The 72,089-nt window shown below is 38.1% G+C and overlaps 1 protein-coding gene across 1 annotated transcript; it reads right to left on the bottom strand.

Annotated features, from left to right (window-relative positions):
• Positions 1-25,737: 25,737 nt before the first annotated feature.
• On the bottom strand, positions 25,738-57,248 carry abhd5a (abhydrolase domain containing 5a). Its single transcript, XM_033998446.3, has 7 exons — positions 57,114-57,248; positions 35,686-35,771; positions 34,440-34,812; positions 32,764-32,918; positions 29,924-30,035; positions 29,285-29,471; positions 25,738-28,924 (listed from the first exon to the last, which is right to left on the bottom strand). Exons 1-7 carry the CDS (start codon positions 57,143-57,145, stop codon positions 28,835-28,837), a joined length of 1,035 nt encoding a protein of 344 aa, XP_033854337.2. The 5' UTR covers positions 57,146-57,248; the 3' UTR covers positions 25,738-28,834.
• Positions 57,249-72,089: the final 14,841 nt, after the last annotated feature.

The following is a 72,089-nucleotide window of genomic DNA, read 5'->3' as shown; positions in this document are numbered from 1 at the left end:
TCCTGAATTACCTTGATTAATGAATATTTGTTGGAGAACTAGTCAGATTGTCTGAGTTTGTAGTCAAAGTAATTACTTAGATTAAGGGTTCTCAAACTGTAACGGGCTTTGTTACTGTATGGGTATCCGCTGAGAAATGAGAGACAGAGGGTTTTGATGTTGAAACGCCAACCAGGCGTCCAGGTTTTATTATTTATTTAAGACACCCTTATCCAGGCGACGTACAATCGTTACAAAGTATCACATTACAGATGAGAGCAGTTGTAAAAGTATAATAAAAATCAATAGCGAAAGATCAAATTAAAAAAAAAAGAGAACAGTAAATAATGACATGCAAGAGCAGGTTCAACTAAGAGCAGTTAACATATGAAAACTATTTGCTTATACAAGTAAAGTCCAGTATGAGCATGTAGCAAGTACGACGAATGGATTCTATATATGTCGAATTCTATATATGTTGCGGAGGAAGAAGCGACAGGAGCGTACCAGAGTGAGGACTGAGCCTTGGGGGACACCTGTCCAAAGAGGCAGAGGGCGAGCCACGTCAGGACACCTGTTACATGCAATCAGCAAGGTAGGAGGAGAACCAGGCAAAGCAGTGCCAGAGGACGGGAGAATAGAGTGGTCAACTGTGTCAAAGGCAGAAGAGAGGTCAAGGAGAATTAGGACCGTAGGACAGAGGAGAGGGAGACCGCACAGGCAGAGAGTAGAGAGTTAGTGACAGAGAGAAGAGCAGTTTTTAGTGGAGTGTGCCGGTTGGAAAGGAAAGCAGAGAGCAGGAAAGCAGAGAGCTGATGAACGGGAGTAGAGCAGGGGCAGCAGCCTGGAAGAGGAGAGTGGGTCCAGAGCACACGTAATAGGTTTATAGTTCTAGAGCAGGGAGCAAACACTCACTCACTCAGTTGCAGTGGTAAGAGGCCACCACTAGGGTACCAGCAACGGTAGCCCTAGTGCAGAATGATATAAACAAACAGTATATGTGCCAATACAAAAAAGCAAAACAAAAACGCAGTGAGAAAAAAAAAAAAAAGACAAAAACTAAAGGTGGCCAAGCTTGGGCCGCGCGCTGCTCCCACTAAAAAGGAGGTCACATGCTAGGAACCTTCTCCCTACACAAATTCCCCTAAATAAACCCCTACCATAACCACACTGTGGTCCTCAGTCACACATTTGGTTCCCACTCCCTGGCTAGCCACACAGTCATGAATCCTCACACTGGTACATAGAGAACAAAACAAACTAAAGAAGAACAAACGGAGAGCTGGCTTTCCAGAGCCTTCCTTTTTAAAGGCAGATGACCAGGGTTAATTGACAATCATTTATTCAATTACCACCTGCTGCACATTCCATTTCAATTAAGCAGGGAGGAAAGTCTAACCTCCCAGTCCTGCCATATCCAGTACACATTGTTTTTACAAAATAAACACATTTTATGGCTAAATAAAAAAAAACATTTTATTTACAAACCACCACCGCAAATACACTATGTACCAGGGCAGGCCTGAGCCCTGCCACACAATTTTTTTTACCTGGGGCCCACCTGTTCAGCTGCATTCGGCACCGCGGCTCACTATAAGCACTTCTTAAATGACATTAAATGTTTTTAAACCTGTACACTTCAAATAAACTTAATCCAATTTTTTAAAAATATTTCTCTCTTCATTAGTATTTTATTGTTGCAAAATGACCAATAATTTTATACCCAACTTTGTCTCTTGATAATTGCTCAGCCAATTACTATAAAACTTCTTATGGACCTTCCTCTGAATTTTATTAAAGTGTCTGTGGCAAGGCAGAAGCACTGAATGTATAAATAGTGTGTATTAGTTTGTTTAAATAAAAGATTAATAATTTTGAATTTAAGTTTGGATGGGGTGAATACCATCCCTGCCAAATACACATGTGGAATGTGGCTGGGTCTTGACTGAATAATTGATCAATCAAACCCCAGCCACATGGTATGTAAAGGTAGCCAGATACTTTGATACTAATGGTTAATTGATTAATCACACCTGTGAGCTTTAAATTATTGATCAATTAAATCGTGTTTACCAAAGTAACAAAAAACAGTGCATGAAAAATAAATCTTTAAAAATAATGGCAGCCAGTGTTTCTAAAGACCTTGGCAAAAGGGCAACTGGAAGGTATACCCAAAACTTAATATCTCAGAATGAATTGCAACTTGCACATTTGCTCATTGCTGCTTTCCTTTTATGGCTGTACTACAAGTGTATAGTATCATCTTAGTCGCAAGAAAGCTGATATTTCTTTATTTCACATATTTCCTTCAAACGGCATCAGATAATTAACAGCTATATTGTACTTTTTCTTCAGCTAACTAAAATAAAATAGAGCTCAATAAATTACATTTCTCTTCCGCTAACTTAAATGAAATGGCACTCAATAAGTTACCTTTGCTGGTCTTGAAAGGTTACGGTATACCAAAAATTGAGCTGTTAAATACAGTTTTCTAGGCTGTAGTGCCGGGGTCTCCAACCATGGTCCTGGAGAGCCCCTATCCAGCAGGTTTTATAGGTGTCTTTACATCATCAGTGGCTAAAGATCTGGAACACCTGTTAATCTTGACTAATTACACCAATAATTGGTTCAATTAAGTAACTGTGAGATTGGTTGAAATGAAAACCAGCAGCCACAGTAGCTCTCCAGGACCAGGGTTTAGTGCCTATATACCAAGGGTGGCCAACCCTGGTCCTGGAGAGCCACAATCCAGCATTTTTTATAGGTAACCCTTAAATCATCAATTTCTGAAGAATGTAAGTTGTGGATCAATTTAGCAAGTTAATGTGTTCAATTAAATCAGGAATGGTCAGCTGTGGTCCATGAGAGCTGCAGGGTGTTCAGGTTTTTGTTCTAAATTATCTCTAAATTACTTAATTGAACAAATTACTACTTCAATTAAAATTACTGCTTAACTAGTCCAAATGAAATTGTTCCAAGTCTTTAGAAATGGATGATTAAGGGTTGCCTCTAAAAACTGCTGGATTGTGGCCTGCCAGGGCCAGGATTGGCCACCCATGATATATTATTATTATTATTATTTATTTCTTAGCAGACGCCCTTATCCAGGGCGACTTACAATTGTAAGCAAATACATTTCAAGTATCACGGTACAAGTAATAATACAATTAAGAGCAAGATATATACAGTCGCAGACAAACGTATGTGGGCAGGTTAAAAAAATTAGAAAAACCTCAAAAGAAAGTGTTTTCTATTATTTATAATTGTTCTATTGAAAGATATAACTTAAAGTAGATATTCAGCTTTATAATAAAACAACAAATTATTACATAAAAAGAAAAATAACATGCAAAAACTCATTTTATACTTTGACAAAAGTATTTGGGCACCCTTACATTAGTATTTTGCGTACCCTCCCTTTTGCAACAGCAGTCTTCAAGTCAATCCACAACATCTCGATGGGATTCATGTCTGGGGACTGAGATGGCCAATCCTTAACTGTAATCTTCCATTCTTTTTTTTTTAGAAATTACTTTTTAGACCGCAGAATGCTTAGGGTCATTATCCTGCTGGAATACAAACTTCCGTCCAATAAGCCTTCTAGCACTGGGTAACAAATGAGAGTGCCCAATTTCTTGATATTTTACCGCATTTATTGATCCTTCTACAATACAAAAGTCACCAGTGCCTGAGGAAGGAAAACAAGCCCATACCATCACACAACCTCCACCATGTTTAACACTGGGCATGATGAACTTTTCTTTAAATTCTTCTCCTCTCTTTTTCCAAACATATTGTTACTTTCTTGGTGAAAAAAGTTATATTTTGGATTCGTCTGACCATACAATTTGGTTGAAGAAATCATCAGGCTTCAAGTATTCAATAGAAATCTCCAATCACTTTCTTTTGTGTATTGTTTTTAACAGGTTTGTATCTTGGTTTTTGCCCATGGACATTCATCTTGTTAAGGTATCGTTGAATTGTTCACTATTGAATTTCTTTATCATCTTCTCTCAATTCTTGTGTCATATCTTTTACAGTAATCCGAGGATTCTTCTTCCAGATTTTGCAGAAATCTTTCTTGGTCTTCCACACCTGGAGCTAGTTGCAGTAGCTCCTGTTCTCCTGTGTTTGTCAATAATAGCCCACACAGTTCTTTTCGGTAAACCAAGTCTTTCTGATATTTTTCTGGTAGTTTCTCCTTTTTTGTTTAGTTGTATCACTGCCATTTTAGTTTTAACCGTTTTTATTGCTTTTTTGTATCACAAATTTCCAATTTATTTTTCAGCACTTCAGAGTATGTATTTATTTATAATATAATCATCATCAGGTGTTGGTTTCCAATCACGATAATTGTCAATAATTAGCAACGAATGGGTTTCATATGAAATATGTTGATTGCCCAAATATTTTTGTCAAAGTATGAAAATAGTTTTTGCATGTTATTTTTCTTTTTATGCATGTTATGTAATAATTTGTTGTTTTATTATAAGGCTGAATCTCTAATTTATATCTTTCAATAGAACAATTAGAAATGATAGAAATCACTTTCTTCGTGGTTTTTCTAATTTTCTAAAAATGCCCAAATACTTTTGTCTGCAACTGAATATATATGCTCGATGTATTTTTTATCTGTTTTTTTTTTTTTTTTTAGATGTGGCATTTAGCTGAAGGAAACAAACAGGCAGTACAGCTCAAAAGAAAATGTCAGATTACATCAATAAAAGTGATTACTTGTAATTGTCTTTCAATACAATTTCATATCACGAGTAGCAAACAGGTGTGATTAATCCATTAATCGATCGCGTAGATCGGAAGATTAATCAAACAATAGAAAATGTCAAGATTAAAACCCCAACTTAAGATGCTTATTGATGTTATTGATCAGGATGTAAAACTCATTTAAAAAGGGGATCGGTAGATGCAGTCAGCATGGAGCCTCACAAAATACAGATCAAGCTGCAGTCATCAGAAATAATGGCAGACGCTTTCTCTACAGACCAAAGTGCTCACCAATGTAGTTTAAGTTAAAACTCTGCTGCATTATTCTTTTGATTGTTGTTTTTTTTAAGAAAACATCTGTTAGATTTACTTCAATAAATAGCTTTCCACACAAAACAGCAGCCGAAAGGGTATTACAAAGCATTTAAATTACAGTACGTGCAATTACTGCGGTAGGACAAGTCTGCAATTATGCAAACAGATATGCATCTAGTAATTTTAAATCAGTTCTGGGCTAGCAAACCTATGTTTTAGCAAATTAAAATTTACCAGTATGTATTTTACATATCCTAAGAAATATCCTAATGTAATAATACAAGACAATTTGGGGCACGTAATACCCCTACATTATACTATATCTAATCATTAGCTCAAGCAACTTTGACATGGCTATATATGTTAATTAAAAGCACAAAATGGTCAAATCCTATACAAGGTTATTTATAAGTGGTTACTCTGGCTAACACTGCTACAAACATTTGAATACAAAGTCTAAACAGCCTTCCCATGCTGTGGTCTATCTTCTCAGTGACTTTTACAGACTTGCCTTTGACTTAAGGAAGGCCATGAAAACTCTATCCTAACGATATGAAAACACTTCTAAACAAAAGCTAGTATTCCTAAAACATACGAGGAAGGTGTATGCTGATATGGTGTCATGACACATCCACTTCCACCTTATAGTCACCTCAGTGTGAGAATATAGAGAGCCAGGTGTTCAAATCCTTATTATTATGAAAAGATTCCAGCACTCTTGTCTACTTGATAATTAAAGAATAGGAAAAACAAACAAAAAAAATTAAGATGACATGCTAAACCCAAACTAACCTCTTCCAGGTGCTTCCAGTACAGTAGCTTCCACTGACCCCTTCTACAGGGATTCCCAAAGTTTATGTTACACCAAAAAATCCCATTTGATCTACGTTTGACAAGGTGTCCCATTCTAGCACTCTATGTAAACATTTAAAGCTTAATGTGAAGTGTCCATTCATAAAGAATACAGCACTTTCTTCTGATAAACATACTGTTTTACTATGCTGTTTCTCTGTAGCTGTAATGGTGCGTAATGAATTAAGATCAGGCATTTAAGTTTTTTATTTATGTGATACATTACCTTTTCACAAAATAGCAATGAAAAGGCAAACTGTTTAGAATGTAAAAATCAAGCAATGTTACCATAAAAAAAAAAAATCCCTATTTATGTGTATGGTTGTGTTTTTTGTTTTGTTTTGTTTTGTTTTGTTTTGTTTTGTTAATTATTTGAAATTTGTGGCTCTTCTAAACTGAAAATTTTTTTTTTGAAATGTTAGAGATTTCAATTCCAGCAACATCCTGTCAGGAACCAAAGGTCCTCTACACTCTTGTACTGTAACAGTGTCTAAAAAAGGGCTTTCTAGTGCCATCTGTTGGGCATTGTGTTGATAGCATGTACTGTACCTGGACTGGCATTGTGAACTTTACATTGGTCTTCTTGAGCATGTCTTAACACTAGAACCTGGAACAACCATGACCAGTCAATTTGACTGGCGTATTAAAAACAACATAAATATTATAATGAAAGCACAAACAATTGAATATGTTGTAGCTTTATTCAGGAACATCATATAAAGCATTTACACAACTGAAACATTGTAAATAAACTGACATTTTAACAGAAATGTGTTTATATACAGAGATATTACATAACATGCATCCTCAAAAAACGGTAAAAAATTAAAACAAATATTTGAAAATACATTTGTGTATATACAGGTATATCATATACATACAAAACTGTACAACTGAAACGATGTAAATAAGTCTCAACATTTTTTTTAATAAATAGGTTTATATTGCCCACATAACAAAGCGCATATACGCAACCGAAGCTATGCGTTTATACACAGGCATACTATAATCGAAATGACATGAATAAATAAACATTTGAACAGAATGGGCTTCATTTACAATCGTTTACAAAGTGCTGACACAAATCACACATATCCTGCGCTTTTCAAAATATGCAGTGCACTTACCGTAGACTGTCTTTGCCCCCAAGAGCTAATAAAAGGCAGTTTTAACTGCCTTTGGACTGCATGCTGCCTCCTGTGTCCCTTTATTCAGAGCAACCCACCGCTTGCCGGCACAGTATTTTACTGTTTCACTTCTGTGTTATTTTACCAGTGTGTTTTGGGTCAAAGCATGTCAGTCAAGCTCTTGGTTGGTTAATGACAGGAAAGGTATGAAGGGGTTGGACAAGTTTACTCTCCATGTGAAAAGACCAGGGAACTGCAAGACAAACGGAAGAAAAATATTTCTTTACCCTAGTGTATTTCTGTGTAACATGCATATTTGAGACCTACTATATAGCAAATGAAAGTAAACAACATGCAAGATGTAGGAAATTATTTTGTTAGTTACAACCTCTAAAAAGGTGAAGGAGCTGTTCAGTATTCCTATACATGTTGATCAATCCTAACAGAGCAACCCAATTAAGAACAAACCATTCTTCACATGCAGACTCTTTTGTTGAGTAGGCCTCAGTGTTATTTGTGTATTCTCATAGTAGTTGAATCTAAAGGTGTCTGCCAAATAAATAAATAATAATAATAATAATAATTTTTCAAACAGTCCAACTTGTAGAATTCTTTCGATGTGTATTTATCTTCCGACACTGGTTTTAACCTTTTTTTCAAGGTTTGCTGCAGGTCTTGTTTGTCATCTTATCTGCAAATAGTTAATCAAGGAGAGCTGTCTATAAACCAGCTAGGTTACACAATTTAGGATCTAGTAAATATATGCTCCAGTTCCTCTCAATGGAATATGCAGCAGGGAAAGGGAATCTATGTATTTAATAATATAACTGTGCAGGTCTGTATCCTAGCAACCTCATGTAGCTCCCTCTACCCAGAGCTCAAGCAAGCTTCAGAAATAGCCATGTTTAGCCCCAGTGGTAAAGTGCAACTACAATCACATACAGTATGTTACCTTTTGTAGGTCAGCCCGATTACTACAAGAGATTACAACCAAAGAGTACAAGACAAAGACAACCTCCTTATTTAATACCCAAATTAGGAATGTGTCCTTATCAGTAACTTTCCACAAGTTTACCTTTACATTGAGAACTTACAACATTGGAATAACAAAGAAAATACACAGATCAAGCATAGCAAAATATAAAAGAGAAAAACATTATCTTCTAAAACCCATTCACTTATAAAACACTGACAGCTACAATCTATACTGACTGAATCTTGTAAATAATTTGTGTTCATGATGGTGAAACACAGTTATCCTGTGAACATGTTTAAAAATGCTACATGGCACACCCGAAGTCCCTAATTACTGCCTGTGAAGTCCCTAATTACTGCCTGTTCTAGTTGTTACAGCTTGCTCAAAACCAATTGATTGCCTGTAGATGAATCCGGTGTCTTTGGGGATGTTTGTTAATTCTTCAGTACAATGATGGCACAATGCTCCTTGATTTCCGGGTTGATGATGTTGCAATCTGGATTACAGATGCTCAGACAATTCTGGTTACCATCATGCTCCTATAAACATTTCTTAGTAGTCCCTAATAAAGTGGCCATACCCCATAAAATGCCATTTTAAACAGCATTATATATTCTTAATTATGTTTTTTCTAATCTCAGTGTAAAAAAAAGTGCATCCTGGGTCCCCCGAGTGTCTCATCCAGTTAAAGTGTTGCCGCTGGGAGTGCAGGATGAGTCACACAGCTTGGACGGCACCGGTTCGTATCCGGGCTGTGCAAAGAGGCTGAACTTTGGGGCGTCACATTGGCTCTGACGCTCCCAGGGTGGGGGATGGGAAACCAGCAGGGATTCCTTCTCATCGCACAACAGCGAACCCTACTGGCCAGACACCAAGCACATTCAGAGTGGATAAAAAGCAGGGCTGATCTCTGTTCTCAGGGATCGGTAGCCTGCCCACCTCTGCTCTGGATTGCTCGGCATAAAAGCGATTCTGGCTTTAGACTTGTGAGTTCAGAGGATGCTTACACACCCTCAGAACATCTGTGCTTTGTGGGGACCCGCTGCGGTGAGGAGAAAAAACATAAGTGGACATTCCAAATTGAGGGGTAAATAAGTACAAATAATAATAAAACAATAAGTGTTGGGTTCAGGTCGGGTGTGTTATCAGTGAGTGGAGTTTTTTTTTTCTCTGTGTGCAAGTGCTTCCTAAAACTCACTTGCTGCTTCCTTTTTTTGCCTGTCTAAATATATCTTGCACAAGTGAAGTGCTGCCGTGAGTGGCGACATTAAAAATATTGAGGCTGATGGAGTAAAAAAATAATAATAATAACTATCAACAGGAGAATGTGTAGCAGTGGAACGTTCCGTTGCTGGAAAGGGTACAACTAAATCCAGTGTTCGGAAAAATTATGCCATTGTATTCAACAATAATAAAAGTCCATGTGGCTTTGTACAATGCAAATCTTGCAAAATATTACTGAAATATGACAGCAAAAAGAGGGGAAATTCATCTCTGCAGCAGCACGCTGAAAAGGGATGTATTTGTCCTGTACCTAGGCCAAGTCAGTCATACATGACTTAATTTGTCCAAAATGATCATGCAAATTTGCAAGAGCATCTTAATGTGTGGCTATTTATGGTAACAACGTTTTGAAGAAGCCTGTTGTTGTCTTCTGTTAAATCATGCAGTGTTGGATTACTAGGAAAGGAAGTAAATGAGATATGATTAATTGAGAGTGATTTTTTTGGTCGGGTCGGGTTCGGATTGGGTTTTAAATTTAGGACCGAGTAGATCTCTACTTCCTACGTTCTGTTCTAAATGTACCTTTACTCAGCTTCCACTTCTGCCCTCTTGTTCTTCTCTCTGTGCCTTGGGTTAACTTTCTCTATACCATTTATGATGTTAAAGACTTCAATCAAGTCCCCTCTTTCCCTTCTTTTTTTAGGCTGAAGAGATTTTAATTTTTTAACCTATCCTCATAGCTCATGTCTTTAAATCCCAGCATTAACCTATTTGCCATTCTCTGTACCTTCTTGAGTGCAATGATGTACAGTACTGTGCAAAAGTTTTAGGCAGGTGTGAAAAAATGCTGTAAAGTAAGAATGCTTTCAAAAATAGACATGTTAATAGATTATATTTATCAATTAACTAAATGCAAAGTGAGTGAACAGAAGAAAAATCGAAATCAAATCCATATTTGGTGTGACCACCCTTTGCCTTCAAAACAGCATCAATTCTTCTAGGTACACTTGCACAAAGTCAGGGATTTTATAGGCATATAGTCAGGTGTATGATTAAACAATTATACCAAACAGGTGCTAATGATCATCAATTCAATATGTAGGTTGAAACACAATCATTAACTGAAACAGAAACAGCTGTGTTGGAGGAATAAAACTGGGTGAGGAACAGCCAAACTCAGCTAACAAGGTGAGGTTGCTGAAGACAGTTTACTGTCAAAAGTCATACACCATGGCAAGACTGAGCACAGCAACAAGACACAAGGTAGTTATACTGCATCAGCAAGGTCTCTCCCAGGCAGAAATTTCAAGGCAGACAGGGATTTCCAGATGTGCTGTCCAAGCTCTTTTGAAGAAGCACAAAGAAACGGGCAACGTTGAGGACCGTAGACGCAGTGGTCAGCCAAGGAAACTTACTGCAGCAGATGAAAGACATATCATGCTTACTTCCCTTTGCAATCGGAAGATGTCCAGCAGTGCCATCAGCTCAGAATTGGCAGAAAACAGTGGGACCCTGGTACACCCATCTACTGTCCGGAGAAGTCTGGTCAGAAGTGGCCTTCATGGAAGACTTGCGGCCAAAAAGCCATACCTCCGACGTGGAAACAAGGCCAAGCGACGCAACTATGCACGAAAACACAGGAACTGGGGTGCAGAAAAATGGCAGCAGGTGCTCTGGACTGATGAGTCAAAATTTGAAATATTTGGCTGTAGCAGAAGGCAGTTTGTTCGCCGAAGGGCTGGAGAGCGGTACACAAATGAGTATCTGCAGGCAACAGTGAAGCATGGTGGAGGTTCCTTGCAAGTTTGGGGCTGCATTTCTGCAAATGGAGTTGGGGATTTGGTCAGAATTAATGGTCTCCTCAATGCTGAGAAGTACAGGCAGATACTTATCCATCATGCAATACCATCAGGGAGGCATCTGATTGGCCCCAAATTTATTCTGCAGTATGACAATGACCCCAAACATACAGCGAAAGTCATTAAGAACTATCTTCAGTGTAAAGAAGAACAAGGAGTCCTGGAAGTGATGGTATGGCCCCCCACAGAGCCCTGATCTCAACATCATCGAGTCTGTCTGGGATTACATGAAGAGAGAGAAGCAACTGAGGCTGCCTAAATCCACAGAAGAACTGTGGTTAGTTCTCCAAGATGTTTGGGCCAACCTACCTGCCGAGTTCCTTCAAAAACTGTGTGCAAGTGTACCTAGAAGAATTGATGCTGTTTTGATGGCAAAGGGTGGTCACACCAAATATTGATTTGATGTAGATTTTTCTTCTGTTCACTCACTTTGCATTTTGTTAATTGATAAATATAAACTATTAACATGCCTATTTTTGAAAGCATTCTTACTTTACAGCATTTTTTCACACCTGCCTAAAACTTTTGCACAGTACTGTATTTTTAGTAGTGAGATGACCAAAACTGCATAGTTTTCTAGGTGGGGTCTACCAAGGGCAATGTATAATCTTGGCATAACCTCTCTAGACTTAATTCCACGCTTTTTGCTATATAACCTAACATTCTATTTGCCTTTTAATTGCCTCTCCACATTGGCGAGATGCTTTTAATGATGACTCCACTATAACTAAGGCCCTGTGAAAATCGTGGAAATTTTCTTTAAAATTCACGGTAGTGTCACGGGTAAAGTATCATATTTCACGGAATGTGCATGGAGATATGTTATAAATTACGTGTACAGTTTATTATTATTTTTTAACAGCAAAGTTATTCAAGCACTTTACAATAGCTTGTGAAACTTGTGTTGTGATGAACATATGGGGCAGCAGTATGGAGTAGTGGTTAGGGCTCTGGACTCTTGACCGGAGGGTCGTGGGTTCAATCCCCGTGGAGGACACTGCTGCTGTACCCTTGAGCAAGGTACTTTACCCAGATTGCTCCAGTAAAAACCCAGCTGTATAAATGGGTAATTGTATGTAAAAATAATGTGATATCTGTATAATGTGAAATAATGTATAATGTGATATGTTGTAACAATTGTAAGTCGCCCTGGATAAGGGCGTCTGCTAAGAAATAAATAATAAATAATAACAGCCTGTAGGTAAAGTGTATCTGCAAGGACAGCTTTCGGTTCCAGTACGTCAGGTGCATGTTCACCATTTAGGTCTTGCAAAACAAATAAAATGTGTAACCTATACTGCTCTCGTGCATCAGTGGACTCGTCAGTGTGCCCACTGACAAGCAACCAGACTGTTTTACCAATTCCATAATCTCCTGCTTGTGATACTCGGCAACTTTAGGTAAGTATTCACGTCTCAACTGGGCTGATAAAGGAATCTCTCCACCATTTGCTACACTGTCTGAAGAAATGTCTGAAGAATTTCCGTAACTTTTGATTGTCCAATTTTTCCAAAGGAATATTTGCGCAAACAAACGCTGTTAGGTCAAAATGTAATAAATGGACTTGGAATATGGAAGTCACCGTTTTTTGTTTCTTTGCAAGTAAAGCAGTTGCAGTACTGCTCTGGATTTCTGCCTTTCTCTTTCAGTGAATACTTGCTGTCAACAGACGAGTTTCGGTAGTGATCTACAGTACAGTAACGTTGCAGGACATACAGAAGAGCTTACCTCCATCGTTGAGTAAAACTCCTGCTTTATACTGCTTTACGCGATCTGCTGCAGACACATTTTTAGCCTTTTTAGTGACATCCATTTTCTTGTTCACTGTGTGTAGTATTTTAATTTCCCACCTATCTTGCATATAGTCACATGACAATCACTGCACAGCACTGTGTGAATGGCGATTATTGCACGCAGGCACACAACAGAGCTGTACATTTTCGTAAATGTGATTTTTTTGTTTGTTTGTTTGTTGTATGAAATACAAATAATTATGATTTTTTTTTTATTTCTTAAGAATATTGTAAAAATCACGGTATTGGGCTAATTTCACGATTTCCGCGCAGCCCGTGAAATCGTGATTTTCACAGGGCCTTATAAAGCCAAGATCCTTTTCAGTCTTGTCCCCTATTTCCATCCCAATTTTTATACCCCAATATGCAATACTTTACGTTTCTTAACATTAAAATTAATTTGCCACAAGTTTGCCCAGAGACGGTCCAAATCCCTTTGAATTAGCTGGGCTGCGGATTCAGAGTCACCTGCTCCCCCAAGTTTGGTATTGTCTGCAAATTTGACAATCTTGCAATGTGTATCTTGGTCCAAGTCATTTATGTAAATGAATAACAGTAAGGGTCCAAGTACAGACCCTTGTGGTACCTGTGGCGGGGTACACCCCGCACCTGTGCATATTATGTATTATTTTGTATTATTATTGTTTAGATGTACTGTTTTGTGTTTAAATTAAGTTTTGTATTGTTATTGTTTTACAGAATGGATGGGGTTAAAATCCCCCATCCAGCTAAAGCTCATGCACAATGTGGCCATCTCCCAATTAATCAAGCAATTACCAATTGGGAGATGGTCACATACATATAAAAGCGAAGCAGCCGCTCCGTGAATGTTGATGAGAGTGGAGAGTAAGAACGAGACTTGAGTTAGTTTAAAGAGAAATATAACTACAATTACTACTTCTGCTGGATTTCGATCAGCACGGTACTTGTTTGTTTCAGTGTTTTGTGTGTCTGTTTGTTTTGGCCATTGTGCCGTTTTGTTTTCTGAAAAGTGTTTTGTTTTGTCCAAACCGTTTAGTTTATTTAATAAATGTGCATATCAGCTTTTCATATTAGTAATGTGTCTGTGTATTTCCTGGTCTGACATCACCACAAGCCACCCGGGTCACAGTACCCCACTAAGTACACCCCACTAATCTGATTTTACACCTCTCATAATTACTCTCTGCTTTCTGTTTTTTAACCAGTTCTGTATCCAATTGCATGTTCTCCCCTGTATTCCTGCTGATTTTAATTTACTTATAAGTAGGCTTGCTACTATTCAATTTTTATTTTTTTGCCAAATCGATGATTAATATCGACGTTTATTTTAGAAAGAATTTACCGTTTTTTTCCAATCTTTATTTTTCAATTTAAGCAGAGAATGGGTGAAATCGACCTTAAAAAAAACAGACATATGACATGTTTTTGAGAAACGTCTCATTTAGAGAAACCCCTTCATCATATTCGACATGCACCAAAACCATGGTTACCAACATTCTAATTGAAATAATGTTTGGTTACAGCTATACCTTGTAAAGATAAAGTTCCTACACAAAATTAAAAATGTTCTCAAATAAACCATAAAAAAGCAGCATACACAGACTTTCATAGCATAAATTTACGAGTAAAAATGTGCACAGAACAAAACATTAGATAGTTGAACAGAACTAACTTGCACTTATTATTCAGAGTCTGAGCTCCCCCTCTCCTGCTTCAGCACAGCCGGACTCAGAGTCACTGGAAGGTAAGGCAGACGGGCCCGCTTCATCCTGCCGTGGAGACTTCAGTAGGCGCTTTGAATGACAGGCGCTGTAGCTGGTAAATGAAAGTACACAGTCGGTGCAGGGCTTGATGATTGACAGTCATTTAAACAAATGAGAGCATTCTAGCGCTGCTTCAGTCAACGATGTCAGAACATGTTGACTGGGCAGCAGTGTGGAGTAGTGGTTAGGGCTCTGGACTCTTGACCGGAGGGTCGTGGGTTCAATCCCCAGTGGGGGACACTGCTGCTGTACCCTTGAGCAAGGTACCTTACCTAGATTGCTCCAGTAAAAACCCAGCTGTATAAATGGGTAATTGTATGTAAAAAATAATGTGATATCTTGTAACAATTGTAAGTCGCCCTGGATAAGGGCGTCTGCTAAGAAATAAATAATAATAATAATAATAATAACATGATGAAATGACAGTGACAGTGAAACTACAGTACTAACAGACTACTGAGGTGATTGACAGCGACCCCTAGCCATTCACAGCAGAACAGAGACGGAAGAGACAGTAAGTATAAAAACTACACAAACTAGAGATGAAGTGTTGCCATCATCTACATTAGCTGTAACATCCTCAAAAAAGTCAAGTAGGTTAGTTAAGCATGACCTCCCTCTTCTAAGCCCATGCTGGCTATTCCCTATAATATTGTTGCTGTATAAATAGTCTTCAAGCTTACCAGTCTTTAGGGACCTCACTTGTTGCTAGAAAACTATTCTTGATAGTAGCCATACCTGGGCCTGGTGATTTGTTATTTTGTTTAGCTCCTGTAGCTTATTCAATACCTCTGCTTCACTGATGCTGAAATCTTCATCCTGTGCGTGTGCAATCGGGCAACAGTGGCGGCATATTATTCATATACAGCCTTTTTTTCTAAGTTTATCTTTTATTGATTATACACTTTGTGCAGCCTTTTGCCTTGAATTCCAGGTAATTTATAATGGAATCATGTTATGATCACTTGACCCCAGTGGTTCTACTACTTCTGTATTACACAGCATGTCCTGGTTGTTTGTGAACACCAGATCTAACATTACTCCGTCCTTGTCGGGTTTTTGACACAGGAAGCTGTCATTTACTCCATCAATCACTTCAGTTTCTACGTTACCACATCCTACGTCATATAATACTTTGCTATCATTTATATTCTGTTCTGGGGACTGTAACATACCCCAATAGAATAAACTTTACTGCTTTACCCTAACAGCTCTACCCAAATTGACTCGCTTAGGTTTGCAGACTCAGATAAATCGATGTTTTCTTACTTCTATGCCTAACACAGATACACCTCCTCTCCTATGAACAGTTCATACCCCTGTATGTGGAATTCTTCTCCATCTTCAGGACTAAGCTAAGTTTCTGTGATTCCAACAACGTCATGCTTTTCAGTTGACATGTATGCTTCTAACAATTTATTTCTGATGCTTCTGGCATTTAGATACAGGCATTTAATTTTTGATTCTGTGTGACTTACACCTTTAGCCCTAACTAGAACCTGATTTGTTATTCCACCCTCCCCCTGCCTAGTTTAAATCTAATTCTGGTCTTCCTAAGGGTTCTTTCTATGCTCCATGCTGAATATCTGCTCTACTATCATTAAGGTGCAAGCCCTCCATCTTGTAAAGCTTGCTTTGTCCCCAAAAGGTGCTCCAGTTATCTATGAACCCCAAACCCTCCCTTCTTCATTTATTCTCTAAACATATATTTAAACCAATTATTCTGCTAAACCTCCGCTTCCCTGTTCTCAGAACTGGAAGCACCCCGGAGAAGATTACGTGACTCAGTTCAATTCAATGGTGCTTTATTGGCATGACTTACAATAGCCTGGCAGTATGTTCAGTGAACCTCTCTTTCAGTACCTCTGACCTTCTCTCACATATGTAATGAAAACCTACTGTGCTTCTTGTTGGATAAACATATCCTTTAGAGAAACTGGATAGCTTAAAAGTTAGCAAGGTTTGAACCCACTAGAAAACAATATGGGTTCAATATTAGTGGAGCAACCAGATTGTAGGAAAGCTTCAGTGTACCCTACATTTTATGACAATTTGAATGGTGACTGCACTGTATTCTGTGTTTTAAGGGAAATGACACCTTTGGCTAAACATTCCTTTCCCACATTTAAAACTTCAAAGGAAAATAGACAAAATACTTACTCCTTTCTTCTCTCTGTTCCTCCCTTTAAAATATTGTTTTATTGCCTTGTGAGTGAAACATTTGAGGATGTTTTGAAGTTGCGTTCACATAGAGATAGAGAAAAGTGGGCCCCATGTGATCAATAATATTATTGGTTGATAGGAGGCTTGTAAAACTTGCATCAGTATGTAATTGTTTTTTTTCTGATAGGTTAAGAAACAATGGGTGATGTCATAAGGGAAGCCTATATTCATTCAAACATTGTATTTTCTTGTGGATTTTTTGTAACGTGTGCTTGAGGGGAAAGGATTCCCAGAGCCCCCACCATATTAAATAAATACCTTTGTTGAGCTTGCAACTAAGATTATTTTTACTCACAAATGCACAGAAAAAAAATGAAAGACTCACCTACTTTTATTCCACACTTCTTACTGTGTTTCGTCTACAGCAAACTCATTCGCTGTTGACATTGTGATCTCCCCATAAAGAGGCAGTGTTTTACAAAAAACAAATCAGCCTTTATATTATAGCTCCACTTTAAGTTTCAGTTCCTCTTTTAGACAAGCCTTTGCCATTTCTGGGAAGCTGGAGTAGTAATAGAATTGCCATGTCATTTTGATTGAAGACAGTGCATAACAGTAAGTGCTGGGTATTTAAGGGCTAAACACGTGGCATTGGAGGAATCATCATCAAAAAGGGGATTACAAAAAAAATAAGGCCCTGTGACAGAGAGCGAATGCATCCTAGTCAACAATCTCCCTTCCAATCTGTGAAGACGCTGTATAACAGGAACAGTGTGCTCCGGACTGGGTGGTTTGACAGTTCATTCCAGGGTCAGTCGGAAGTCAGCCATCCAGAAAGGGGGCGAAGGGGGCGTGACTAAGGGTATTTCAGGGGATGTGACGAAGCGATCCGTTCTGTTGTTATGGTTTTACAAAAGGACCAGGAAGGAGTAAAGGCGAGTTTACGTGCTGTATTCTGTCTGTCTAATAATTGTTACTTGTTTGTTATTGTTAGATGACTAATCACCTGGAGCTGTCGCTACAATGCCAGCTCTGCACCCGGACAACACGTCACCACTGTTCACCATTCACTGTACTTCACTACGTACACTAATAAGCACTCACTCTGGACTTGTGACCGTGTTTGTGTTTTGTGTATTATTTGTGTTATTTGTTTATTATTTTGGGACTGTGCCCCTTGGTATTACCTGTGTGATACACATCGTTGTGTAGAGCCAGGTACAGGTAATTATTTAAGAGCTGCAAGCCCACAACCCAGCCAAATAAAGGAGTTGTTTCATTAAAATTTCAGTGTCTTGTGTGTGTTATTCCTGAGCACTGCACCGTCTACACCTGCACACTGCAATCCATCTGTTCACAGGCCCCTTTTACAAATTATTTTAAATTGGACACTGTTAAAGACAGTATCAGGCAACTAGAGGATACAGTACTCATTTTATTGTATTTGTGCTCCCTCTAGTGGAATTTTTTTTACAGCTTGGATACATTGTTTAATCCTTTTAAAATTCAGTGAAAACACACAATTTTGGTAGGAATACAAACCAGAACTGATCTTCTCCTTTAGGCTTCCCATTGCTCAGTTATGAAAAAGAGGATTTAGGATTTATAACATATAGATGGATGTAATGTATCTTTAAACCATAAACCACCATTTACACAAAAGGTATAAATGCAGTTTCTGTTTCCGCACTTTTGTCATTCATTTATCCTGGGAATTTGAATTGGTCCTTCTTAACTCAGTGTTTATTCAAAAGTTCCAGACACTGTTTATTACCATTTAAAAAAGTTTCTGTAAAAATCTGTCAATTCCTATTTTCCATCAAAAAAGGTTTGACATTGGCAGCACATCTAACTAAATGAATACTGAGAGCTAAAATCCCTGACACACAATTGGCTTTACCTACTTGACTTTTTTTGAAAACAATACAAAATATTATAAATATAAATATTCACAATGCAGTGTTTTGCTCCGAGACCACGGCTGTGGGTACTGTGGCAGGCACCTCCCACTCTGGGTCGGGTAGTCACATTGGCAGAGCAGTACCAGGCAGCGTAACCTACGCCAGCTAGGCTGCCTGGGAGAAGTACTATTGGATCACCCCCTCTACTGGCCCCGGATAGGGTGAAGGGACTGGGAGGAAGGGGTAGACAGGTTTCTGGACAGGGGGTGGTGGTGGGAGCTCCCGGCCCGGGAACCAGGGCAGGGTGGGGTTACCCACGGGCTGTTGCGGTGTCGAACCGGGGATTTATTAGTAGTGATGTGCATTACTGGGACCAGCTGATTCCTCCCCTTCTCTTTGCGATCAGAGAGGTACCCCAGGCTTCTATGGGGTTTTCGCCATTCAAACTGTTGTATGGGCAGAGACCCCGGGGTGTGCTCGATTTGTTCAGAGAGATGTGGGAGGAACAGCAGGATAATTCGACCAATTCCGTACAGTACGTGTTGGACCAGCGCAAACGTCTTGCGTCTGTAGGGAAATGGGCGCATGACAATTTGCAGCAGGCTCAGCGCAGCCAGGAGACACAGTACAACCGAGGAGCCCGATTTACGCACATTTCAGCCGGGGGATAAAGTACTTCTATTATTAAGAACATAAGAAAGTTTACAAATGAGAGGAGGCCATTCAGCCCATCTTGCTCGCTTAGTTGTTAGTAGCTTATTGATCCCAGAATCTCATCAAGCAGCTTCTTGAAGGATCCCAGGGTGTCAGCTTCAACAACATTACTGGGGAGTTGGTTCCAGACCCTCACAATTCTCTGTGTAAGAAAGTGCCTCCTATTTTCTGTTCTAAATACCCCGTTATCTAATCTCCATTTGTGACCCCTGGTCCTTGTTTCTTTTTTCAGGTCAAAAAAGTCCCCTGGGTCGACATTGTCTATACCTTTTAGGATTTTGAATGTTTGAATCAGATCGCCGCTCAGTCTTCTTTGTTCAAGACTGAATAGATTCAATTCTTTTAGCCTGTCTGCATACGACATGCCTTTTAAACCCGGGATAATTCTGGTTGCTCTTCTTTGCACTCTTTCTAGAGCAGCAATATCCTTTTTGTAACGAGGTGACCAGAACTGAACACAATATTCTAGGTGAGGTCTTACTATAATGCATTGTAAAGTTTTAACATTACTTCCCTTGATTTAAATTCAACACTTATATATCCGAGCATCCTGTTGGCCTTTTTTATAGCTTCCCCACATTGTCTAGATGAAGACATTTCTGAGTCAACATAAACTCCTAGGTCTTTTTCAATTTCAGTATCTCCCATATGATATTTTTAATGCACATTTTTATTGCCTGCATGCAATACTTTACACTTTTCTCTATTAAATTTCATTTGCCTTGTGTCTGCCCAGTTCTGAATGCTGTCTAGATCATTTTGAATGACCTTTGCTGCTGCAACAGTGTTTGCCACTCCTCCTATTTTTGTGTCATCTGCAAATTTAACAGGTTTGCTTACTATACCAGAATCTAAATCATTAATGTAGATTAGGAATAGCAGAGAACCTAATACTGATCCCTGTGGTATACCACTGGTTACCTCGCTCCATTTTGAGGTTTCTCCTCTAATCAGTACTTTCTGTTTTCTACATGTTAACCACTCCCTAATCCATGTGCATGCATTTCCTTGAATCCCTTCTACGTTCAGTTTGAGAAATAATCTTTTATGTGGGACTTTGTCAAAAGCTTTCTGGAAATCTAAATAAACCATGTCGTATGCTTTGCAATTATCCATTGTCGATGTTGCGATCTGATAAATGCAGCCGGAGCAACGGAGAGAGAACCACATTTATCATATAAACCTCTTTAAGCCTTGGTTGCAACAGGAGGCGTTGTTAGCGGTGCAAGCAGATGATGTCACAGACCTTTCTGTGTTGGGGAGAAAAGGGTCAGTACAGATTGCGGAGAATCTGACACCAGCACAGAAATGTCAGGTTCGGGCTCTGGTGACGGAATTTCCTGATGTGTTTTCTCCCGTCCCAGGGCAGACTCGAGTAGCCCATCATCACATTGAAATTGAGCCGGGGGCGCCTGTTCGCCAGAGGCCATACCGTATACCTGAACGGAAAAGGCAGGTAATGAAAGCGGAAATTGATGAAATGCTTAGACTGGGGGTAATAGAAGAGTCCCAAAGTGACTGGAACAGTCCCGTTGTTTTAGTAGATAAGCCAGACGGGTCAACTCGGTTTTGCATTGACTTCAGGCAAGTCAATGAGAAATCGAAGTTTGACGCTTATCCTATGCCCCGGGTAGATGAGTTGCTGGAGCATCTAGGCACGGCTCATTTTATGACGACACTGGATTTAACGAAGGGGTACTGGCAGATACCCCTCACCCCAGAATCCAGAGAGAGGACGGCGTTTTCGACTCCCTTCGGGTTGTATCAATTTAGGACCATGCCCTTTGGGTTGCACGGAGCTCCAGCCACTTTCCAGCGGATGATGGATCGCATTTTACGGCCAGTCCCTACGACCAAAACCCAGGTGCGCTCTTTCCTGGGACTAGCGGGCTATTATAGGAAGTTCATCCCGAGCTTCACCACGCTTGCTGCTCCCTTGACAGACCTCACCCGGAAGGCTGCCCCAAATACAGTTCAGTGGATGGAGCCGTGCCAGAGGGCCTTTCTCGCTCTGAAGCGAAGGCTGTGTAGCAAGCCAGTGCTATGCAGTCCTGATTTCAGTAAGAGGTTCACCCTGCAGACGGATGCGTCAGAGACAGGTGTCCGGTGTGCATAGCTCTTAACATGCAAGCCCATGCCCATTGACTAAAACTCGATTAAAACTTCTGACCATTTTAGTCAACTGGACTAAGAGAGCGACTTAGGTCCTGTCCACATTATGTATTTAAACCGTATTAGTTGCCTTTAAACTGGCTTGAAAGTGATAAATACGGTTTGCGTCCACGCTATGCAGCATTTAATACCGTGTTCAAGAACCGGACTCAAGACCACCTCAGGGGGTAGTCTCGAGTCCGGTTCTAAATTAGATTGCGTCTGGTAGTGCGGTTTGTAAGAAGTGTGGACGCTGTAATTCCCATTCTACACAGCGCCCCAGCCCAGGCCCAGGCTGGACACGTTTGTAGTGACAACCTCCCTTCTGGTGACAGTATCCAGCGCTACGCCGAGGCACAGATGGGCAGTCTGTTTGCACCAAGAGAGTGCCTTTAGACAGTGATGAGACACTGCGGGTTGCTGTTGAACCAGGCTTGCAGAGGGCGCAACGGGGCTGTCAACAGGGCCTGCTTGGTACCAGACTGGGGATGTAAACGCCTGTAGCACTGGTTCGGTACCGGAACGGTACAGGTCGGTTCGATACTGGTTCAGTGCCAGTAGCACGGGACGGTACTGTTCGGTACTGGTACGGTACAGAGGTTTGAACTGGAACGGTACCAGGACAGTACCGTCAGTTCGGTGCCTAAGCTCCGGTTCGATACAGTACAGTACCCTCGGTACGCACGTGAACCGGAGTGGCACCGGAGCGGTAACCGCTCAGTTCGGTACCCGGGTCGGTACGGTAGGGTACTGGTGCATTAACCTCGTTCCTTGTTCGGTACAGGTACTGTACCGTACAGAACCGGCAAACAATCTCAGCAGAAGCTCGTACCTCGCTCAAAGCAGAGCTGCTGGGCCCAGCAGCTGTGCTCGTGCTTCTGCAAAAAAAGAGAAAAAAAACACACAAGAGAAAAACATTTTCTCAAAGAAAACAGTAATAAAACAATTACAGTTCAGAAAATAATAATATTGTTTACAAAAATTAAACTTTAATTTTTAACTCCAGCTAGAGCTAAGCAGAAGGCGAGCACAAGTCAGCTGACTCAAGTTGCTTGCTCCCTGGGAAGGGGTAACACACGGGGGACAAGGCCGCTGTGGGATGTAACAAACAACAGGCTGTGTGCAAAAAATATGTGTAATAGTAAAACTAATACAAAGTCAATAATTATCGCATTAATTAGTGCAATACACAATAGCGAATAATAAAGCAGATAAAAGCAACAAGTACTCATCTGTCTATCGCTCTCCCATCAGGTTCATTCCTCTGAAAGGAAAAATGATGCTGGTATCTGTGCATGTAGTCTTCTTATGCTCTTGGGGGTGGGCATGACTGCGTCACAGATATTGGAATGCAGCTTTGGTATATCTATTCAGGTTTCGGGGTCTTTAGGAGGTAAACACCCATTAGGTAACTGTTACATTTCGTACTGTGAATGTGGTGTATGTTAAAAGTACAAGAAGCTTGGTAACATGTAAACTCAAGTTGTACAGCAAAAGTGTTATGTGTATTATTAATGCATTCAATTTAAATATCATACATAATTCCTATTTTTTCAATGCGTAAAACACCCAGTACACAGCTTATCTATAGTGCTGGGTAGGGTGTTGGAAGACGAAATCAGGATGAACTCATACGGATCTAGGACAAATAACTGGTCATTTTGATAAAAATGGCTACTAATGCTGGGTCAAGTATTGACAACAATTCTTTGCATATGAATGTAGATAGGAGGTGGGACATATGTACTGTAAAAGGATTACAATTTACATGGATGGTTTACTGTTTACTGTTTTGCTGTAATGCAAATTCTTTGGAAAGGGTTAAAAATGTCAGTGAGTAAACCTTAATAAAAATATGCAGTTTAGACATGTTTAAGCAATAAATAATACATTATCTCAGATTTGATAACGAGGGATATATGTTATGCACGTTTAAACCATAAACTATATGCACACAAAAGTATTAATCTATTTATGGTCTTTATAGCAAGTCTCCATGGGGTTCAGTCAATGCAGTTTCTGTACCAATACTTTCATCATTAATTTATCATGGGAATTTCAATGGGTCCTTCTAATCCTTTTTTTCAATGTGGTATTGTCATAAAAAACTACAGCAAAGGTTACTGTCAGCTTTCCAGGCAATTTAGGCAATAATAACCTTTGAAAGACTAACCAACATTTCACCTTTACTCTACTTACATAGCAAAATGACTATACTCATTGCAAATTCCAATGAACTTCACAGTTAGCTCAATTGTGTTTCATACTATCTAATCTGGTATAAACCTACTCTCAGCACATCTCTACTCTGGCACGCTCCTGTCGCTTCCTCCTCATCAAAATACGCAGAATTCGCTCCTTCCTCACCAACCCTGGCCCTGGTACTGTCCCGGCTTGACTACTGCAACTCCCTCCTGGCCGACCTGCCTGCCTCTGCTATCTGTTCGATCCAGCTCATCCAAAACTCTCGTTTCTCCCACGCTACACTGCTGCTACGCTCCCTCCACTGGCTCCCTATTGGCAATCGCATCCAATTCAAAACTCTTGTACTCGCCTATTTCTGTCTCGACCTTTCTGCTCCCTCCTATCTTCAGACTATTATTTCTCCCTACACCCCCTCTCACCCCGTCTGCTCCTCCACCACTGGCAGATTAGCTCCCAGAGCCCGCTCCTTCTCCACCCTTGCCCCTCAGTCGTGAAACAACCTACCCACAGATATCATGTCTGCTCAGTCCCTGACCACCTTCCGGCACCTCCTCAAAACACACTTGTTCAGACAGCATCTGTAAACCTCACAACTCTCGACTATAACGGAATATGTCACCCAGTTGTCCCAGTACTTGCATCATCTTGTACTTGCACTGAACTGCCCCACATTTTGCTGTATTCTGCTACTGCTCTTAATTATAACTATTTTCTGTATCTTTGTACGTGGTTTTACTCTTAAAAGTATCTGTAATGGAATTTACTCTTATAAGCAAATATTTTTACTATAAGTTTACTGCTCTTAGTCGAACTCGCTCTTAAATGTAATTATTTACTGTATTCTTTATTTTGCTCTTATTTGCATTTGATCTTACACTCTACTGATTGTACTTTGTAAGTGCTCTTATCTGTAATGTGATGTTTTATAATGTGATATTGTGTAATGTGATACTTTGTATTGTGATATTTTGTATCAACTGTAAGTCGCCCTGGATAAGGGAGTCTGCTAATAAATAAATAATAATAATTAAAAAAAAAAAATCTACATATTGTATTGTCTTTATTCTTGTTGGTCTAGCAGGTCAAAGAAGACAGAAAGGTACAAGATATCCCCAAAAAAGAAACCATCAGAGAAGATCATCACATTGATCCAGCACACAGGCTCCTTTATTTCGACAGATTACTTTAAACTGCCAATCCCAAACTGGAGCCGTTCAAATTGGGAAACTAAAACACACAAAACTATGGCTCTGTTCAGGCATTTGATTTCAAAAGAGTTCCCTCGTGACAAATAAAGCAGCAGTGTCCCACAGCTTCGGTTTCATACTGCAATCGATGGGATTCTGTGACTCGTTTGCTGCCTTGTTCTATAATTTGGACTTCATTGCACTGAATGCATCAGTTTCCCTGAAGAAGGCATTAGCTGAAACATTACTTCTTAACGGGACCTACTCACAGAACTTCTGTAACTGTTTGAAGTAATGTTTTGTTAAGGAGTGTCTTTGTTGTTCACGAAACCCCTTTCAAATGTTTTACAGAGTTTATTAATTTAGCAATGTAACCTAAGAGAATGTCTATAAACACTATTTTAAAAACAGTCCTTAATATATACGGAGGTGGTCCTGTTCATTTCAAAATAGCAAATTAATTTACCAGAAATGTGGCGTGATAGTGGTAGCCAGGCTGGTCAGATAATCTATTTCAGGTAGTGGGCAAACTGTATGAACTGAAAGTGGTCATTGTATTGGGACCACAAGCGTTCTTATCAAGTGGTTAGACGTCCAGGATCTCTACATGCTGTTATACAGTTGATACATTTAGTCTGTGCATCACAAGAATGATATACCAGCCCTGAAAACCACATGGCAGTACTTGGCAATTTATTTGGCAGTACTTATTAAATAAATTGCCCCTTGGCTGGTAATATGGTGTGCTTTGTGTACATTATAGATACCACACATGTCAATTTCATACATGAGAAGCAGCAACAAAAAAGGAGGAAAAAACACAATAAAATTAAATACTGTATTTATTTACAGATCATTTAAAACAATCCATTTGCGTAACAAGGGAACAGCAGTATCCTGATTAATAGTCAATGACTGATATGCAGGAGTACTGTTCAACAGTGCCAGTATACAAAGGCTATTCTATTAGGAGTTACACAATGTACTGTACTAACAGTGAGTTACAATAATTTATTTCGGCAACATGAAAACGGGTTAAAATACATATTTATAGTCAAACCTGTATTAAAGACTTCCTGTATAGGACCACCCTATGAGAAACCCATGTCCACTTGGTATTATAATTTTTTCTCATGTTAAATGTAAAAGATCTTCAATTTCTCAATACCACTTTAGAAAGTCCATTAAAGCACTTTGTGATGGTGGTCCACTATGAAAGAAGCTATATAAAATAAATATTGATTGTGTTTCTCCACCCTGGTCCTGGGGGCCCACTGTGTCTGCTAGTTTTCATTCCAACTCATCTCCCAATTACTTAAATAGACCCTTAATTGAATTGATAATTTGCTTAATTAGATCTTTTTAATTGTTTTCAGCTTTTAACAGTTGCAGATTTCAAGTTAGCTATAACATTGTATAAGTAACTTGAACTCCCCAACTGTTTAACAGCTGAAAACAATTTTAAAAGAGTCCAATTAAGCAAATTCAGTTCAATGAAGGGTTTAGTTAAGTAATTGACAGCTGAGGTTGAATGAAAACCAGCAGACACAGTGGGCCCCCAGGACCAGGTTTGAGAAACACTGCTTATAAAATCTACATTTGCAGAATATTTAATCTCTTACCTGTTTACTATCTAAGGGGTAGATGTACTAAAATGGGCCTGTTGAAGCACAAACATATCGCAATTAGCATTTTTGTTGTGACACTTAATAAAGTGGAAATGTTGTCATGTGTACCAAGAGAAAATATGTTAATGAAAACAGCCGCAATATACTCATTTAAATATTTGTTACATCTTCTTAGCAAGATCTCTAGCATTATACATTGCGAGAGTCGTGCAACATTGTTCAAATAAATAAGCAGGAGTTGAGTTGTGATTTGCTGCAGCAAATGGTGCCGGAAGGACAACGTCTATACATGCAAGGGTGCAAGAATCAAAATAACATTGTTTTTGTTATTGGATAGGCTACACATTACATTTTGAAAAAATAGCATTGCGCCTGTCTAGTACATTTCACCCAAGACTTCCGACTCGTTTGCAACTGGTTTGTGACTTTTGCAACAGGCAGCAACATTTTAGTAAACCTACCCCTATGTATGTACTCATGTCCCTTTTATTGGTGTGCAACTGTAAAAACTTAAATTTTCTAACCACCTTACTTCAGAAAAGTAGCTTTTGGAAGTGGTCGAAAAAGGAAATCTTTATGGAATAAAATGACATGCTTGGTAAATAATGGTCTTAAAAATAGGAATGATACAGAACACACTTAATAGCATAATAAAAAGGTAAGAAATTACATATGATGCAAATAAATATAATATCCCTGCCATTTTTATAGGTTTGACTACAAATCCCTCTGCAGCTTCCCTCAGTTCACATATAACAATATTACTTAGCACCCACATTGGCCAAGGTATATCTTTGTCTTCATTCTTGAATATTCCGCAAGTCCTACAATTTTAACAGAAGTGCCACATGTTAGAAGGATACTACCTCCAGACATTCAAATTCCAGTTTAAAAAAAAAAAAAAAAAAACTTTTAGTGAGCAAGAGAGTTTGAAAAAAATGTATTGTAAATCCCTACCTGGCAAGCCACACTGTTCCCCACATACATAAATGTGGCAGTCTGGTTCTGATGCAATATAAATGTGATTCTCTGGCTGTTGGGTTGCAATATACGTACAGGTAAAAATTTACTGTCAAAATTGTGTTTGGTTTTATAATTAACTCCTTAGGGTGAGTAACCGTATTGCAAATTAGATTGTGATAAAAGGCTAACTGAAATACCACTTAAAAAATACTAGCAGAACTATAAATTCAGCAGGGTAAACCCCATTGATTCTTATTCACAAATGAAAAGCAACAGCCATATCTGATTTGTTACAACACTGAGCTACAAAAATACCTGGCAAATAGGCCTGAACTATTAACCCGTTCAGACCTGTTATTCTATTGGTAGGATAACCACGTCATAACACATGCCTGTGTTACTACTGCATCACACAGAACATGCAAATACTGAATAATAAACCACAGTTTAATTTATGAATAAAACAAACAAAAAAAATACAATTCAAAGATACGATTACTGTGAAAAATACACATTATTGATGGATATGCTTGGCACATGCATCCATTGACATATAGGTTATTGCTTTTATTAGAGGCAGAATTTGCTAGCATGTTATGTGTGCAAAAGTGAATTTACAAAATACAGTTAACTCTTACTGGTACTGTATTTGATGACATGCTGTGGTACAACATTATATTTTATGAAAACAACCAAACAAAAAAAGTTATTTAAAATTCTTTAAATTCTACAACTGTACAATATTAAACAGGATCATTATGGTCCACAGCGTAAATAACCCCAGAGGGGCAACATTATAAACATGTATTTATTTATTTATTATCTTACTGTAGGAGCAATAGCATATATAATTATTTTTTAACATCAGATTTAAGCTGAAGGGACAATGCAACTCAAACACATTATTTTAAAGAAATATACCGAATGTAGAGCAGGAACAGCAATTTATAATTTTAGCGAAGCTTGCCGACTAAAAAAACAGAGCAATTTTAATAATAATATTTTTTAAATCCCCCTACTTGCCCACACCAACATTTTAAAATTACAAACCCTTATTTTAATTTAAGAACCATCCCCCCAAAAAAACAAACAAAAAACAGAATCCATAATTAAAAGTATTCTTATTTAAAACACTGTACAATAAAGGCACTTTCCAGTTTTGAGGGTATACATGAAATCCCTGGTAAGTGTTCAAAATAGGTCTGAGAAATCTGTTTCCTTTGTGCATGATTTGAAGGTTGCCTTTTAATAATTTAATGCTGGTGAGTTTAGCTCTCATTCAGTCATTAAAGTGGTGATTATTGCAGGTTTCAGTAGAGATTCAGTCTTTTCACTCCACAGAGTTACAGATCTCTATGACTTTTTGATTGAAATCTTCAGGTTGATCAGCATAGACGTAATGTCCAGCACCTCGGATTGCCTGGGGAGAAAACGTAAATATATAAAACTGCAATCTAAATATGAAGCAGCCAGGCCCTGGTAAATTCTGCACTGCTTTGGATGGTAAAAGTAAATTGTTATTGAAGGTAAACAGGATTTACTTTAAATGTAGCCATTTAGATGTTAGTATATGATGTTCTTCTATGCAGTACGTTTAGACAATGGTGTGTGCCATCAATGAACATCCCAAAGCAAAACATGAAAATCTGACACTTGACCTTCAATATAAAAACTACAATTGTATTTGACTGAAAAAAAGGCTTTTATAAACTGGAAATGTTGTAATACTGCAATTGAGTTGATTTAAAACAAAACACACGATAGTGGCAATATAACTTACTACTGTCTCCACGTGCGAATTTGGTCTTAGTTGTTTAATTGCGTTCCCAGAATTCCCATCTATACAGGAGCGTGCCCCATAAATGACTGTAATAGGGATGTCTTCTTGAATAAGGCCAACCCTATGCAGCATGGGCCGCTTTGCCCACCCATATGGAATGGTCATATTCTTGAAAGCAGTTTCTCCGCTGTAAAAATGAAAGAAAAAAAAAAATATATATAATTTTTTTTTTTATAAAACAAGAAAACGAACTGGGCAGATGCAATATACCACCACTGCTGCTTCAGTATTTATATCATCTTACAGAATGCCTTCACAATAAAACAGGCATGTATTACCACATACTACATAATTTTTAATATAATACAAAAGGAACCAATACCTTGTTGAACACATACCAAAAAATATGCACAAAAAACAATTGTATTTAATGATGTGCTTTTACAGTAAATGCTGACAAAAATATTTAAAATAAGTTTTCTGTGTAGACAACAATAGAAGGCTATTCTAATGCCATAGGTTTTCAAGTCTGTCGCAATATTCATCAAGCTTCAATCCCGTGTTTCATATAATTATAAATATCATTATCCTGTGACAGCCCAACACCAACAGCAACTGGGTAATTTAAAAGGGACTTACCTAGGTGTCTGTACGTTACAGTGGTAAATGTATTCTGTCACAGTGTTGTCTTCAAACAACGTGGAATATTTTCTTTTAAAGTCGGGTCTTAATCGCTGAACAAGACTTGGGCCTGTGTGGATTGGAAAAAAAAAAAAAACAACAGCAACATTTGAGCCAGCAGTAAGCTTTACATTTATGCCACTCAAAGGTTGGAAAACTATCTATCCATGGCATTCAGATTAATGTTGCTCGTCATTATATATATATATATATTATATATATACACACACATACAGTGCTGTGCAAAAGTTTTAGGCAGGTGTGAAAAAATGTTGTAAAGTAAGAATGCTTTCAAAAATAGACATGTTAATAGATTATATTTATCAATTAACTAAATGCAAAGTGAGTGAACAGAAGAAAAATCTAAATCAAATCCATATTTGGTGTGACCACCCTCTGCCTTCAAAACAGCATCAATTCTTCTAGGTACACTTGCACAAAGTCAGGGATTTTGTAGGCATATAGTCAGGTGTATGATTAAACAATTATACCAAACAGGTGCTAATGATCATCAATTCAATATGTAGGTTGAAACACAATCATTAACTGAAACAGAAACAGCTGTGTAGGAGGAATAAAACTGGGTGAGGAACAGCCAAACTCAGCTAACAAGGTGAGGTTGCTGAAGACAGTTTACTGTCAAAAGTCATACACCATGGCAAGACTGAGCACAGCAACAAGACACAAGGTAGTTATACTGCATCAGCAAGGTCTCTCCCAGGCAGAAATTTCAAGGCAGACAGGGGATTCCAGATGTGCTGTCCAAGCTCTTTTGAAGAAGCACAAAGAAACGGGCAACGCTGAGGACCGTAGACGCAGTGGTCAGCCAAGGAAACTTACTGCAGCAGATGAAAGACATATCATGCTTACTTCCCTTTGCAATCGGAAGATGTCCAGCAGTGCCATCAGCTCAGAATTGGCAGAAAACAGTGGGACCCTGGTACACCCATCTACTGTCCGGGGAAGTCTGGTCAGAAGTGGCCTTCATGGAAGACTTGCGGCCAAAAAGCCATACCTCCGACGTGGAAACAAGGCCAAGCGACGCAACTATGCACGAAAACACAGGAACTGGGGTGCAGAAAAATGGCAGCAGGTGCTCTGGACTGATGAGTCAAAATTTGAAATATTTGGCTGTAGCAGAAGGCAGTTTGTTCGCTGAAGGGCTGGACAGCGGTACACGAATGAGTGTCTGCAGGCAACAGTGAAGCATGGTGGAGGTTCCTTGCAAGTTTGGGGCTGCATTTCTGCAAATGGAGTTGGGGATTTGTTCAGAATTAATGGTCTCCTCAATGCTGAGAAGTACAGGCAGATACTTATCCATCATGCAATACCATCAGGGAGGCATCTGACTGGCCCCAAATTTATTCTGCAGCATGACAATGACCCCAAACATACAGCGAAAGTCATTAAGAACTATCTTCAGTGTAAAGAAGAACAAGGAGTCCTGGAAGTGATGGTATGGCCCCCACAGAGCCCTGATCTCAACATCATCGAGTCTGTCTGGGATTACATGAAGAGAGAGAAGCAACTGAGGCTGCCTAAATCCACAGAAGAACTGTGGTTAGTTCTCCAAGATGTTTGGGCCAACCTACCTGCCAAGTTCCTTCAAAAACTGTGTGCAAGTGTACCTAGAAGAATTGACATGCCTATTTTTGAAAGCATTCTTACTTTACAGCATTTTTTCACACCTGCCTAAAACTTTTGCACAGTACTGTGTGTGTGTATATATATGAGGCTGTGTGGTCCAGTCGTTAAAGAAAAGGGCTTGTAACCACGAGGTCCCCGGTTCAAATCCCACCTCAGCCACTGACTCATTGTGTGACCCTGAGCAAGTCACTTAACCTCCTTGTGCTCCGTCTTTCGGGTGAGACGTAATTGTAAGTGACTCTGCAGCTGATGCATAGTTCACACACCCTAGTCTCTGTAAGTCGCCTTGGATAAAGGCGTCTGCTAAATAAACAAATAATATATATATTATGTATGTATGTGTATATATATACTGTATATACACACATACATATATATATAAATAATATATATATTTTTTTTTTTTTTACACAGAGTCTCGTTAGTACAGCCATCTCAAAACATCAAGATTGCCCCCTCCCACCCAGTCTCCCCTCCATCATCTCTCAAAAAAACATAATTTAAACTAAAAACAAATTTTAAATTAATGAATTTTACTGTATTTAAAATATAGTTAAAAGCAATGTTTTGTTTGGTTTCATATTGTAAATCATTAAGGTCACACACAACAGAAATGACCCACTTTGCTGTGACTATGCTGTATAAAGATCAGTTGATAGTAGAAAATTGCAAAGATCTGGTATTCAGCCTTTTAGTATCATGTGTTAGAATATGTAAGTAAATAAATAAATAAATAAATAAATAAAGAGCACTCTGCAACTTACAGTATGCAGGAATAAGTGCATGGATTTAAAACAAGCACATCTCTGAATCATTAATCAGATCTTACCATTCAGGTATAATCAGGTACACATTTATGCAAACAAACTGGCTTCTGGTAGTTAAGTATGTAAAGTATATATCTAGAAACAGTGTAGCGTCTGTTTTTTGACAGAGTTGCTGGTCAGATATGCAGTTAGATATGCTGGTTGAAAAGAACAATTCTCTAGACAGTGGGAACGGAGGTACCCTATTGTTCCTGAATCCTCCGGGGTCGGACATTTCATTTTAAATTGGTGAGAAAACAGGGTAAATAACTTAACTAGACCCACTAAATAAAAATAAATAGATACATAAATAAATAAACACATATAATAAAATGCATGAATTACCTAAAGGGCCAGCCATTCTCAGACCAGCTAGTGGGTTAAATGGACTCAGCATTGCCCCAACAGCTTTAATCCAGACTGGAATAGGTTGCTCCTGATCAGGGTTGTTTGGCCTCTCAGGAAATCCCCAGGGTTCCACTAATATAAGGTGCTTTACTCTAGGAGAAAACACATACACATATACACTGCTGAAAAACTTGCACTCAAAAGTAGAGGTGCACACCTCTGAATTATTTCCTGTGCCATGTTATGTTGCTGCTTTTTTGTTGGGGATGGGGTTAGAGGGCGAGATTTGAAAATTAGAAACATAAAAAAACTATATTCAAAAGGTAAGGCTAATAAATAACAGTAAGTTTATACTACACATAAATAAATGGTTTTTCCATCGTTCATTTATGTGTAGTGGTATAAAGATCAATCCAAATGACCATATATTTTTTTAACCAAGTGTGAATATGCATAGTAAAAACTGAAGCAGACGGAGGAAGCAGTCAAAATATAAATAAAAAAAAAAAGATGCTTGACCATCGATAGTAATCAAACGATATGACGTATTAATGTACTAGTACAGTATTAAGTTACAAATGGGCAATTCTGGTTTCATAATTCATATATATATTGATTATCAAAGTGTTTTGCTCCAATGCAAGTAACAGTTTAATGAATTTGAATGAATCTTGTTGGCAATCTTACTGTTTGTTTCATTAACTCTACACATAGACACTCATTGCATTTTAAAAATCGTTTCTTTTAGTTGCAGAACCATATTACCCCCCCCAAACACTGTATATCACTGTAAAGGAGACATCCTCAGCAACCTTAATATGGAATATTTTACTTGGAAACTCTCGACCCACTGCAAAATAAAGTTGTTAAAAAAAGGTGATAATATAGCATGATAAACATAACAAAATACAGTAAATTCGTTTTAACTGAAAAATGTACTCGTTGCATACATTTTCGTAGTTGTCAAATCACCTTTGATCGTGCCTCATAGGCACTTCAAAAGAAACCACCTGTAAACTGAAATCCTATTGGTCAAGTTGCAATGACAGATTGAGACACTCCCTTTCTGTACGGCTGTTGGTGTTAACCAATCTAAGATTTACATAAAGCTTCTATCATCCTGGCAACACATGATGCTTGCTAGCCACTTTTTTAGCTAGTGGTGTATTTGTGCTCAATCCAGTAAGTCGCTTACAGAGCTTCTGGTGTATAGTGGCTTGCACGTCATGAGTTCATAGAGTTAAGGATATGAAGCTTTTTTAAATACCATTCTGTAGATTAGGAAAGTTTAAACCACTGGCGTAAGACTGCTATACAAGAAGTGATAAGATACCAGGAAGAAGCAGTTCAGTCTTTCCATGTATAGTGTTGTAATAAATAAAAAAAAAACATATAATGCATATCTACACTTGCCCAAAGTAAAACGGTATACTTTATATTGTAAATTAATACTTTGGAGGTAAAAGACTTGTAAACTTGAGTTTATAATACCACGGCATTCATGTTAAAACAAAATCTACTAAACTAAAGTGAAAAAAATAGTATGTCAAATGAGGACCAGATCAAATGGGGAGTGGGGACTGTCACTCATAAACAAGTAAGTAATTTGAACCCCTGGCATTAATGAAACTATGTGTTCTATACATTATGAAAATAGCCATTTTTATACTAACCTTGATGGGTATCTCAGTGTATACGCAGCTGCCAAATATCCACCCAGGTTGTGTCCCAGTAAAATCATTGTTTCTACACCCACCATTGCCCTCCATTCTTCTACCGATTCCACAAACTGGTTTTCTGCCTCCTCTGAATCACTGCTGAAGTGTGGCCGACTGCTTCTCCCAAATCCCAGCAGGTCAAAAACATAAACTGTTCGCTGTTGACAAAGGGCATCAACGTTGAGTGCCCACAGTGCCACTCCCCCTCCAAATCCATGAATAAGCACAAGAGGGGTTTTACTGGATATGTTCCCATTAAATGATAGTGTCCATATTCTGTTTCCGTTGGATATTAAAATATAGTGTTTTGAAAACTTGCTTGTAATAGCTGCAAGAATAAACAAAAAAAATTGTCCATTAAGCATATATGTATAATGGTGCTGAAAAAAGGTACATGTGTTAATTTTCTTTTGAATTTTGATTCAATTGGAATTCTTGACTCTTAAAAACTGATCAAGGAAACAGATACTATAATATTTATGGTTCTTCTCCCTTCCCTATAAAGAAGACACAAATAACCAGCACCTTTCTTTTCATGTCACAATACAAAACCAAAGACGAGCCAACGTGAATTCCAAGTATCAGTGCAGTCACATGACAGTTGGTATATTTTATTATAGCGTCTAAGCTGAAAAGAAGTAATTCATATTCAAATCCAGAATCATACTGCAGAATATAACAGAGTTAAGGCTAAAGCAATATTAATTACTGGTGACAATCCTGTTGTAAAAAGCCTTTGTCTTCTCTTCAGAATACCTATCAGTCAGAAATTCTCTAGGGGAAACATTAGCCTATGTTACAGGAAAGTGAGTTTTATATATATATAACTCTCATCAACAGGCAAGAAGCAGATAATATACCATGAGAATGGAAGACAGGAAGGCATGACTCTAGTTGTTTTCGTCCTTGCACGATATGTTTTCACCGGTGTTATGGGTTACTATGAGATTCTGTGGAATTCTGTCTCTGCTTATCCCATGCCCCTGACAGTAAGCTCAGAATACATACTGTCAAAACTGCACTCACCCTGACACACAAGAATAAGAAAAGACAGAAATTGATACAAAAATCCTCCACTCTGGGTTTTTATATAAACCCTTTATTACAGTATAAAATAATCTTCCACGGTATAATTTTCCCAGATGCAGTACTATTTTGATTTCAAAATACGACACAAAAAAAACCAAAAATAAAACCTTACATTCCAGCATCTTATCCTCTGCATCCTTCAGAAGTGACAGGGAAGTTGGGCACCATGTGGGCAACCAACTTGAAATCCACCAGGACCTACAAAATAAAGTTTCAGTTGAGGCAATACATTTACAATACGAATTTCAATCATAAACATTTTTATAAACTTGTCCTCTAAGGCTATCCATACATTTCGTAAATGCAAAGTGTCTTTTGCCAATTCAGCTATAAAATGTATTTATTTGAACTTATTTGTCCTGGTAAGCGCCTCTTCATTCGCGTTACTTTGCTCCCGATATCTCTGAGGTGCCTCTGAACAGTGACGTTGCTCCCGATATCACTGAGGGGTCCTCTGAACAGCGACGTTGCTCCCGATATTACTGAGGTGTCCTCTGAACAGTGACGTTGCTCCCGATGGACGCCTACAGGCATCGGCATGTGTTGTATTTATTTATTTTTTAAATGGTATTGAATTTTTAATTGACAGAGAGTCTGACCAATAGGCGAGGGTTTAACTTTAGTCAGGACTTAAGAAAAGCTGTCTTCCCATTGAAAAAAAAAATGTGCTGATGGCAATCAAATCCCACATCCTCTTCCTGTTGAGGCTGTTCAAGCCTAGCGAAGCAGGGCTGGCTGTGAGAATCACAGTTTCAGATACAACCTCACAACCTAGCAAGCAAAATTTAAAAAAAAACAACTATACTCATTGTGCCATTATAATGAGACTACAAAGAAAAAAACAAGAGACATAGCATATTCAATATTAAAGATATGTATTTTTTTTTAATAATAATTTAATGAAAATAAAAAATAAGCCATAAGGACGTTACTTGATTGATTACGGTCATAAATGAGAATTGTTCTACCATCAAGTAGATAAATCAGGTATTGGCAGTCTCACTGCTCTGTAAGGCAGACTTTTTGATTTCAGTCTGTTTTGTATACATCGGAGATACTAGCAAAACGTTTAAAAATATTGAAGAAAAAAAAGCTTATGAATGACAAAAACACTATAGGATAGCAAAGACCGCTAGACTGCAGACTCGATCCGCTTATTTAGACAGGTAATTACTTAAAATTACTTATAACATATTTAGGGCTGTGTTCGAAGGTTTGTTTGCTAGCCAAGAATTCAAAGGTAGTTTTAAACCTTCCAAGGTTCGTCAGGTGGCATTCACGCACTGTGTATATAGTTTTTATATTTTTTCTCTGTTAACAGAAACCGTTTGACAATGTGTGAATACTATACAGGGCTTGAATTTCATTTTTGTGTGCTGGGGGGGGTTTCCCCCCTATGCTGCAGCCAATGGGGGGGATTCCAAAATTTTAGGGCGGAATGGCAAAAAAAAGGCATATAAAAAAAAACACATATATATATTTTATAAATATTTTTTATTGCATCATCATTCACACTGGTGTTGCTTTAAAATAAGTTGCTTTCAGGAGACCTAACAGCTGTTCATCACTATGAGACAGAGCACTCTCCATTGCTTTTGCCATTGCCTGACGTGAAGTTTTTGCTGCAGCAGAAGAAAAAGGTGCTTTTCTTTTAAACCAGCGCTCCATTTCTTTTTTTAACTGTTTACACTCAGCCCTATTTCTGCCTGTTTTTCACTGTTTTCATTTATGTATGTTACTACTGGACAGTTTGTACTGCATGCATGTAACATATCAAATGAACGGCAACAAAATGTCCTTTCATATTATATAAGTTGCAACAGGACCAGGCATACTATATGTGGTAGAGATGAGAATATATGTATTAAAAAAAAATAATTTTTGGTCACCGCTATATATATAGTAATCATAGATGGCAAATAAATAAATAAAAACACTGCACCATTGAACCTCAATACAAACTGAACATGGGGGCGGGGCTGAGCTTTCCAACAATACCGCCGCATTCAGTCTAGCTGCTACAATGCCATAACCAGGTAGGTGGCTTTTACAGTGCCTGAGTAATATGTGCGTAACCTTCGGTGCGCTGGCACCCTGAAATGAATGGGGCTGAGTTTTAAGAGTTAAAGCAAAAGTCACCGCTTGCAAAACACCTAGATAGACTTTATCATATATATATATATTTTTTTAATTGTTTACTTATACTGCAGTGTACTGAGTTTCTATAATGCTTAAAGAAAGCGGCCGAGAATCAAGTACGAGAGAATAAAGTCTTGCAGCACTTAAAATATCCAGCACGACTTTTATTTATGTATTTTAACCAGAACTACTCAGAATGCGGCTCATAGTGCTTTCGTCACTGACACCCACTTCCTTCCTGAAAAAGAACTGTAACCACCACAAATGTAATTGTGACAGTTTGTGATATTTTACTTTTAGCAACCCTGGTCCTGGAGAGCCACAAACCAGCATGATTTATAAGTAACCCTTAATCAATTTGTGAAGACTGAAAGTTGTTGATCAATTTACCAAGTTCACTTGTTCAATTAAAATCAGGAGTGGTCAGCTCTGGTCCATGAGAGCTGCAGGGCATTTAGGTTTTTGTTCCAAATTATCTCTAAATTACTTAATTGAATAAATTACTACTTAAATTGAAAACACTAATGCTTAATTACTCAATTAAATTGTTCCAAGTCTTTAGACATTGATAATTAAGTGTTACCTATAAAACCTGCTGGATTGTGGCTCTCCAGGACCAGGGTTGGCCATCCCTGCTTGTTTTCCTTTCCAGTGTACAAGAAAGTATAGAAAGCACTGGAGTGTCAGCAAGCTCTGGTTATTTTTCTAATAACTTTCATTTGAATTACAAAAGGGCACAGAAAGACAGCACCACACTTTTACACCAAAATACAATTAATTGTTAAATGGCAGGAAAAATAGCCCATGTTTCTATTTGTTATTGTATTCCCTCAGTACACAAAACATGTGTATTTTTATTTTTCGCTGTTCTTGTTCTAAATTTCTTGAATGCACTTTCATTTTAAGCTACATTTTTACACAACAGAACTAGCACACGTTTGATCACCATCACAATAGTTACTGCATTCTGCTAGTGTTAATATACAGCACCTCTCTATACTTACAAGAAGTTGTATATCAGCTGACAGACTCAGCTGCTATCCCATCGTGACTTTCTTCTTAAAGGCATACAGCCTCTATACATGAACCCACAATATCTCTGGACAACCACCTATGGGTACATCATTTTACAATATCGTAACAAAAGGAATACACTTTTTTATAGTGCCTTACAGTATCATCAGACATTATGATTTCCCATGTATTGTGGTGTACTGTATTATTATTTTAAAAGGAGATGTATTGTTTGGGAATGGGTGTTGTTGTTGTATGATTGAAGGTACTTTGTGGTTAGTTAATAATTATTGTTATTGGTTTGAATTAGCTCTGGCAGAGGCGGTGTTAGCAGCTCGTCTCTGCCAGACAGCTCATGTGAATGCATGGTCGGCAGTCTGTGATTATTGACTGTCAGCCATGCAAACTAAAAAACTTGTGTAGAACGTGACCATCTCCGAAATTGACTAATTAAGAGTTCATTCGGAGATGGTCACAAGTATAAAAGCCTGCAGTTTTCTCTGTTCGGGATGGAGTGTTCAGGAAGTGGAGAACGACAGCGAGTGGAGAATCAAAGGCAAAACCGAAAATAAAACTAAAACAATTTTTGTTTTGAGTGTCAGTTTTGTGTGCAAGATTTTACTTGTTCTTGTTGTTCTTGTAAAAATATTTATTTTTATTTTTGCTGCAATAAAAACGGCACAAAAACGCGCCTTTCACCCGAGTACCTGCCTGTGCGTTGTCTGTCAGCTTCTGGTCTGGGAACGTCACCCTCAGCTACCCTGTCACACAGGCACACACATGTCAAACACAGACAGAACGTAATGCAACTAGAGCCCCTTTCACACTGGCACTCCTAACTGGCTCCTGGGTCACAATCCTACATAGTGTGAAATCACGTACCCAGGTCAGCAGCGACCCACCTCAGGATGTGGGTTGACATATTTTGACTGGGGTCGAGTGAGACAAAATGCACAATGGGCATTCACAAGCGGACGAAGTAACAAACAGCCACGCCTGCATGAAGGTTTCACTTCTGCAAGGAGCATTTCTGTTTATTCTGTTTAGCCATATTTCTCTTGATTGAGACACACCATGAGCCAGATTGCAGCAGGGATGAAGAAACATTTGCTCTAAATCAGCATTTGGCCCGCAATTCAAACTAGAGAAACTGCACAGATTAAAGGGTGGTCATGTGAACTTTGCTGCTTCCAGGACATTGCGAACTTGCTTCTGTCACCCAGGTCGACCCTGCTTCAAAAAGCAGTGAGAAATCACATAGCCGACCCGCATGACACCGGGCAGAACATGCCAGTGTGAAAGGGGTTTAGGAGAAGATATAAATCATTCATATTTTCTTTGTACTTCTTTATTTGTATTTTTTGATTTACACATGTAAATCTGTATTATAATAACTATGGACATGTGTTTGTTGAATGATTAGGCAGTAGGGGGTGGTTTTTGTTTTGTAAATAAGCACATTTTTATAATGTATATATTAATTATTGAATTAATTAATGTTTGTATTGTTACTCAACCTGTTGATATTTTCATTGCAGTTGTTACTATTAAACCATGCAGTAATTCTGGTTATATTGAGTATAATAACTATAGGTTCAATATTTATTATGGTTAAATTGTGAAGAAAAAAAAATCTCTATAGTTTACCCCAGGGTACCTAAGGTAATATAAAATTGATTAAAATACATTATATATTTTATTCTAATGTTGAAAAATACCTCCTACAAGGTAGAATATAAAAAATAAAAGTAAAACACTTTTTTTTTGTTGTACATATTATGATCTTACAAAAAATTTATATTTTGTTAGGATGGAAATGTAGTGTGTGTTCTGGTACGGATCTGAAACTATAAAAAAAAAATCAGTCTACTGTCTCAAATCCATTTTTTTAAAGCACTTTAAAGACATTTATGACAAAAACGCTTGGCTGTAAAGGGGTTCAATTATTTCTTTGTACTGTAACTAATAAACGTGCTATGAAAAAGAACTTACTGTACCTGTACCTAATTATTTACAATGAGCTGACTCAGTTGATAAAATCAGATTACTTTGTTAGTCTGATAAGGTACCTGTCTTATGCTGCTGTTTCCAGGAATCTTCTGTACTGCTAATTAACTAACTGATTAGGTTCCTGTATGTTTGCGTAAAACACATCCTAACGCATTTAAAGTTCAATTTGCTTATGACTATAGTTTTTTAAATATTATTGCCAGCCAAAATTTCCCTAAGCAGACTTTGAGTGTGAGGTGTGTCCAGCACTTTGAACTGTCTGCCATGAGTGGGCTAACTGGTTGCTCTGACCTTGAGTGGCTTGTATCTTACACTGCACTCTGTACAGTACTATATTCTTATTTAAATACATATTTTAAAAAATAAACCGTTTGCTAATTTTAATGTGATCTCACTTCTATCTGATACAAACTATCTGAAACTGTCTGTTAAAAATGTGTACGGCTGTATCACAACATCAGGATCTAGTTTCTATCTTTTGACTAGAAAGATCAGCTGTTCTGCCCTCTCGTACGGTGGATAGCTGCTCTCAGAGCCTCTGTGACACAGTCATGCCTGCCCACAAGGGCATAAAAGGGCTGCACACACAGAACTCAGAGTCATTTTTCCTTCAAGCCTGTGACCTTGAAGGTTAATGGTTACATTTCTATTTCAGGGAACCATATGATAATAACGTAACATTCCCTTTCAAGTACGAAATGTAACCATTACTGTATGGGTAAGAGTACAAAAGCCGTCGCAAGGGTAAGATTGCAGAATGACTGGATTGCTACGTCTAAGCTGAGATGGTGGTTGCTTGGGAAGCAGACGAACCAGCTCCTTTGTGGACTCCCGTGCGCGGTAAGTGCTGCGGCATCTCATCCATCGCAGGACCAAATGTATGCCCCGGTGTAATGGGGGCATCTAACAGCGATGCTTTATCAGGCGTGCCTGGGAAAGCCAAAGCTGCCTTCTTGCGGTTGTCAAAGCAGCCAGGTTCCTTCCCACAGCCTGTCCGTTCAGTTTGGAAACACACAGCAGGTTTTTATTCACCAAACGCAGCTCCTCTAGCTGCTGTGGTGAGGGGCTGTGACTCTCAGAAAGAGACTTCAACAAACAGGCCTGGTAGGCTACCGAGCCTTGCAGCAAATGCACCGGCTGAATACGCATGCTTCAGAATTACTTCCGAGACCCGACACTGTTAGGGCAGCTAGCGTCCTTGGTCAGGAGTGCTAGTTTAGGTGCCTGTACCAGAGCGGCAACTGGAGCCTCTACTGGTGGAAATTGGGCCAAACCCAGCTTCTCCACGTCATTCAGGCTATACAGTGCAGCATCCATACACTGGGGAAACAGCCGGAGCTGTAGCCGGGTTACAAAAAAACTTTTTTTTTATTTTAACTCTAGCCAGAGTGAAGCAGCCTGTAAGGAGAGCACAAGTCAGCTGACTTAAGTTGCTTGGTCCCTGGGTATAGCCGCCAGCTTCACAGAGGGCACAAGTCAGCTGTGGGACATAACAAACAGGCCGTGTGCCAAAAGTTACGTGTAATAGTAAAACTAATACAACGTCAATAATTATCGTATTAATTGGTGTAATACAAAAAATTAGCGAGTAATATATGCAGATCAAAGCAACAAGTAATCTGTATAGGCTCTCCTGTCAGGTACAGTCCTGAAAGGAAAAATCATGCTGAGTTCTGTGCGTGCAGTGCTTACCAACGATACTGGCGGCAATTGCTGCAGTGCCCAAGCCACTTCCCACAATGCTTGTCAAATTTAAAAAAAATAATAAAATTACAGCAAAAGTTGCCTATATGCCTTCCCGACATTGCCGCTGGTGTCCGTCAGCACCAGCACAGCTGATCTGCAACCTATTCACAAACTTGCTCAGCGTCAGCTGGCCCGTTCTGTCACATTTCAACTGAATTCTGTCTAATCTCGTCCTGCGAGAATTATCATTATCATAATGTATTATTGTTGCCATTCTTTTTACTGTGCATCTCCCAGCACGAAGCCACAAGACAGACATGCTGTATCATTGGTTAATGACAGGCAAACAGAGGAAGGGATGCTGTTAGACTGAGCTCAATATTTCCATCTGTGAGCTCCATGCTAACTCAAAAATGTTTAAAAAGAAAGAAGGAAGAAGAGCTGTCTAAAGTGGCAGCAACATGTTATAGGATTTACCTGATGTTCAGGTAAGAAACGGATGCACAACAATTCTTCCCCGCCAATAATAATAATAATAATAATAATAATAATAATAATAATAATAATAATAATGTGAACTTACATCAAGTACTGCAGAAATTGGTTGTGCCTTCATATATTAAGAGCCACTTGTACAGTTTGCACTTCAATGTGTTTGGATCACTTAGGCATTTCACAAAAAAATATCAAACAGCAGAGGGTTTTCAGGCCATTTCTTTAGCAGCTGCAATTTAATTTCTTTTTGATGCTTCGCTGTCTGCTATTTCACATACACATGAATATCCTTCAAATAAAGTACACCTATATGTAAAATTTCCTTTTTTAATTTACAGCTTAGTAAAAAAATAATAAAAACTCATATAACGTATACCACGTTACACATAATCACATATTCTATGAACACATATGCTATAAGGAGATCCGATTCTTTGCTTAAAATTGCAATACTTTAAAAAGCAATGGTGCAATACGCATTCTGACTCCTTCCATGTCTTCAGTGTACACATTGCTAATTTAGACATTTCAATGACCATTGCTGTTTTGTAATTCAGTGTTATTCCCCCTCAAAACATCAATGCTAAAAATGAACACACAAATAGGTAGATAATTATTAGTTTTGCTCAAATCCCTACACCAAAAAAAAGACAAAAAAACACACACAAAAACGAGCAAGTAGCGATGTATAACATGATTCAAGTAGCAGCTCTCTGCGTTTATGAAACAAGTAGGAGAGATAACATAATAGTGAACGAAACACGATATTGAGAAGTGGATCGATTTCTGTTTTCATTTATTTTTGTGTAATACCTTCTCAATACTTTACGCAGTTCTGCTTTTTAACTAGTAAACCGTGTGCTTTCACGAAATGGGTTAGAATGTGCATGCTTTAAAAAAGCATACCTTTGTTCCTGTACCAAGTGTCCAGCAATGCACCATAACAAAACTGTAAATTTCAACTGTGAAACTATATAAAGTCTCTCAAATGTAAACATCTAACATTATGTACATCCAGCTGTTCACTGTGATGCAGAGCACTCTCCATTGCCTGACGAAGTTTCTATTTTGAGTTTTTTTCTTTTCAAAGTCGCGTTGTTTGTACAGGTTACAGCGGGTAGCACCCACACTGCTGACCGAACAACTCATTTGACCACTATCGTTATTAAACTCCAGCCATGGGTAAATCTTCAGCCAGTTTGCCTGAAAATCTATCTTTAACTTTCCCTTCACTGACATCGCTTATTTGTGCTGTTGTATCACTAAGGGTGAGCATGGATTTCACGACTTCCATGCATTAGAACCAGTGCCATGTAATAATAATATCCAATTCTCCAGGAAAAATTTCTGAAAGCATAATTTTTAGCATTTTAAATGCACTGATTAAACGTTCACTTCACCAGCGGACAACATGTTATATGAAATCCAGTTTAACTCAATTACCCTAAATTATGAAACACATGGCATGCAGGGTTTTAAAAACGCTTTAATTACAGGACACAGACAAGCGCTATATTTAGCTCTTGTTAACAGGGTGACAAAAAAAAGTACTGTATTCTGTGAAAGTAAAATCAACGAGTTTGTCAGTGTACAGTGCAATGATCACTTCATACACGGAACACAGAGACTAAAGCTTTTGTTTGTTGGTTTCTGGCAGGTACAAATTTTATTTTTCTCTTTTGTAAGACACTGGTACACAAGTTCACAAAACACATGCAGACCTTTACCATTGATTCATTTTCCCCTGACAACAGCGGAACCATATACCGCAATACTTTTTTTTTTTTTTTACCAGCCTTATTTAAAACAATTTCGTACCGTTTACTTGTATATCAAAAACACATTTTTAAATAGCTGCATCTATAAGACACTTCATACAGATATAAAAATGATTACCATTTACCATAGTTTTTCCTTACCGTGCACTAGTGCTCAATACTACTAGGCTATCCACTGCGCATAATCAGTTATCTGCAAGTGTTGCATTTGTTTTTTCAGACGTCAGATATTATTATTATCATAACCATTATTATACAATACACCGTTATCAAATAAACTCTGAGGCCCAAAAGTACCCAAAGAAAATAAACATGAGCACGGCTTTCATATTGCTGACTTAATAAAAACAACAACGTCAGAGTGCTATAAACCAATACAAACACATTGCGTGCTCAAGATTTCTGATGCAGAAATCAAAAGAATGAATCCACTCATCCAGCTTTTTTTAGGTAAGCTTTCGATTTTCAATTTCATCTTTTAAGGTAAAGTTCATATGCACATTACTAGGTAAGGGTGTCTGCCAAGAAATAATAATTATGAGGAGGTTAGGCCTATTTAATTTCACTAAATCGGGGAAAGCAGAAGTGTTTATTTCATGAATGAAGTTGAACAGTTATACGTGACCATGCAAGTCATCTCTGCCCTGTAATATTCAATGTTTTATTTTTGAAGTGGATGGAAAACGGTCAAAACTATTTGCAAGATATCAATGGTAAAACAAACTAAATATAGAAATACACAGTTTTTTATTGCCATAAATGAACTGCTAGCCGGGGTTAACTGTATACAAGAACAACATTCAGAATTGCTGACCTGCAGACAAGGGGGCTGTCCGTGCCAGAACACTAAGCTCTACAGAAGTGGGAAGTCCTGCTTTTGTTAAATTTCTTAAAACTGCATCAACATAATTAATATCAAACTTCACTCGAGGGGAGCTCTTTTTTTAAACATATTCAATACGATTAGCTAGTAGTAGGGAGATTTAAATAACTACATTTATTTATTTTACTCTATAGCAGTGGTTCTTAAACTGTGGGTCCCGACCTAAGAAAAAACCCTTGCACTTTATAAATTAATGGAAATCACAGGCATGCTCAGGTCGCAACCAGAAAAAAAAAGACAGGTGTCTGGTTGTTGTTTATTATTATCCGAGATTCATTTATTTCAGAGATTTGCAAAAATATAACAGATACCTTTACGCTGTGCTTTTCAGTCAAATAGCTACCCCCTACAGCAAGTACCTCTCCCAAATGCAACTTCATTTAAAAAATAAAAATGAATTATCTTGCAAGCAACATTTGAATATTCGCAAAAGTGTGTTCAATCATTTAATCATTTATTTTGAATTGTATTACAACTTCAAAAAAGCAAAGGGTCAGTTTAATTTAATCCCTACAACACAATGTAAGAGTTGAAGTTAACTACTGTAGTAATAATAAGTAAGAAAACAAACTCGGTCAGTACTGTATTGATTCTTTTCCTCTCTCATCACAGTATGTGTTCCTCTTAATCAGCAATGTTCTATTCTTGTTAACTTTTTTTTTAAAGCAGGTGCTTTTTCAATTGTAACTAACTTTTACACCATTATTCCACATTAAACAGATTTTACATTCCTGTAATTCACTACTAAGCCACATGTGCTTTGAACAAGCACAGACCTTTGATCAGATTTATGTTTAGCCTTTATTGCATTCAATAATCCAGTGACTAGTGATACATTATATTTAAATATTTAATTTTAAATAGATGTATAACTCTTTTGGTAAAAGTTGTTTACCTTTATATATTTTTCTGAACATCTTTAATAGAACATTACCCCTAAAATATAAATTATATACAGTATATATATATATTTTTTTTCTGTATTCTTTTTAAAACATGCCAAGATACAATGGCATGAGCTGTATTGGTATACATTTATTGTGCTATATTACTTATTAATCTGTTATTTCAGGCATTCCAAGGAAATTGGAGTGCCTTAAAAGCCTCTTTCCAAGTTAGCCTGCAGATTGCAAAGGAGAAGAAAACTCACACTACAGGAGAGGATCTTCTCAAGCCTTATGTTAAAGACATCTGGAAAAGTCTTTCAGGTGAAGAAGCTGCCAAGAAATGTCTAATGATACGCTAGGAAAAAGGATTCAGGACATGTCTTGTGAGAGTCAGAAAACTGTTGTAGAGAAAACCGAGACAACAAAAAATGTTGGATGAATCAACAGGTGTATCTGGACTGCCTCAATTAATGGTGTTTGTTAGGTGTGTGAGTGATGGAGATATTCAAGGATAAAATTATTTTTTGTGACCGCTTGGACAAGACCACTAAGGGAGAAGACATTTTCAGGGTTAGAGGATTCGAACTTGAAGGTCTAGCAGTTGGAATTACGTGACTGTGTAGGGATCTGTACAGATGGTGCCGATGGGTTGTAAATCAGGTTTTATTGCACATGCAAAAAAACCGACTGGCTGTAACAGTGACCCATTGTATTTCTGTCAATGTTTGCATATTTATTGGACATATTCAGGAAACTGAATGACTTTAACTTGGGTCTTCAGGGCAGGGAGTCCAATGTTCTGGTTCTCCAAGATTCCATTCAAGGGTTTATGGCACGCCCACAACTTCTGCATTCTAGACTGGTACTGAGAGAATATGGCATGTTTCCTACACTTTCTGCCTTTCTTGAAGGGAATTAGAATTTCCTTACAGAAAAGGTAAAACTTGACAGACTGGAGCACATGACAACCCTGAAAACATTAGCAAGTTTCAGTGGGTAATGTTCCCCTTGTTGGCCACTACATCCTCTGACTTGCGTTTAAGTCTGGCTGAGATTGAAGCTTTAGTATCAATGCAAGCTAATGGCAGCAGCAAAATGCTTTTTGAAGCAAAGACAATCACCAAGTTCTGGATCTCCACATCTACATCAGGAAAACTGTTCATGCTTGGCTAAAAACGCTATGAATACTATTTTTCAGTTTGGAAACACCAACTTGTGTAAACCTGGATTCCCAGCATTGTCATTCTTGAACAAGTAGTATTGGAACAGACTGAGGCCAAAGCATGATCTTAGAGTGACCTTATCAAAAAGACTGAGCCAATAATTGACATGCTGGTAGCAAATTTCCAAGAACCTCACTGCTCCCATTAAAAGCCTCTTATAATAGTTTTTCACCCCCCTTATCATTTTGTGCTACCTCATTTAATACACAAGTTTGATATGGTTAAAATCTGAAATACATTTTTCAGTTCTATTACTGATATTTTATTTCATTTCAACAGCTTGTAAATAAGCAACTGTAATTAAAAAAAAATACATTTGTTACATGATTTGTTGATTAATGTAATATTTTATCGATAGCTAAAAAGCTCCAATGGTCAAGATGCGTCTTCAGATGCAAACAAAGCCATTGGGTTCTGGAATTCCCTTCAGAATGCCAGCATTGTCACCTTTGCACATTTCCTGTTGGACATTCTTCACCATGTCTCAGCTATCCTGCTTGATGCAGAAACGGGGTGCTGTTTTGGGTGAACTACAGGACTGCATGACAGCAACTACTGCTGTTCTATGAGTACAAGTTCAGGTATGACAATATGAGGTGGGGTTGTTGTAAACTATTCGGAAAATTAAATGAAATGCTATTCTCACTGACTAGACATTTACTTAAGTGTATGTGTTTAATGAAGTTATTGATCATACCAATAGTTAGATTGAACATTACACTATATATACTGTATATACTATGCATGAAGCACTTCTTATGTAAACAGATGGAATAGTGTTTGTTTTCTGTTGGTTGATTTTAGAGCAGGACCAAGGTTAACTGCATTTGGGGATTCGTCTGAGAGTTTCCATGGTCACGTACTGACAGGAGGCACAGGTGATTTCCAGTCTTTAAGGGCAAAGTTCATTGACAAACTACTTTGGAAGCAAGGTTTGCTGTAATGAATGACACAGTTGTCAAAATCAGCAGATTGCTGAACTTGCACACCTGGCCTGACAAGGTAAACCTGCAGGGCAAGTGATTCAGTTTTATTTACACTTACAGTATAGCAATATGAAATGATTGCATTACATTTACTGCCCTTGCATAATATTTTGAATGTAATTTCAATATATTTGTGTCATGCATGATAACAAATTCTCAATTGTAGCTGTTTAAGGTAGGACTAAGGAAAGGTTTTAAAAATAATTAACAGATAGATTTTCTTTTCCTTTTTCTCAGCAATGTATTAAAACAGTAAGTAACTTACTATGATAAAATGTGGGGTTTTTTTCTCAGTCATAGCCTTAATACGTGAAAAATCTTAGAAAGGAATGCCTGTATGTTTTGCAAAAGATTTAAAACGTACAGTATTAGAAGCGTTTTGGCCCTGTAGTATTATATAAAAGCAGCTTTTAAGTACTTCTAATTTTATATTTTAATGTACAATCACAACAAAAAAAAACCTTCCTCAAAATGTTAAATATGTCGTGATATATATATATATATATATATATATATATATATATATATATATATATATATATATAATATATATATATATATATTGTACATCTTCTTGAACATCTAAAATATCATGATATATTTTTTGAGGGTATCACCCACTACTACGCAAAACGGATGCAAATTAGCAAAACGGTAATGATTCATCGCGCACATGTGACCCTTCCTTAGCTGTACCTTAAGGGTTTTAACCATAATTCTAACTCAAGCTTCTCTGAATATTTTGCAGGTTTTGGAGATTAAATAATCAAAGCTGCATCCAAAGACTTCATGGTGCCCCTGAGACATGCTGGAGCAGATGCAACCCTTTTGTTGGATGAGTGGGTTATTCTGAATTCCATTCTGTCCAAGAGAATCAAAGACTGTCACACAGGTCGACTGACATGGCCAGACATACACAGACTGTGCAAAGACACATGCAGCAACTTGCTATTGCTTACTGACTTGCTGCTCACTATGCCAGTAGCAACTGTGGAATGCGAGCGGGGTTTCAGTGAAATGAAAAGAGTGGAAAATGACTGGAGGTCCCGTCTTTCTTCCACATTTGTCACTGACTTGATCCGTATCATCCGGCACAGCCCCAGCATCACAGATTTTGACCCCGCAGAGGCAGTCAATCTTTGGTACAGTAGCAGTGTAAGGACCAGGTGTCCTACTTTAACACGTGGCCAAAGAACAGTTTCCCGTTCCTCACAGTTTTGAAGATACAGATGTGGAGTCCATTTCTGACTGAACTGAAATTTCATACCAGAATTCCAAGTAACAAAAATTGATATAATAATTATATAAACAGTTAATATTTGGTCAAAGTGCTATGTTTTTCTTGTGACATTTTCCCCTGCTGATGCAAACAATGTTTTTTTTTTGTTTTGTCAGAATAAAACAAAAATCAATTTGCTTCAATTATTTTGTTCACACGCTGTATTTATCATATTTATTGCAATTATTTTCAGGTTTAAAATGGCTACCTCCTCAAAAAGTTAATCTCTAACCCTGTATATGTACAGGGCTCGAAATTAATGCCGACCATGCAGCAATTGCGTGGGTGCCCTTCTCAATTGCCACAATGTCCCTGAAAATGTATGTCTGACTATTCACAGCCATTATGTCCGCAGTGCCCTTTCAGCTACAGTAACTACAGACGCCTGTATTAGGAAGTGTTTGGATCCAAACAATAACATGATTATGTGATTTGCGTGGTTAAGTCGCATCGGTGAAAAAAAAACAACAACAACCACTACCCTTTCAAGCACATGGATTTCTACTGTGCGTAATAACTGCTGTCTCTCCCTTTAAAAACATGTGTCAATATTTATGAATGCGCTATGACATCAGTCTGTACTCTGCAGTTGGATGAATCAACAGGTGTATCTGGGCTGCCTCAATTAATGGTGTTTGTTAGGTGTGTGAGTGATGGAGATATTCAAGGATAAAATTATTTTTTGTGACCGCTTGGACAAGACCACTAAGGGAGAAGACATTTTCAGGGTTAGAGGATTCGAACTTGAAGGTCTAGCAGTTGGAATTACGTGACTGTGTAGGGATCTGTACAGATGGTGCCGATGGGTTGTAAATCAGGTTTTATTGCACATGCAAAAAAACCGACTGGCTGTAACAGTGACCCATTGTATTTCTGTCAATGTTTGCATATTTATTGGACATATTCAGGAAACTGAATGACTTCAACTTGGGTCTTCAGGGCAGGGAGTCCAATGTTCTGGTTCTCCAAGATTCCATTCAAGGGTTTATGGCACGCCCACAACTTCTGCATTCTAGACTGGTACTGAGAGAATATGGCATGTTTTCTACACTTTCTGCCTTTCTTGAAGGGAATTAGAATTTCCTTACAGAAAAGGTAAAACTTGACAGACTGGAGCACATGACAACCCTGAAAACATTAGCAAGTTTCAGTGGGTAATGTTCCCCTTGTTGGCCACTACATCCTCTGACTTGCGTTTAAGTCTGGCTGAGATTGAAGCTTTAGTATCAATGCAAGCTAATGGCAGCAGCAAAATGCTTTTTGAAGCAAAGACAATCACCAAGTTCTGGATCTCCACATCTACATCAGGAAAACTGTTCATGCTTGGCTAAAAACGCTATGAATACTATTTTTCAGTTTGGAAACACCAACTTGTGTAAACCTGGATTCCCAGCATTGTCATTCTTGAACAAGTAGTATTGGAACAGACTGAGGCCAAAGCATGATCTTAGAGTGACCTTATCAAAAAGACTGAGCCAATAATTGACATGCTGGTAGCAAATTTCCAAGAACCTCACTGCTCCCATTAAAAGCCTCTTATAATAGTTTTTCACCCCCCTTATCATTTTGTGCTACCTCATTTAATACACAAGTTTTATATGGTTAAAATCTGAAATACATTTTTCAGTTCTATTACTGATATTTTATTTCATTTCAACACCTTGTAAATAAGCAACTGTAATTAAAAAAAAATACATTTGTTACATGATTTGTTGATTAATGTAATATTTTATCAATAGCTAAAAAGCTCCAATGGTCAAGATGCGTCTTCAGATGCAAACAAAGCCATTGGGTTCTGGAATTCCCTTCAGAATGCCAGCATTGTCACCTTTGCACATTTCCTGTTGGACATTCTTCACCATGTCTCAGCTATCCTGCTTGATGCAGAAACGAGGTGCTGTTTTGGGTGAACTACAGGACTGCATGACAGCAACTACTGCTGTTCTATGAATACAAGTCCAGGTATGACAATATGAGGTGGGGTTGTTGTAAACTATTCGGAAAATTAAATGAAATGCTATTCTCACTGACTAGACATTTACTTAAGTGTATGTGTTTAATGAAGTTATTGATCATACCAATAGTTAGATTGAACATTACACTATATATACTGTATATACTATGCATGAAGCACTTCTTATGTAAACAGATGGAATAGTGTTTGTTTTCTGTTGGTTGATTTTAGAGCAGGACCAAGGTTAACTGCATTTGGGGATTCGTCTGAGAGTTTCCATGGTCACGTACTGACAGGAGGCACAGGTGATTTCCAGTCTTTAAGGGCAAAGTTCATTGACAAACTACTTTGGAAGCAAGGTTTGCTGTAATGAATGACACAGTTGTCAAGATCAGCAGATTGCTGAACTTGCACATCTGGCCTGACAAGGTAAACCTGCAGGGCAAGTGATTCAGTTTTATTTACACTTACAGTATAGCAATATGAAATTATTGCATTACATTTACTGCCCTTGCATAATATTTTGAATGTAATTTCAAGATATTTGTGTCATGCATGATAACAAATTCTCAATTGTAGCTGTTTAAGGTAGGACTAAGGAAAGGTTTTAAAAATAATTAACAGATAGATTTTCTTTTCCTTTTTCTCAGCAATGTATTAAAACAGTAAGTAACTTACTATGATAAAATGTGGGTTTTTTTTCTCAGTCATAGCCTTAATACGTGAAAAATCTTAGAAAGGAATGCCTGTATGTTTTGCAAAAGATTTAAAATGTACAGTATTAGAAGCGTTTTGGCCCTGTAGTATTATATAAAAGCAGCTTTTAAGTACTTCTAATTTTATATTTTAATGTACAATCACAACAAAAAAAAACCTTCCTCAAAATGCTAAATATGTCGTGATTATATATATATATATATATATATATATATATATATATATATATATATATATTATACATCTTCTTGAACATCTAAAATATCATGATATATTTTTTGAGGGTATCACCCACTACTACGCAAAACGGATGCAAATTAGCAAAACGGTAATGATTCATCGCGCACATGTGACCCTTCCTTAGCCGTACTTTAAGGGTTTTAACCATAATTTTAACACAAGCTTCTCTGAATATTTTGCAGGTTTTGGAGATTAAATAATCAAAGCTGCATCCAAAGACTTCATGGTGCCCCTGAGACATGCTGGAGCAGATGCAACCCTTTTGTTGGATGAGTGGGTTATTCTGAATTCCATTCTGTCCAAGAGAATCAAAGACTGTCACACAGGTCGACTGACATGGCCAGACATACACAGACTGTGCAAAGACACATGCAGCAACTTGCTATTGCTTACTGACTTGCTGCTCACTATGCCAGTAGCAACTGTGGAATGCGAGCGGGGTTTCAGTGAAATGAAAAGAGTGGAAAATGACTGGAGGGCCCGTCTTTCTTCCACAGTTGTCACTGACTTGATCCGTATCATCCGGCACAGCCCCAGCATCACAGATTTTGACCCCACAGAGGCAGTCAATCTTTGGTACAGTAGCAGTGTAAGGACCAGGTGTCCTACTTTAACACGTGGCCAAAGAACAGTCTCCCGTTCCTCACAGTTTTGAAGATACAGATGTGGAGTCCATTTCTGACTGAACTGAAATTTCATACCAGAATTCCATGTAACAAAAATTGATATAATAATTATATAAACAGTTAATATTTGGTCAAAGTGCTATGTTTTTCTTGTGACATTTTCCCCTACTGATGCAAACAATGCTTTTTTTTTTGTCAGAATAAAACAAAAATCAATTTGCTTCAATTATTTTGTTCACACGCTTTATTTATCATATTTATTGCAATTATTTTCAGGTTTAAAATGGCTACCTCCTCAAAAAGTTAATCTCTAACCCTGTATATGTACAGGGCTCGAAATTAATGCCGACCATGCAGCAATTGCGTGGGTGCCCTTCTCAATTGCCACAATGTCCCTGAAAATGTATGTCTGACTATTCACAGCCATTATGTCCGCAGTGCCCTTTCAGCTACAGTAACTACAGACGCCTGTATTAGGAAGTGTTTGGATCCAAACAATAACATGATTATGTGATTTGCGTGGTTAAGTCGCATCGGTGAAAAAAAAACAACAACAACAACAACCACTACCCTTTCAAGCACATGGATTTCTACTGTGCGTAATAATTGCTGCCTCTCCCTTTAAAAAAATGTGTCAATATTTATAAATGCGCTATGACATCAGTCTGTTAAAAAAAAAAAAAGTGATGGTGACCATGTGTGTGTGAGTACTGTTGTGTAAAATTGTGTTGCACACGTGCCATTAACAAAATGCCCCAAAAACTTAAAATAAAGAAAATAATTATAATGAGTGGCTGAAACACAGCAGAAAGGTCTAGAATAAAACAAACACATTTGTCCTAGTTTTTCAACGCAAATCTGGTAACCCTACTTATTGGGACCCCCAAAACTTCCTCTGCGACCTTTTTAGTTGAGACTCCTGGACCCTCAATGGAAAAAAGTTTTGGAGAGCCCTGATCAGTAAACATTTGACTTTCACAAGGTGACATTTTTGTCTGTCAACAGAAGGAATCAAAGCAAGCTGCTCCAGTGAGGTTCCTTTTTTCTAATGCTTTAAATTCCTTGAGGCTCGATTTCACAACTTGCATTATAGAAAATAGAACATTGACCTATTACTGACTGGGAGACTAGCTGGATTTATTTTATTCTTTTTTTGTATAATGAAAAAATAAGACATACGCCAAATCAGCAGACGGCTCCAGGGACACCATCTTATAATGTGATTAAATTATCAGGCTTGTCTATTAGTCAATCATATTATTATCACCAGAGTCAGCCTTTTCATAGCTGTCTTATTTTCAGGGATATGGAGTTTTTGCTGAACCCATGCAAGTGCAAGCAGTATGAAAAAGGCAAGTTTATAATGGTTTTAACTTATGAATGGTCTTAAGTATGGGGATAGTTGCACAATTTAACAATGACATGTCGTAAGAGGATTCTACATAAATGTATAACCAAATGTACAGCATGAGGCTGAAATATGAAATATATATGCAGCCTCCATTAACAGCCCCTGTTCACCATTTGATTTGTCATTTTTGAAAATTATAAGCAGCATCTACACGTTGCTAAATGGTTTTGTCTTAGAAGTTCAGAATTAATTTATTTGGAAATACCATAGAAAGGGGCACATTTTGACCAATGCATGTTTGGCAATGGATATGTAGGATCCTATGAAATCCGCGTTTCGGAGAACATGGACGGAATCGCGGAATTCAGAGAAAAACAAAGTAATTAGGCACCCAAGGACATTACCACAAAATCAGTTCAAACAAACAAAATATATATATATGTATGACATAGCACAGTGTTTGTATGACAAGAGGCTTCAAGAAACACACGTCATGGGAATGCATGAAAAAACTATTTTTGCACCTCTCAGAGGCCGTACACGACCGTGATTTTAACTGTAAAAAAGCGTTGCCTCTTGTGCCACTTCACTTCCTAGCTACCGTTATAGCTTTGGGGGGAAATCGACTACCTACAAGTTATTCTGAGCAGATAGTACTATAATGACTACTGTAGAATGTTGTGACTAGTTGCTGAATTTTTTCTCCAAAGTTCTCAGGGAGATATTACTAAGTGCCATTTTATTAAATTAGAATAAATCAAAATATTTAGGCTTTTATTTACATTGTTTGTCATTAATTATTAATGAAAACATTAAATCTAATTTGAAATGTTATAGTTATAAGAAAAACTATAAAAAAAAAAAAATTAAAATCAGAAATCAGGAAAAAATAAATCTGAAAATTTAAAATAAGAAAACGGATTTCATAGGGCCCTAGATATGGACGTACATTATGGAAGTACATCAAAATGATACAGTGTATAGAGATTAAGTTATGCACATTTCATAATTCAGCCTCATAGTGTACTTTTATCCACTGTACTGGAGGAGATTGCAAATAATCCAACCCATTAAGTCACAAACAACTTCTGCCAATGCCTCTCTTACCATGGTAACCTACATTTCTATAAGATTAATCTCCAAGTACTTTAAACCGTAGGGTTGACAATATATGGAACCAATATAAAACTACAAACCTTTATTTAGTTATTTATTTTAAAAGATGTCACCCCAGGTTAAATTCTTGAGGTGTACCAAGGTAAAATCAAATGTGTAGCAGGATAGTTAAATATAAAATATTATTTTAAAATTACAACAATGCTTGAATTTAAATACCTGTATTGAGTATTCTATGTATATTAACAATGTAAGTTACAGTGGGGTAACTAGAAACATAATAAACGTCCCGCTTAGATGGGGCCAGGTGTAATACATAGCAAACTAATAAATGATGGTCCATGCAAACATCAGACCCCAGAAAAACACACAGCTACTTAATTTGTTATGCTGACATTAATAAAATAGACAAAACAAGCTCCAGTCAATGTATTTGCAACTGTGTGATGTGTTGTCTTTATTTGGAGATGCACGTGTGGTCTTGTAATTACATGCAGCCTAAAGGAATATCCTCTGAAAGTGTCCTGAGAGCATCAGATGATTCTAGGGCATTTGCCAAGCACTCCCACCTTACTTGCACAGCTCGACAACTCTACAAAATCAAGCCACCCTGTCCCTAACTCAACCCCAACCCTAACCTTAAGCAACCGCTGCCCCAAAACCTAACCGCAAACACAATACCTAACCATTAAGAATCATCTGATGACCTCAGGACACTTGCAATAATTAACCGGACAGATGTAACGAATATTTGACAATCTCAAAAAGTGTTTCCTGTGCAAAAAAATAAAAATGAAATAGTCGCCATAAAAAATAAAAAAAACAACAACGTTAAAATCACTAAGGTGCAATTTATAAATCTAAACCGTAAATAATTAAATACAATGCACAAACTGTATTATTATCATAATCATCATTATTGTCAAGTTGTGTTGTTAAAAAAAAAAAAAAAAAAAACAGTTTCAGTCAGCCGTAATGCGGCCGCACAACCCGTTTCAATGATTTGTAAATAAACAAAAATCTGATGCACTCATCTCGCCTACTTCTGCAATGTGCTTTCTCTGTGTCGGTTTCAGTATGTCCACTCACCGGTACTTACGTTTGGTACACAATCATATACGGTTCATATTTGTTTACAATAATGAGCTACACTTACCCGCTGTCCGCTGACACTGTGTCATCGGCCATCTTTCTCAAGCGAATGAAAGTTAGGGTGACGTCATGTCCCTACACGTCTTAAAGGTGGGCGTGGTAAGCGAGCGTCTCTGTGCAGCGCCAGACAAGAGTGGTTGCCATAGATATAGGATTAGATTGGACCATAGACATGTGTATATAGACTGCCAATCAGATGACACTACAGTGTGCAGTCGCATGCCGTTGACAGCGCTGTAACCAATGTAAACACACAGGCAGCGTTTTCGTCGTTTAATTTATTTAGCTTCAATAAAGGGTATTTGTTTAGTGGTGTCTCCCTGCTACTATTGACGGTAAGATTTAAAACAAGAGAATCGATCTCTCTCCCTTTATTAGCGTGCCGATTTCCCCTGTTTCTAAATGCTTTTATTGGTATTGTAGGGGAACACGAGAGACGATTTGATCAGTCCTGTTCACCCGAGGTTGGTTTTAATAAATAATAAAAAAAAATTATTTTTTTAAAACAGTTCCCCCATCAATACTATAAAAATCACCACTAAAATAGTACAAAAATGTGTTTTTAACCAGTGCACTGGTTTCACTAAAACCCTATAAAACTATAAACACACAATACCATATAACTATCACACAATGCTCCCCTTAAACACAGGCCCCAGTACCCCAAAATAGTCTTAGCAGCACTACTCGGTCCCGGTCGCATTTGAGCTTGAATCCTGGTCCCACCAGGGGGCCCCTCCACTGCAAGAGTAGGTTCCACACGCCCAGAATCCTTTTCACATCCCTGTCTCCTGGCTGGCTTGCTTTTATTCCACGGGTCCACTTATCTGCTTCTGAATGGCTCTACTTCCTGTTGTCACGGCTGTCCCTGGCTGGTCCAGCTCCTCCTGGTGGCGCCGCCTATACTGGAACAGAGAGAAAAAGCATGGACCTTACTGCAGGTTCCATACACTGTCAGCTTTCATAAATGGTTGCACCTCAGTTTGGCTACAGCCCCAGTCAAACACAAATATGCTTTTCCAGCAAACATGACTCGATGGCCAGACTGTTTCAGTTCCCTTTAAACAGCTCCCTCACAGGTTGGGAGGGAGATTTACCACCAAGAATCATTCTGTCTCTGTCACAGTGCCCTATAACTTCTTTAACCAATATCAGTACTTGATCATGTGTACAGATTTTTTTGACACTGTGCACATTCATTAATATCCTTATGCTCCTCTCACACTCGATGGGGTTTAGCCAGTGAGTCATGTGTTCGCACAATCGCTGGGCGGCCATCCTGGGGCGGGTATCTTGCAGTCTCTGGTACTCACTGAAGCGATGAGTTTCCCCCGTGATGTTCAGACGTCGGAGGATGACCTGCTTCACCAACCCGTACAGGCGGCATTGGTCATGGCCTGATAGGCTGCTTGGGCTTCCCCAATTAGCCCGGAGCTCAGTTGGCTAGCCCAGTACTGCTACGGCCATGACGCAGTGGTAGCCTGTCGCTCAAACGCCACCAGGTATGCCTCCGGGTCTTCCTCCACCGTCATTTTCTGCACCCGTGCCATGGGTATTGCCATCACGGGTCCCGCTGGTGTGCTGTTGCTGATACCGACCCTCTCAATCAGAGCCGTGTATCTCTCCTCTCTCTCTCTCTCTCTCTCTGCAACCTCTCGTCTGTCATCCAGCACTTGCAGCAGCGCAGATAGTGCAGTGACGTCCATCTCCCTGTTCTGACACCACGTGTGAATGTGTGGTTGGTAATACACAGGTGTAGTTGGTGCAGTGCAATAACACACACAGACAGTTAAAGTTCAATAAAACAGCTCCTTTATTCAGCTGGGTTGCATGTCAACAACACTTAAATGATAAACACGGGCGCAACACAGTCATGTGTATCGCTCTGTGCAAAACAAGGGTTTACAGTCCCAAAAACAATAAGACACTTTAATTAACACACAACACAGACACGGTCACTTCTCCCGATACTGAGTGTTCTTGTGCAGGTGTGGTGAAAGACAAACAGTTTGTGAATAAGTGATGCAGTGTAGTCTAGGTTTACTGCTGGCTTGTAGCGACATCTCCCGGCTACTGCTTAGCCGTTTTACAAAGACAAATGACAAACAGTTAGCACATCAAACAAACAAAACAAGAAACACTCACGATAATTAATTATGTCAGTTTCCTTTTTGGTCAAATCTTATAACCACATCAAAGGAACAGATCACTGGGGCCACTTCCGTCACACCCTCTTTCGGTGGCGCGGCCAATCACGTCTCCACCAATCCGTGACTGACACATCACCTACCGCTTTAAGGCCCCGCCCCCTTCCTGGATGGCTCGCTTCCGACTGACCCTGGAATGAACTACCAAACCATCCATTACGGGGCACTCTGCTCCGGTTATACAGTGTCCTCATAGGTCGGGAGGGAGATTGTTGACTAGGATTCATTCATTCTCTGTCACAATGAGCCATTGTAACGGTCTGTGGCAATGTGCCCCGCCCCTGTGTGCATTTGCGTGTTATGTGTTGTATGTTGCGTGTGTTAATGTTGGTGTATAGAGATTGGTACACGGGATATAAACGGGTCTGTGTTTCATGTGGTATTTAAATTGTATAATTATATTTAGGCACGGGATTGCACATCACTTCACTTGCATTTAAAGTATGTAATAATATGTGAGCACGGGGTTGCACGTAATGAATTCACGTGCTGGGATTCAAGTGAATAATTAATTAGTAATTGAATCCCAGCACAACAGTATATATAGAGACACGTAGCACTCACTCGGGGTTGGGTGTTCGTGAGTGGAGAACGGGAGAGAGAAGAGGAGAACTAAAAAGAAACTAAAAAGATAACAACTGCTACAGCGTGCTGGAAGTGCCAGCACGGTACTTGTTAACGTTCGTCCACTTGTTTTGTGTGTTAGTATGTTTTTGTTTGTCTGTTTATTTTGACTACAAGTGCCGTGTCCTGTGTTGTGTTCTGTTTAAACCTTTTACTTTGTTAATAAACGCTGAGTGCTACCATTTGCACTCAGCTTCTCATCACCACCGTCTGTCTGTGTATTCCTTTCTGGTCTGACGCCACCCACTCCGGCCGTCTTTGTGACACGGTCCCACTGGAGTCCACGTCCTGTCACACTCGTTATTCCCATGCAGAGGTCCCACTGGAGTCCATGTCCTGTCACATACTCGTTTAGCACTCGAAGAATTTCAGCACCGGAGGTATTTTGTCGCAGTTCTTCACAGCAGAGTAGATCTTCGTGAAATGTACCTTCATATGCGTAGTGCACATAAACAATAAGAATGACAGTATTACAAATGTCTGTCAAGTCATCCAACTGAATTGCAAACCAGCCTGATGTTTTCACTCTCTGTATCAATTGGGCTTCAATATCTTCTGCAATATCAGTGATTCTACGTGAGACTATCATTTGACAAAGGAATGCAACTCACTTTTTTGGCAACCCTATCACCCAAGACTTCACGACAGACATCTATTATTGAAGGTATTTGTGGCAGGGTGGAGGAAAAGCCCTACACATATGAGAAGGGGTAGGGCAAAGCCCTGCTGATTTAAATGTGTTGCATTTTATTGGATTATGATTTCAAATGTATTGTTTGTTTATTTTAGAACAGGGTACTTCCTGCCCCTGTGCATATTTTGTATTTGTTTTGTATTTTTGTTATGAGTTATTTATTTATAAAAGTGATGGCGAAAAAGCCATGTGTTATAGTTTGGCAGCATCAATGGGGTTGAAGCCCCATGCACCAAAACTCGTGCAGAATGTGACCATCTCTGGACTGATTAATTGATTGTTAATCCAGAGATGGTCACATGTATAAAAGCCTGTTGCTGTCTGTGTTCTGGGTGGAGTGTTCGGAGAAGGAACGTGTGCGAGAGCAAGACGGGAGAATATCAAAATAAAAAACGAAACTAAAAATAAAACTAGAGTAGCCTACAGGAATTGTTTTGTTTTTAGGTGTTTGTGATTTGTTTTGTTTACCATTTTTATTTTGCTCTGTGAGCAGTGTTTTCTGTTTAAATATTTTTGTTTAATAAAAACAGCACAACCGTGCTTTCACCCGAGAAACTACCTGTTTGTGCTGCAATTATTACCTGGTCTGACATCACCGCCCCGGCTACCCTGTCACAGTATTAATGCTTCGCTAATTGTGACTGTCTGTAGAGGTGAAATTGCGGCATACATTGTGTGTCAGACAGGCTCAGAAAAGATGACGTTTAAATATTTAGGGATGTCTCCTCCTCCACTCTTTGTCTGGCCATGTAATTAGGAACAGAGAGCACTGGGAAATGTTCATTGTGTTGTTATTTCACTGTTTTGGTTACTGTTTGTGATTGTATTTATTGTTGTCTTGTACAGTCTTGAAATTGTTGAACGCTTCCTGTGTTTGTCTTTGTTTGAGTGTGTCACCCTGGGAGGCGGTGTAGTGCTCCAGGGTGGGTAGGAACTGTCTGTGAGTGTGTGGATGGTGCTAGCTGCCAATAAAAGTGCATTGTACCTAAAATTATTTATTATTATTTGTTTATTTAGCAAATTACAGAGACTAGGGTGTGTGAACTATGCATCAGCTGCAGAGTAACTTACAATTACGTCTCACCCGAAAGATGGAGCACAAGGAGGTTAAGTGACTTGCTCAGGGTCACACAATGAGTCAGTGGCTGAGGGGGGATTTGAACCGGGGACCTTCTGGTTACAAGCCCTTTTCTTTAACCACTGGACCACACAGCTGCCTATATAAAATAGCTGGTGTGTGTGTCCATTACTCCCATGCTCACTACAATTATATATATATATAAACAGATAGACGCATAGACAGTTAGACTTTCAATGTTTAAATTTTTATAGCTTTTATATAACTTTCAATGTTTATATTTTTACTGTTCTTTTGTATTTCTTACAGGAAAGCATTTAAGTAGAGAAATGGGGAAAAAAACATATCTGTAATTGTGCTTTACTACTTGTACAATAGATTTCTAAGTAAGTGTTCGTTCATGTACAGTAAATACAGTTTAGTAATTCAGGAGACGCCACCAAAGCTGGAGCAAATTGGAATTTAAGGTTTTGAATTGATTATGCATGTTACACATGGACTCGAGTGAGAGCTATTTTTGGGCCATTGGACAAGGAGATTGAAGTGCTTGCAAAGGCATTTATTTTTAACATCTGAGTAGAGCTTTTTGTCCCGTTAGGATTTGTTTACACAATGTCAGGTTTCGTGAGGGTATTGGAGGGACAAACGGTCTATTTAGACATTGATAGAAGAGGCATGCATTGCTGATAACAGTTATATGTTTATATTTTGCATGCAAAGGCATATGGGGAGCAAGATTTCATTAAAATGCATTGCCACACTCATGACTGAGATAAAGAGGAGAGTACCGTAATTATTCAACAAATGTGGATTTATACAGCCATCCTCATAAGTCCAAAAAGGACAGCACTCGCTGATCTTTTATGGAGTATTTATTTTATGTGCAATGTATGAAAAAGAACAGTGCCATCATTCAGTCGATCAAGTTAAAAAAAAAGAGGATCACTCTGCATATTTGTGTTTTAATTGAGGCAGAATTAATGTATTTACAAAATGTAATACAATTTGAAAAAATGATGAATGTTCACAGTTTCAGTTGTATCTTTAACTGTTGATGCCAATCACTTTTGTACTGTCCATGAAGCACATGGAGCCAAAAACAGGTGAAAGGTCAGGAACAAAATAGGCAAACAACAAGGTATTAAGTAACAGAGAAAATTAAATATTATAGCAACATAACTCAAATAAGCAAGTAAAATAGAGGTATACATACAATTAAAATTGCATTTGAAGCTATTTGTGTTTTAATAAATCGATTGTAGTAACATCCTGAAAGCTATCATGTAATAGTACCATCATTATGAATACAAATTAAAGACACTTGTTCTCAACACAGTGCAGACACTGTTGCTAGTGCTCACTTAACTATTATAAGAAAATTACTATATGTAAAAGACATTTTATTGTGCAGGTATATTTATAAAAAAATTATATAAAATAACTGAATTGCAAAACAACAATAATAAACCCTTCGCTGAAGAAAACCAGATGTAAAACATACATTTCACAAAAATAATGTCTCACAATTTTTTGTTTTCAATATATATTTCTATTGTACAAGTGCCGTGAAACCTTGAGAACCTTTTCAATGGGATCTATACTGTAGTGTTCACTGTGTTCCTCATATACTTTAACCAGTAAAAGGAGTGGTAACCTCTTAGCATCAGCCAATTCAAATGATCAGAATTGTAAACTATATATACACAGGCCCACCCTCTATCATCTTCAACAGCCGCACTATCCGAAACATTTGTCAAATACTTTGTCATCATTTTGTCTGTATTAAGTCACAAATATTTCTTGAAAAACGTTTGACCAATCCATAGAAAACACATACCGTAAGAAAGAATCTCCAGGTAAAAAAATCTGTTATCACTTTAGCTTTAGTGTTATCAACTAATTTGATTGTTTTGTATATTTTTATTTAATATTTTATTTTATCTTTAGCCATTAATTACCATGCAAGTACTTTGATGTTAATATTGCTTCATTATCCCATGATAAGCATGCATGTGCCAAGGATCGATTAGGACATTTTACTGGTTTGGAGGTGATGGGGTTCAAAGATTCCTTCCCACCACATAAAGTATTGGATATTGCATACTTGCAAATGTCATCACTATAGAGAATGTAGTGGCTTTACAGTGTTTCATTTAAGTGGTTCATATTCAACTTGTAATATGTTTTGGTGCAACGCATGTACAAGCTACTGCTACTTCGATCCATTCTGGCACATACTTGAACTTCCCGTTTCCACAGGGTTCGATGCGATAAACCTTCTCCGTTCTTGTCACAGGAAGAGAAATTACATTAAAGATAAGTTTGAGATGCCTCAAATCCAGACACCCATCACACAGGCAATATGCTTCCAAAATGCATTCAGGAAAGCGACCAGGCTCCACATTTAACCTGTTAATAAAAATAATAGGTAAGCACAAGTGTAATCCAACGTAACCTTATACCATCCATAAACTCCCTAGCTTGTTAATTTATTTATTTTTTTATTTTTTTAATACAGCACGATAGATTAAAGGTTTACATAGCTGCTTCCTGGTACCTTATCACTTAATGTTCTGAACTTACAGTACAGGAAGTTATTAGGTAACAAGAAGCTCCAGTTTTGTAAACAATCTGTATATTCTTTGTTTAATTTTAAAGGACATTTTACCTCCTCAACAAACTGAAGTTTTATAAAAAAAATATATAAACAAGTGTAGGTGACTTGATTTGGGTATGGCAGCATGAAATCTAGATAGAAAATATGCAAGCCCATATTGCCTCCATGCCACAACAGCGGTACTGTAGGTAGTGGTCACTGTTTTTTTGTTTTAAAGAATTCTGTTGTCCATTATGTATAATCTATCTGGGGCAATCTTAAACAGTATATTGTAATTTCTCTTTATTTTTACGCTTTACCAAACTGGAACTTTATCAAACAGCACTAAAATAAAGTGTTATTTCCACAGAGTACATCTGTAAAATGTTAGGTGATGCAATCTTCATCAATCAATATTTATTTTATATAGCGCCTTTCATAGTGGACCACCATCACAAACCGCTTTACAAGATAGTGAGGAACAATGCATAATATATTCAATACAGTGAAATACAGGGCATATTACATTAAATACAACATTACAAAACAATGCAAACACATTAAATACAGGCATAATACATTAAATAAAAGGCTACGATGTGAATTCTAAACATTGCGGATGCACGTGTCAAGCAGAATCATACAGATAAAATGGAGTAAAAAAAACCTGAAATAGCAATTTAGACAACAGCTAATAACAGATACCAGCCTTAGAGAGAATTAAAGCAAGAGAGAGCAAGTGGGTCTTGAGAGTTGATTTGAAGCGAGCAATTGTGGGAGCTGCACAATAGGCTGGAGACATCAGTAATGGAGAGAGGCGAGAAGGAAGCGAGAGGAAGAGGGGCAATCGGAGGAGAGTCAAGGTGGTCAACTATTATACTGGGTTTGTGGCAGGAGAGCGTAGAATAAATGGTGTTGATTTTGTTCCGAAAGATAGAGGAGAAATCATTGCGGGTAAGAGAGGAGGATGAATGGGAGGTGGATTTATCGATGGCTGGATGCAGGATTTGGTCAATGGTTTTTAAGAGAATATTTGGTTTACCGTGTCCCAGAGATATCAGTTCTGAGAAGTACTTCACCCTGGCAGCAGCGAGCGCACGTCTGTAGCTACTGAAGTGATCGGACCAGATCTCTCAGTGAATTGTTAGTCCAGACGACCTCCATTTGCGCTCAGACTTGCGGAAGGCAGATTTAAGCAGTCGAAGTTCAAGGGTATACCATGGACAGTTTCGATGTTTCTTCACTATTTTGGTTGTAAGCGGGGTAACTGTGTCGATGATCTGAGTAAGGGTGGTGTTGTAGAGGGTCACCGCATCATCGACCAAAGATGGAAGAGTACCAGTCAGAGGGGAAGAAGAGACACATTCCGAGAGTATTATAGGATTTAGCAGATTTTTGGGATGGAAGGAAATAACAGTATCAGTAGTTGCTGAAAGTGCAGGAAGATTAATATTGGCAGTGATTAAGAAATGGTCAGAGAGAGAGAGATATCCGTGACAGAGATTGGAGATATCAAGACCCCTGGCAGATCGAGGGTGTGTCCACGGGTGTGAGTGAGAACATTGACAGATTGAGAGAGTCCAAGACAGTTCAGGAGCTTGAAAAAGTCGGTCACTAGAAAGGAATAAGGCAAATCGACATGGATGTTGAAATCACTTCGGAGTAGAATTTTGTCAGTTGAAGTGCAGATTAGGGAGAGGAATTGCGAGAACTCCGCAATAAAAGCAGAGTTATTCTTTGATGGACAGTAGATAACAGCATGGGAGAGGGGAGCTTGACAGCGAGATGCTCAAATGAAGAGAAGACTGGCATAGACAGAGTTGAGGCAGCAAGCACAGAGTTAGCAATAACAGCAGTGCCCCCACCTCTATCAGTGAGGCGTGGCTTGTCAAAGAGCGAGTAGCCATTTGGGGTGGATAGATGTAGCGAGTGCTTATCATTTACAGAGTGCCAGATTTCTGCTAGACAGAGAAGATCAAGATTAGTATCAGTTATAAGTTTGTTGAGAAGCATAAGGACTCTCAGCTCCTTCTCAGAAAACGTTTATTTTCTTTTCCGTGCACCAAGAGGACTTTTCTGCCCTTCCTCTGACATTTCTTTTTTGGTTTGTATTTTCATGCTCCACAAATGTCATACAGCGCCTACTGCCCTCTGTACTCTTACCGCCATCAACTCTGGGCTGCAAGTGCAGCCGCTAAATAGACTGATGCACTCATTGAGACCTTCGTTATCATTATTTGTGAGTAATTTGCATTAGCGTACATAGGGCGCAGTGCAAAATAATTGCCTCGCCAGAATGGAATTTGAATTTTGCATCCACTATTATTTGCACTGCACCTATACTTACATCTACCCCACTGTCTGGAAAAACAACTGGCCCAGATATGCTTATTGTTTTACTCCAGTGGGCAATTTGAACCATTTTGTAAAATGAATAAAACTGCATGTCATAAAACTACTCAGAAGGTTCAAAAGTTGTTTCCTAAGCACATCACAAAAAAGGAAATAGAGTAAAAATAGACTGCAGCTGTTTCTGAGACTACACAAATTGTATCCAATAGTACGTCAGTCAAAACCTTTTTAAAACAAAATATTTTAGTGATACCAATCCTTATTTAATAAATACATTAAAAAAGCAGAAACTAATGGAAAATATTTTAGTGATACCAATCTTTATTTAATAAATACATTTAAAAAAAAAACAAGCAGAAACTAATGGATTCATTTTCTCCGTGTCAAAGAAAATGACTTTGTAATTGTGCAGTGTTCCCAATGCACAACAGCACAAATAACAGTCCTACATGTTTTTTATCTCCACTAGGGGACAGTACTGGTCCACTTTTTACAGTACCCGGGCACTACACTAGCATTGCAGAAGTGAACTTGTATGTGCAAAACTCCAAGTTAGGGAATTCTAGACCTTGAAAACTTTAAGTTCAAGTCTGTGAGGTCTACTATTTTTTGTTTTTGTTAATAGTCACAGCAAAGTGTGGCAGTTTTGCAGAACCATCTTTGATGGTTTTGGCAGGTATAGGCACTGATGGTTGCAAAGTCTTGCACATGATCAGCAATTCCTGTATTTCATGAATAAGGCAGGTAATACGCAAGTAAAAAATGAAAACGTGAACATCAAAAAAACATCAAACACAGCAAGTGTGCAGAGCTACTGCAGAATACTGTAAAACAGACGTCAAGTGTATAACTGAACATGATTGTGGGACAAAATACCCCCAAATTTGCCTACCTGTATGACCATGGCGAAAGAGACCTGTCGCGCACATTTGAACTAGCCAGCAGGCTTGGAGACCACTCTGGACATTGTTTTTTAGCTGGTCTGGTTCCCCACGGTACTGGATTTCGGTTTGTCTTTAACCTTTTTTCTAATATGTGGTGTGGAATTTCATGCCTGCATTCAGACATATCCTCCAGTGGTGCCATTTCCTTGGTCTCAGCTAATGAAAGGATTGCCACCTGTAACAAATGGAGAAATCATATCAAAGTAAAAGTACTCTGGGTGCGGGCTGAGGAGCAAGTGACTCCCAGCAGTTAGCAACAAACACTGGAAATAAATCTTTGGAAGTCCCACTTTTTTAAACCAAGAACATGTGTTTTACATTTTGAGATGAGGGTCTTGCTTTACTAGGCACCACTATTACAGTACCTACTACCACAGAGTCACTCATTCTGTGTTGCAGGTATTAGTATCCTATCTGAAGCTTTAAATTCTCCTTTCTGCACATGGGACATGTTTTGGTATTTTTAGGTGGTTAGAGCAAACACACTTAAAGGTAACGGTTTCTGTGCCCTGTGTGAATGGGTTTGTTGTTCCATGATTTAATTCTACAGAGAAAGAACTTTTAAATTCACAGTTTTTTTTTTTTTTTCAAACCAGCATAGTCAGTTCTACCACCAGGATTAAAGCCTATTGAATTAGAATGACCACATAAAAAAAGCATTTCCAGCTCTGACCATCTTCATTAATCTACAATGTTTGGTTTTAGAGATTACTTCAGTTACCTAAAGCAGGCTTTAATAATCCAGTGCAGATATTATACTTAAAGATTACTTCAGTATCACAAACAAAATCACTTACACTATCATTATAAGGAAAATCGTTCTTACCCCCACTTGAAACAAAAGCCAGGAGCTCTGCATTGCTGTTGGTTCGTTTATGCAAGTTCCAGCAACACACTGTCTGTAGATTTATTTAAATACTGTAGTCATCAATGACTCAGGAGGAGTTTTGTTTGTCCCACGTGTTAATACAGTAGCCTCCCACATAACGTAAATGTGATCATGCCAGGTGTAAGCTTACCTAAGGGTCAGACTAGTGCCAAAACGTTGTGATCCGATGAACAGTTTTAATTGGTCACAAACCACGCCGTCACGGTATTGATGGTTTATGTATATGTGTAGCAAGCTTACACTTGGTAAATTACAATTTAGTATATACATGTAGCACCCTGGAGAGGCACTCGTTCTTTTAGGTAGGTGTGGGATCAGTCAGGCAGAATACCAGAAGGAAATAAACGAAGACCACAACAGTATTGTAACGTACCGTGGTTCCCACAGCCAGGAGTTTCTAACAGGCGGAGGTGGGACGCGACACCGGGACCTACCCAGGGTTAGACTAGAGGGTGAACGCAGGTGAACGCTGTCCACTCACTTTTTTTCAAGCACTTACTGAAGTGCATCCCCCACCAGAAATAACTTCAAATTGCATCGATTTTCCGTGCTGCCTTCTGTATGAGTCTAGACAAAGTGAACCCCCCTCCCCCACCACTAAGAAACAGAACAGTCCATTACTTTTATCTTCGTCAACGACCACAAAACCGCCATCGTGTATTTTATGAACATTAGAATATACGATGAAGAGGATCAGAAGATGTTTTTGTTCCTGTCGATAAGACGATAGTGACACAATCATATGCTTTTGTGTGTGTATATATATATATATATATATATATATATATATATATATATATATATATATATATATATATATATATATATATATATAGTTCTCCGCTGTTACTAAGATTTGTTTTAGTAATTTGTGATGTGCATAGTGGAGTTGTGTTTAACAGTAAGCGGTTCGGTTTTTTTTTGTTTTATTTTATGTAGCAAGAAATATTGTTGTGTCCTCGTCCCTGGTTTTTAATTGTGTTCTTTTGAGAACTGAACATTGTATTTGGGAAGTTGTTTTTTTTTTGGTATATTGTGTTCTGTATTCTGTCAAATGATAACAGTATTATTTGTTTTACTCTTGTGTCCACACTGCTTTTAACATATGTGGTAGTAGAATTACCTCTGCTCTCACTTTACAGTTAACTTGCATGACATACTTACCAAACAGTATGTAAAATAATAGATTTTTTTTTTAACGTTTAAACAGTTGCATAGTAATCATTATTGTTCAAATTGTTCCATGTTGGTGTATTGGATCAGATATACTGTAGCTTGCATTTTAATTTAACCCTGGACCTACCGCTCTGAAATATAGCGCCGATACCGCCGTACAAAAGAGTCGGTGTTATGATGAATCCTGGGCTGCGTCCCAAACCTTACCCTTCCTAACTCGTTACCTTCCCTTGAGGGGCAGAAGTACTATGTTCGCCATCTTAAGGGTTGTCCAGATTCCTTAGGGCACGAGTGGACGATGTTTTATGTGCCCTTCTACTGAGTGTACAAAACAGTTGATATTTCAAAATTATTATTACGAAATACAGGGACAGAGGAAGAGCCAGACCACAACGAAAAATGTATTTTTTAACTCTTCCTTATTATGCTTATTTAGGTTTTGTTATTGTTTTTTTTTTATTATTATTATGTTTTTAGGTATTTGCATTATTTTGAATTTTTAATGTTAAGCGTTTTGTGAAGGTAGCCCACCTTGAAAGGCGCTATATAAAATACAATTTGATTGATTGATTGATATTTTCAATGTGTAACTTTTAATTTTAGGTATCCAAATGTCCTGAGTGTCAGAGAAAGAGGCCGCCAGTGAAGGCTTCAACAACTTACACATCAATACAGGTATGTTTTGTTTGAATTTCACTCCATCAGCAATACATTATATAAAATATTTGTTTTTTATATGAGTTGTTTATTTCAGGTAAATAAACCATGGGAGCTGGTATGAATGAACCTTATAAAATGATCTGAGAATACGGGCGACTGTCACAAAGCACTTTATGAATGGGTATACAGCTGTTCAAGAACGAAAATCCGCCTCTTTTTGATGACATCATCAGCATTATTAATGTTCCCTGGTTGCCGTCAAGGGAAGTCATGTTAAAACTCTACAATGCATTAGTAAGACCTCACCTAAAATATTGTGTTCAGTTCTGGTCACCTCGTTACAAAAAGGATATTGCTGCTCTAGAAAGAGTGCAAAGAAGAGCAACCAGAATTATCCCGGGTTTAAAAGGCATGTCGTATGTAGACAGGCTAAAAGAATTGAATCTATTCAGTCTTGAACAAAGAAGACTACGCGGTGATCTGATTCAAACATTCAAAATCCTAAAAGGTATAGACAATGTCAACCCAGGGGACTTCTTTGACCTGAAAAAAGAAACAAGGACCAGGGGTCACAAATGGAGATTAGATAAAGTAGCATTCAGAACAGAAAATAGGAGGCACTTTTTTACACAGAGAATTGTGAGGGTCTGGAACCAACTCTCCAGTAATGTTGTTGAAGCTGACACCCTGGGATCCTTCAAGAAGCTGCTTGATGAGATTCTGGGATCAATAAGCTACTAACAACCAAACGAGCAAGATGGGCTGAATGGCCTCCTCTCGTTTGTAAACTTTCTTATGTTCTTATGTTCTTATGATAGCTGTTGCAAAACAGAAAAACGGAATTCACCAACAAAACTACCGAAACCTGAGTCTGCAGCTGCCAGTCACGGGCAGTTTGCAAAACCTGATTCAGATGTCCCTATCACGTCTGCCAAAAATTCAAGACATGTCATAATTTAGAATTTTTTTTTTTAAAATAAATACTTTGTATTTTCATTTTGTTTGGCAACGCTGGTAAACACATTTCCATACATAAACATAAGATGTCCATGCTTAACTGCAGGACCAAAAAAAAAACCTTTGAATAATACTGTAATTCTAGTAATAATGATAATAATAATAATCATTTTGAAATGTTTAAATGTTATTCTTACAAATTCTCAACTATTATTATTATTATTATTATTATTATTATTATTATTATTATTATTATTATTATTATTATTATTAATAATAATAATAATAATAATAATAATAATAATAATAATAATAATAATAATGAACCCTGCTTAAAGCAGGGAATCAATCAGGAGTGAGTTTATGTTTATGAATCACTGAAAGTTTCATGTCGTATTGCACACTGTACACAAAATGGATCGTTTTATGGAGCGCGAAAAAAAAACAACACAGATCTCGCAGTGTTTTTTGCAATACCAAGCAAGCCCAGATTTCCCACCGACTGCATCAGCAGCACTGGCATACTGTATATTGTAACGCAGCATGAAAATAAACAGGTTTACACAGGCAAAGTGTTTATTGTGAACACAGGTAAAATTATTTGAATATTTTTATCATTAAATCCATAGAGCATTGAGCACATTAGTTGGACTTGTATTTAGATGCTGTTATGTTTGGGTTATGAACAAAGAAGCAGTTAACAACTAAATACAGTCCTTATTACCTGATGTTTGGACGGGAGGCCTGGTATCCTTTTGAAGTGCCAGGGGAATTGGAGGTTGGCACACCTATGTTAACTACCT

Source organism: Acipenser ruthenus, chromosome 4 (assembly GCF_902713425.1).
Source record: "Acipenser ruthenus chromosome 4, fAciRut3.2 maternal haplotype, whole genome shotgun sequence".
In the NCBI taxonomy this organism is placed as follows: domain Eukaryota; kingdom Metazoa; phylum Chordata; class Actinopteri; order Acipenseriformes; family Acipenseridae; genus Acipenser; species Acipenser ruthenus.
This window is presented reverse-complemented; position numbering and strand designations above follow the sequence as displayed.

Bases quoted from the DNA above. Each gene is read 5' to 3' on its own strand.
- abhd5a (XM_033998446.3), bottom strand. From the start codon at position 57,145: ATGGCCGATGACACAGTGTCAGCGGACAGCGG. The intron at 34,813-35,685 runs GTAAGGTTTTAT...TTATTCTTGCAG, and splicing joins AGAGGATAAGATGCTGGAAT to CTATTACAAGCAAGTTTTCA. The intron at 30,036-32,763 runs GTAATTCATGCA...CAATCCACACAG, and splicing joins GAGAATGGCTGGCCCTTTAG to GCCCAAGTCTTGTTCAGCGA.